General features: G+C 40.7%; 1 protein-coding gene and 1 pseudogene across 3 annotated transcripts; one reads left to right on the top strand and one right to left on the bottom strand.

Annotated features, from left to right (window-relative positions):
- The first annotated feature begins 27,312 nt into the window (after positions 1-27,312).
- Positions 27,313-28,404, top strand: LOC100601900 (annotated as a pseudogene).
- A 10,955-nt stretch (positions 28,405-39,359) lies between these two features.
- On the bottom strand, positions 39,360-65,128 carry MFSD1 (major facilitator superfamily domain containing 1). 3 transcript variants are annotated; one of them, XM_030822760.1, is made up of 16 exons: positions 64,079-65,128; positions 62,042-62,094; positions 60,938-61,050; positions 59,332-59,374; positions 58,951-59,018; positions 57,128-57,236; positions 52,351-52,453; positions 49,252-49,350; positions 48,677-48,788; positions 47,346-47,402; positions 46,860-47,016; positions 45,474-45,571; positions 44,768-44,880; positions 42,946-42,993; positions 41,671-41,728; positions 39,360-40,093 (listed from the first exon to the last, which is right to left on the bottom strand). In XM_030822760.1, the coding sequence occupies exons 1-16, from the start codon at positions 64,239-64,241 to the stop codon at positions 40,090-40,092; spliced, it is 1,398 nt and encodes a 465-aa protein (XP_030678620.1). In that variant the 5' UTR covers positions 64,242-65,128; the 3' UTR covers positions 39,360-40,089. The 3 variants fall into 3 exon arrangements, with proteins under 3 accessions (XP_030678620.1, XP_012366180.1, XP_030678621.1); XM_012510726.1 differs by lacking the exon at positions 60,938-61,050 and having other exon boundaries at positions 64,079-64,341; XM_030822761.1 differs by lacking the exons at positions 39,360-40,093; positions 60,938-61,050 and having other exon boundaries at positions 41,667-41,728; positions 62,042-62,090; positions 64,079-64,315.
- Positions 65,129-72,089: the final 6,961 nt, after the last annotated feature.

Raw genomic sequence — 72,089 nt, 5'->3', positions numbered from 1 at the left:
AGTTACATCCACATATCCCATGATCAAGAAGAAGAGGAAAAAGGAGGACCAAAGGAGATGCAGCTGACACTTAAAGAAGGTTCTCAGAAGCTGCCCCAGAACACTTACTCTTCCACAGCATCACCCAAGCTTGGGCACTGGCACACCAAGCTGCAAGGGAGGCTGAGAGATGTGGCTTTATTCTGGGCCACCATGTGACCAGCTGAAAACTGGGGATTCTGTTACTGAGGAAAATGAGGAGAACAGATGTTGGGGAACAACTACCAGCCTCTGCCCATAATAATTTAATTAATCATTTCTCTATAGAGCATTTGCTTTGACTCAACTAGATTATAAATTCCTAAAGAGCTGTCTTCTTCTCTTTAATGTGTTTCATGGCATCTAGTAAACACCAAGCATCCAACAGATGATACAGGAAAAGAATGAATGAATAACAAATGAAACAAGCAAATTCTTAAAACGTGGTAATGTATATGTGGACTATTTTCATGGCTAAGCTACACAAAAATAGTGTGACTGTACAGAATAATGCCTGCTTCTACCACCCATGTCAGCTGCCTGGACACCTGAGTGACAGTGCCACTGGCCCAAGGGACTGGAGGGAGGAAAGTGCAAGGAGGACACCTGAGCAGAGCTGAGAAGGGGAACTGAGACACAGTTCCACACATGGGGCGTGTTGGCATAGCAATCCCATCTAGCAGAAACATGGAAGCCAAAGGATAATGAAACTGACTTATTTTTCCAATATGTACCATGGGAAGATAAGAACTTTAAAAAAGTCATCACCATAATACTGTTAGAAACAGGTTTGTTTGTTCATTTTAACAAACTAGACCTTTATATACTCAAAAGGGAATTTTCACCTTCATTGCGACAGTCCACTGAACATCCATTTTTACAATAACCAGTGGTGTTGAATCTTCCATTTCCTGAGGATGTGTTTAGAATTTGGAAACAGGAAGAAGTGATCCAGAACCAAGTCTGACGAACTATAAGGTAGATGATCAAGCTGTTTTTTTACAAGTATAACAATGAAGTAACTGGTCGAGGTTCTACATATGCTTATAAAATTCCTGTTGAAAGCAATTTCAGGAATGCAATTCCTAAAATCTTTCCAAGAATGGTGAATTAGCTAAATGCCATAATTAATAGTTACTTATCATGTTATTTCAGAATAATGGTAAATACATAGGTAAGCATATTAACATGATATATGTTTTTATACGTGTGTGTATATATGTGCACATATATATGCATATATACACACATCCTGTGATTTAATGAACAAGATTATGAATTATGGGCAATGCACATTAGCATTATATATACATATACACACGCTATATACATATGCTAAATACTCAGAGTTTTCTGTGTGTGTGCGTGTGTGCGTGTGTGTGTGTGTGTGTGTGTGTGTGTGTATGTGTGTATCCTCCTATTATTTAGTGGACAGGGTAACCCAAAATAGATAAGCAAAATTTTTACCAACCAATATGTTACCTTCCTTAACATAAATGATTTACTGGGCTCAACATTATTTTAGATCATTACTGAAAAACAAAACAATACAAACAAATAAAAAAAAGACTCTGATATGCAAACAAAAATACAACAATAATATAATCAGTTTAAATCATGTAATAATGTTTTTTCAGAGAAACTAAAGGCATTTTACAGACATCAATATTCCTAAGAGAAAACACAGGCCACATCTCTCCCGCCAGCGATTCTTGGCTGTTTATGCAATGCTGAGCCCTTACCTGATATATGGAGAATTTTATATTAACCACAAGGAAAAATTGAATCAATAATGTTGCTTAGGATGGGCACAGCACTTCTCATCTTCCTAGCACTTTACCAATATTGATGAATTAAGCCTCTCATGGTCCCAGTGAGACAAAAAGAATCACACTCCTTGACCCAGGGAAAGAGACAGAGATCAGGAGTTTAACTCAATTGCCCTCAGCTTGGTGGGAAGTTAGGGTCAGGAGCAGTACCGCAGGGAGAACCTGGTGTCTGGAGTCATAAGTCCTACACCCAGAACAGTCAAGCCTTCCAATCCCATCCCTCACTCTGTCTTCAGAGAATACTGGTCCTGAAGCTTAGGCGCCCCATTGTCTGAGTCGAGGGGAGAATGTGTTTTCTAGTCAAATATCTATCAACCAAAACACACTGATTTTCTTTAATTATCTCCACAAAGCAGACTTGATTCTGAAAAGCTTATGTGATTTGAAAAATGTATCACATATTTGTCAGACATGTATAATTTATGAAGGCCCTTTCATTTAAGGTCTGTAGTCCAAAGCAGACAATATGTGAGTTATTAACATGTTATTAGGTATACCTTATTAAGATGTGCAGACTTTCAACCTCTCATACAAAAAGCAAAAGAGACACTACATAAATTTTCACTTTCATTATTAAGCTCAGAAGATTCTGATTCTTTTCTCTCTCTCTCTTTTTTTTTTTTTCAGACAGAGCCTCACTCCTAAACCCAGGCTAAAGTGTGGTGGTGCGATCTTGGCTCACTGCAACCTCCACCTCCCGGGTTCAAGTGATACTCGTGCCTCAGCCTCCTGAGTAGCTGGGACTACAGGCATGCACCACTACACCCACCTAATTTTTGCATTTTTGGTAGAGATGGGGTTTCACCATGTTGGCCAGGCTGCTCTCGAACTCCTGACCTCAGGTGATTCTCCCGCCTCAGCCTCCCAAAATGTTGAGATTACAGGCATGAGCCACCATGCCTGGCCAGAAGATTCTGAGTCTAATGCCACCCTATGAATCCATTCCAAGAAGCTGCCTGGTACAATGAAACTATCAAAAAATTATACTTTATTTTAAACTCCTTGTTTTAATACAAGCCTGCTTCATGGGCTTCTACTTTATCAGAATGTGTTGCTGTGATTTCCTTCCCATGCAGTGCTTGCCAATACTGACATTAAACTCAATGAAAATTCTTGGGAATTTCTGCTATCAATGCATGCTCCTGAGCTGGAGAACAGATCATCTATTTTACAGATAACTTACCTAAAAATAACTAATAGTACTTAATTCATGAGGCAATAGGCTCTTTACATTAGGATCCACTGATAGGAAGTAATATTAAATTTAGATATGTCCAAAGACACATAGTAGACATTTCTACGAATCGGGTAAGGCAGTTAACTTTATACCTATCATTGTCATGTATAGCAAAAATAGAGCAAGGATAAATAAACATATCACCATTCATAAAAGGGATAATGGGTGTTAAAGTGTCATCTGGTTCCATTTAACCTGTATAATTCTAATTTCAGGTTAGTTAGTGAGAGTTAACAAATACATATTGATCATATGTCCTAGGAACCATGCCTGACACTGGGAGCCAGCAGAGAGTTAGACCAGCACAGATGTCCTGGAAGAGTCACCTAGAGCTTAGAGCTGAAGAGGGACTGGGGTGACAGCAAGCCTGGCAGAGGCCACCGACCTGTGAAGACCTAACTCCCCTCCTTCGTGCCTGCACGGAAAGAACAGGGAATGTGGTAGAAAAAGTCCAACAGGCAGAGGAGGCTGGGGCTGGATGCTTCAGGGCTGCAGGCCTCAGAGCAGCCTGGGGCTTTTATTCCGACAACAACAGGAAGCCCGCAGAGGGTTTTAAGAATGGAGGTGGCTGAAGCAGGGAAAGAGACTCAGAAATTCTGAAAAAAAAGTCATTATAAATGAAAGGCCCTTAGAGTCCAGCTCTCTTTTGAAACCTACACAAATCTGAATTTGAGGTGGCATTTTTTAATTAAAAAGAAAGAAGAGGTCACCTTCTCAAAACCACATGAAGTAAAACCAGTCTGATAGGTTGTTTTTCACATGCAATACTACTATATCTCTCTGAGGTTATGAGAAAAAGTGGGGTAATGGGGAAGAGAAATTGACTGTTTCATTATTAAAGATTTCCCATATGCCAAAAATCATGAAGCAACAATAACAAATACTCTCATGCCCGCCACCAAAATTTAGCCAAGATTAACATTTACCATATTTCTTTTTCCTGTCTCTTCTTTTTTTGAGAAATAAAACATTACAGACATCAATTGATTTCCTGTGCACTTTTCCCCTCCTTCCCTAGAGGTAAGCATTATACCAAAATTCTTGTGTATCCTTCTTGCATATTTTATTTTTACTTTTATTATAAATGGGCGTATCTATATGTTAACACGTAGTCTCTATGTTTTTATGTGGTATGTAATTGGTTTCATATTGTATGTATAATTCTGCAACTTGCTTTTTTCACTCAACATGTTTTTGAGATATATTCATATTAATATATGTAGTTCTATTTCATTTCATTTAAATGCTGTATCAATATTGTATGGTTATAGCACAATATATTTATCAACTCTCCTATTGGTGAATATTAAGGTATCCCCCACCTTTTCTCTGATTACAAACAATACTGCAATAAATACACTTGTGTTTATCTATCTCCTGATGCACAAGTGTGAGAGCTTCCCCAAGGGATAATATTTATGTAAAATGTTTTAACACATTGGAGGAAAGTAGTCTATTAAATTAAATTAATATTCTAATTGCTAATCATGATAACAATGACAATGATATTTTCACATCACAGAGAATAGCAGCACTTTCAGGACACATATTTGAGAATACAGACATATGTCACTTAACGACAGGAATATGTTCTAAGAAACACAGCACTGGGCGATTGTGTCATTGTGCAAACATCATAGAGTATACTTACACAAACTCAAATGGTATTCCCTGTAGCCTACTCCACATCTAGGCTACACGTAATACCCTATTGCTCCTGAGCTGAAAACCTGTACAGCATGTTACTATACTGAATACTGTAGGCAATTGTAACACAGTGGTAAGTTTGTGTGTCTAACCATATCTAAACATTAAAAAGGTCTATTAAAAATACAGAATAAAAGATAAAATATGGTACACCTGTTTAGGGCTGTTACTATGACGAGCTTGCAGGACTGGAAGTTGCTCTGGGTGGGTCAGTGAGTGAGTGGTGAGTGAATATAAAAACCCGGGACATAACTGTACACTACTGTAGACTTTATAAACACCATACACTTAGGCTACACTATGTATTTATTTATTTATTTTTATATTCATTTTTAACTTTTTTTCTGTAATGATAAATTAAACTTAGCTTTACTGTAACTTTTTACTTTATAAATTTTTTAATGTTTTAAATTTTGTGACTTTCATAATAACACAGCTTAAAACACAAACAACACTCTTCAGCTGTGCGAAAACATTTTCTTCCTTTATATCCTCATTCTATAAGTGTCTCTCTTTTTTTTTTTTTTTTTTTTGAGACAGAGTCTTGCTCTGTGGCCCAGGCTGGTGGCATGATCTCAGCTCACTGCAACCTCTGCCTCCCAGGGTCAAGCAATCCTCACACCTCAGTCTCCCAAGTAGCTGGGACTACAGATGCACACCACTGGGACTACAGATGTGCATCTGGGACTACAGATGCACACCACCATGACTGGATAATTTTTTTTTATTTTTTGTAGAAACAGGGTTTTGCCATGTTGCCCAGGCTGGTCTTGAACTCCTGGACTCAAGAGATCCACCCATCTCCGCCTCCCAAAGTGCTGGGATTACAGTCATGGGCCACCATGCCTGGCCCTTTTTTTTGTTTGTTTTTTAATTTTTAAAACATTTTTGTTAAAAGCTACAGCAAAAACACACACATTAGCCTAGGCTTACACAAGATCAGGATCATCAAGACATCACTAGGAGACAGTGATTTTTCAGCTCCATTGTAATCTTATGGCACCACTGTTACATATGCAGTCTGTCATTAATGGAAACATCGTTATGCAGTACAGGACTGTATATGAAATCATTTAAGCTGAGATGAAGAAAAATGGGCATGTAGAAGTCTACCAGAAGTTGGTCCAGTTTTTTATTTAGTGGCTGAAGTTCTGCAGGGTCTGATGTAAGCTGAAAATCTGGTTGAAAGAGCTGAGTGTTTCTAATTTAAGATACATGTCAAGTAGACCTAAATAGCAAGGGAAAATGAGAATAGATGTACTGAGAAAAGAAAATCTTGACAGGTTCAGGTTAGCATCTCACTGAACAAGTTTCCCAAACCCCTGAAGCTCATCCAGCATCAAGAGTTATACAGAATTAGCTGTGGGATGGATGAGATTTTCAAAGTCTAATTAAAAAAAAAAATCTTTTCAAAAACTAACAATTTAGGGCCAGGCTGGAGTCAAGGTTTTCATTCACATCTTACTGCTGCTTTTTAAAATTATCACTGATTGACAATACTCAAACAGCTACCTTGTCAGAACTTGCCCTTTGGCTAAGAGAACTGAGAATGAAAAACCCTTCTAAACTGAACAGCAGCCCCACATGAGCAAGTGGCAAGGCTTCAGTGGGAAGAAATTAAGTACAGGATCCATCCCATCCAATGTCAACTAAGGGTAAAAGACTTAGATCTCACTGCCTGCCTACAAACCTTCTAATAGCCCTAAGAGGCTCTGCAAATTGAGCCCTCAACATTGTCACTACTGTCACTCAGACTCACCAGCACAGCAAGCACTTAGAATCAGAGGAACAAAGACATCTTCGATTTGTAAGGAACTTGGCAATCATCTCATTTAAGCTACTTGTTTCACAGAAATGGGAGCCTAGCTATAATAAATGTCTTGACCCAGCTCACATAGTGAACTATTTTGGCATACAAAGACTCCAAATTCTCCATTTCATGCTCTTTGTCCTGCGTTATATGGCTTATGCATAAAGCCAATACATCATAATTAAAGATATTCGTTCTTTTTTTCTTTAATTTTTACACATTAGAAGTTGCCAGGCCAGGCGTGGTGGCTCATGCCTGTAATCCCAGCACTTTGGGAGGCCGAGGTGGGTGGATCACCTGAGGTCAGGAGTTCAAGACCAGCCTGACCAACATGGAGAAACCCATCTCTACTAAAAATACAAAATTAGCCAGGTGTGGTGGCGCATGCCTGTAATTCCAGCTACTCGGGAGGCTGAGGCAGGAGAATGGCTTGAACCCAGGAGGCGGAGGGTGCGGTGAGCCAAGATCACGCCATTGCACTCCAGCCTGGGCAACAAGAGTGAAATTCCATTTCAAAAAAAAAAAAAAAAAGAAGTTGCCAAAATTTTTCAGCAGCTGTACCTTGGGTCTTCATTAGAAAGGTCCTGTGGAAGATTATATTAACATTCTCAATCATGTGCTCTGCCTCTGTAAGAAGACTACACTGCCCCATTGATGTCAGGTTTGATGATGTGACTTGCTTTGGCCAATGATATGAGTGGAATTGAAGCATGTCACTTATAAGCAAAAGCTTTTAAAGTCATTTATGTTTCCTTTATCTCTCTTTTCTCCCTCTGCTATAAGACTAGTATGTCCCAAATAGGGACTGTTCCTTTAGCCTCGATCCCAGGATACAGAAGAAACATGGAAAAGAGCTGAGACTGACTCACAGGTGACATATTATAAATGAGAAAGAAACCTTTGCTGTTGTGAGCCATTAAGATTTCAGGGTTCTTTGTTATTACAGCAACACCTAGTAAAAGCTGACTGCTACAATTCCCAATGAACTGCAATAACAACAAAAATACTTGATCAGTCATCACAAAACAACTCCTATAAAATTGTGAGTAAAGAGACCAATCCAACACAGTGTTTTTTAAGACAAAGACAAGCCATAATTCACTCATTTTTTTATTTGATATCTTAACTTCCACATCACACAGAACTTTCCTTCTAACCATTGTGTGAAAAGTTGGCTGCAAGATCACTAATAGATGCTTTTCGCTTATCCTCCTCAAGAACACACATCTCATTTCAAAGGAATCAAGATCTGTGAACGTGAAATTGAGATGTTCTATCTCAACATCTGCTCACAGATATACCTTGCTTCTGGAAAGGAAGCTAGAGAGTTGGAGCAATAGAGAAGCCAAACACACCAAAAGCCAAGACCTTGAGGGCTGAAGGCTCAAGCTATTTCTCTTTATGCCCATCCATGATGGTAATCACCAACAATCACTGCCTCAGAGGCCAGTGGTCATTGTCTGCATAAATCCAGCAATAAAGTCCATCCTGCTCGGTGGGAGAGGTAGCAGCAGTCTCAGCAGAGCAAGCCACTTGTCTCCCTCCCTTCCTAGATGGTAAACAGGACAATCTCTCATTCAGCTAAGTGCCTACATGTGCAAGGTACCATTAGGCCCAAGGACATATAGAATAAGACAGACAGGGTCCCTGATCTCAATTTATATTTTAGTGGGTGAGACAGATAAACATCAAGCAAAACAATACATAAACATGGATTTTGTGAAAAATGTAAAGTGAAGAAGGTTCTTTAGTAAGAAATTACAACACAAATTGTTTTTTAGATACTAAAAAGCTCTCTCAGAACATGACATTTTAGCTAAGATCTGAAGGATAAGAAGAATTCTGCCATGCAGAGAAAGAGCTGGAAAAAGTATGTTCCAAGCAGTGGGAACAGAAATTGCATAGACTCTGGGCATGAAAGAGCATTACATATTTAGGGAAGATAGGCTTTTAGGAAAATGAACTTGTGATTGCGGTCCTAAGACCAAACTCAGCATCAGAATAACCAAGACTGAATCTGAGCCAGGGAGTAAACTATGGGGAAACAGACTGTGTAAAATGCTGGAAAGCTAGCTGTTACTGTGCAGTCCTGCTGGGTTGCACAAGTACACTTGTGGGCATCAGGATGCAAGGACTGGGTAGGTGGCACACAGGGCAGGCTGTGGAGGGGCTGGGGCACCCAGCAGGCTTGGATTGTTCCCTGCAGCAGGCTGCTAGCAGCTTTCTGCTATGTAAAGTTTGCCACCACTGCCTGGAGGGTTCTACAGCAGCCAGGGAGGGAAAAGGGGACCAGGAAAATGGTTGGAAGGAGGCGGTGGTGTCAGGCATGCAGAGAGCCCTGGGTGGAGAGGTGGGGGCAGCTGGGAGTCGGAGAAGTAGAGGAGCAGTAGCCAGGCCACTTCCACTTGCATGCCTGTCAGCCTAAGTAAAGTGCCCACCTCCTCCCACAGACTCAAGAGGCATGCCTTCCTCCCACTGGTGCCCAAGCTGGATGTGGGGGTCACATGCCCATGGGGAGCCTGGAGATGCCAAGGTTGTCACTCCCATCAAGAATGCCCAGGCCTGTGCCCTTGTGCTCTGTGGGGCCATTGTAGACAATGCCACCTCAGAGTCCTTGGGCATGGAGCAGCATGTGGTACAGAGAGTGGCAGAGTTTGACTCTTTTCATCAACAATAATTGATGTCCTACATGTAGGGCCTCAGAGACATCTCAACCCCCAAAGGAGTTGCCCAAACCTAGAACTAAGTGTTAGCATGCCTCTCCCACTTGGAAAGACAAAATAGTGTGTAGAGATTTGCATTGTGAACTTTATTCAAAGAAGCAATGAAGGAACTTAACAGGAAAACTGAAAAAAACATAGACTCTTTGAAACACATGGCAGGCTTCAGGCAAAGCTGTAAGTCCACAGAGTGTGAGAAGGGGGAAAACTGCCTCCAGGATACACACCCCCACTGAGGAACCTGGCAATGCAATCCACAGGGGAAGATCTTAACCCTACCCAGTACTGATTTAGGGAGCAGTAGATAATATAAAAGTAGGAACAGCAGTGGGAAGAGCCTTGTGGGCATCTCCAGTCTCCAGCATGGACTGGGGGAAGCCATTTCTGATTCTAAACACAGAGGACCTCACAGAAGTCTGCTAGCTAACTCAGGCAGCAGTCACAGGTTGAGAGAAGTTCCCAATTAAAATTCACAGTATAATCTCAACAGGGGACAAACTCCCTTGGACAGAACCAGAGGGCAAGTGGGAAGTGTGCTACAGCCATGAGTGCAGGAGCTGGGTGCCCCAGCTTTGCAGACAGTCTGGGAGGGGCATGGGCATGGCCTGAAAGTTTCAGTTACTATCTCTCCTGGAAGGCTTATGGCCTGGGACACTTTTGAATTTTGAGTGTAGACTACTTGGAACTTAGCTAGCTGCTGCTAGTGGAACATTGCAAGTGAGAGACCTGCCTTCCCAAGTGTGTGGAGTTGGATAGGCTTACTGCTGCTGCTACTCCCCACTCCCTGCACAAGCTCTTCTGTGCAGCAGAGGCAACTACGCTCTTTCCTGTAACTTACCCCCAGTGACCAGAGAACCACCCTCCTAACCCCCGCATGGGCTGCTGCTTGACCTGCACATGGGGAACCAAAGGACAGACCTGCCTGACCCAGTCCCCACCTGGCTTTGCCCTTCCACCCATCCTAGTAGCTTAATACAAAGGACAAAAACTTTTGGGAGCATTATAGCCCCATCCATCACCTGAGACACTAGAATACCTCCCCTGGGTAACATAAGGCAAACACAAATCCTACTGCTACTACCACAGTTGGTGCTCTTTTGCAAGTGCCACCTCCTGGCTGGAGGCTAACAGACACAGTTCATGGGAGTATCTGCAGATAGAATAACCCTGCACCCAGGAAGGAGAAAACTTGTGTTTGACCTCAGCTATGACCATTGCCTGCAACACCCTGGATAATCAGGAGGTCCTGAGTCTGCTCAGATGATCCGTTCATTACTGCTACAACTGGCGCTTGAGAAAACCAATGCATTGAGGCTATTTATAACCAAGGACTCTCACAGAGTCTATGTCACTCCCCTGCCACCCCCATCAGACCTGGTGCTGGTACCCAGTACTGGGAGACTTGAGGGCAGGTCACATCACAAGATCCCTTGCATTCCCCAGCACTAGCATGGAGTGAGACAGCCCCACTGGGCGGCTAGACCCAGAGCAGCACCAGCATTCACAGTAATGTGACTCTCAGGGACTCCTACTCCTAGGGGAAGAAGGAGTGTGTCACAACAAGGGAACACCCCATGGGACAAAAAAATCTGGACAGCAGGCCTTGAGTCTCAGATCTGTCTGCTACTGGGATGTTTCTTTCATCAGAGGCACAGTTGCAGTGCTGGGTTCAGTGGAGAAAGTCTACAGCTCTACCCCAACAGTCAGGCAACCCTGGTGCTCATGAAGGGTCTTGGAGAAGGGGACTTCTTTCCCCCTCATCCACCACTGTGGACATAGCTAGGGCTTCTCCCGTGGGAGTTTGGTGTAGGTGTGGCTATAGACAGCCTTTCTGGAACACTTCAGGGTGTTCCACAGGTGGAGCTTGCATGAGAGTTAGAGTCACAACTTCTCTCTACTTGGAACATCAACATTTCCACAAATGAAAAGAGGTGTCTGTTTGCTCTGAATAGCAATAACACTGGGACAGGAGTGTGTCTGAAAGGTAGACTGCTTTCCTACTGGACTGGCAGGGGATCTGAGGTGTTTCCCACCCTTCCCCATGATAAGACCTCAGTGTGTTTCACTAAGAGCTCCCCCAGTCACCTGTGTCAAGGCTAGGACCTCTGCCCACCATTGAGTATTGCATTCACTCACCTACTTTAGCCAAAACAGGTTTCTACCCAGGAACACCTCCCCTACTGGTCTGAAGCCTGAACTATTCAACCCAATAAATAAAAACAGTAAATAAAATACTGGGAAAAAAAAAACATAAATATGTGCCCACCACGGAGGGATAAGATAAGCTTCCAGAGACCTCTGCCATTCCAACCACATAGGAGACAATGAACTTGCTCACACACCAAGCACATTGCTACTACAACCGGCATCTGAGAAAGCCATCATACGTCTATAATCAAGGAACGCATACAAAGTCTTCACCCATGAAGGCACCAAGAGCCAAATTAGGCTACAATAAACTATAAACATTAAAGTCGCATCCTTAAGAGGGAAATAAAGAAATTTAAAGAAAAAGTAAAATCAAAAATAAATTCATAATAATTAGAAGAAACAGTCTACCCAAATGACAAGGAACTAGAACAATGATTCTGTTATGATGACAAAACAGCATTCTATAACACCCACAGAAGATCACACCAGCTCTCCAGCAATGGATCCAAAACAAGATGAAGTCTTTGAAATACCAGATGAAGAATTCAAAAGGTTAGTTATTAAGCTACTCAAGGAGATATCAGAGAAATGTGAAAACCAACCTAAAGAAATTTTTAAAACAATTCAAGATATGAATGAAAAATTTTCCAAAAGGACAGACATTTTACAGATAAATCAATCAGAACTTCTGGAAATGAAAAACATATTTAGGGAATTACAAAATGCAGCAGAAAGTGTTAACAATAGATTAGAACAAGTAGAGGAAAGAACATCAGAGCTCAAAGACAAGGCCTTCAAATTAACCCAATCAGATGAAAATAAAAAGACAAGAATGAAGTCTCCAAGAAATACGGGACTTTGTAAAAAGGCCAGACCTAAGAATAATTGGTGTTCCTGAGGGAGAAGAGAAAGCAAAAAGTTTGGAAAACTTATTTGAAAGAATAATTGAAAAAAGCATTCCTGGCCTTGCTAAATAGAAATTCAGATATCCAAATACAAGAGGCCCAAAGAACAGGGAGATTAATTGCAAAAAGTACATCACAAAGGCATATAATCATCAAGCTATCTAAAGTAACGTAAAGAAAAGAATTCTAAGAGCGGTGAGACAAAATAATCAGGTAACCTATAAAGAAAAACCTATTAGAATAACAGCAAACTTCTTAGCAGAAATCTTACAAGCCAGAAGGGACTGAGATCCCTTCTTTAGCCTCCTTAAACAGAATAACTGTCAGCCACAAATGTTGCCTCCAGCAAAAATAAGTTTCATAGATTAAGGAGAAATAAAGGCATTTTCAAACAAACAAATGCTGAGGGAATTTGTCACTACCAGATCAGCCCTACAAGAAATGCAGAAATAAATGAACTTGAAACAAGAAAATACAAAAGATCAATGAAACAAAAAGTTAGTTATTTGAAAGAATAAACAAAATTGATAGACCATTAGCTAGATTAACCAAGAAAAGAAGAGGGAAGATTCAAACAAGATCAATCAGAAATAAAACTGGAGACATTACAATTGATGCCACAGAAATACAAAAGATCATTTGAGACTACTATGTATAGTTTTATAGACACAAACTAGAAAATCTAAAGGAAATGGATAAATCCTGAAAACATACAACCCTCCTAGAATAAATCAGGAAGAAATAGAAACCCTGAACAGATGAATAACAACCTGTAGGAATGAATTGGTAATAATAATATATAAAAAACGGCCAACAAAAAAAATGTCCAGGACCAGATAGATTCATACCTGAATTCTACCAAACATTCAAAGAAGAACTGGTACCAATCCTACTAAAACTATTCCAAAAGACTGAGAAAGAGGGAATCCTCCCTAATTCATTATGTGAAGCTAGTATCATCCTGATACCAAAACCAGGAAAGGACATAACGAAAAAGAAAACTACAGACCAATATCCCTGATGAATATAGATGCAAAAACCCTCAACAAAACACTAGCTAACCAAATACATCACATAAACAGAATTAAAGACTAAAACCATGTGATCATCTCAACAGATGCAGAGAAAGCATTCATTAAACTCCAGCATTCCTTTATGATAAAAACCCTCAACAAACTAGGCATAGAAGGGACTTACCTCAAAATAATAAAAGTCATATATGACAAATCCACAGCCAACACCATATGGAATGGGGAAAAGTTGAAAGAATTCCCCTTGAGAACTGGAACAAGACAAGGATGCCCACTTTCACCATTTGTATTCAACATAGTACTGGGAGACCTAACCAGAGCAATTAGGCAAGATAAGGAAATAAAGGGCATCCAAATTGGAAAAGGGGAAGTCAAGCTATCGCTGTTCACTGATAATATGATTGTATACCTAGAAAACCCTAAAGTCTCCTCCAAAAGGCTCCTAGATTTGATAAACAAATTCAGTAAAGTCTCAGGTTAGAAAATCCATGTACACAAATCAGTATCACTGCTATACACCAACAACGACCAACCTGAGAATCAAATCAAGAACTCAATCCCTTTTATAACATATGCAAACAATAAAATAAAATACCTAGGAATACACTTAACCAAGGAGGTGAAAGATATCTACAAGGAGAACCCACAAAACACTCTGAAAGAAATCATAGATGACACAAACAAATGGAAATACATTCCATGCTCATGGATTAGAAGAATCAATATTGTAAAAATGACCATACTGCCCAAACCAATCTACAGATTTAATGCAATTCCTATTAAACTACCAATATCATTTTTCACAGAATTAGGAAAAACAATCCTTAAATTCATATGAAACCAAAAAGGAGCCCAAGTAGCCAAGGCAATCCTAAGAAAAAAAGTAAATCTGGATGTATCACATTATCAGACTTCAAATTATACTACAAGACTATAATCACCAAAACAGCGTGGTACTGGTATAAAAGTAGACACATAGACCAATAAACCATAATTGAGAACCTGGAATTAAACCAAATACTTCTTCAACAAAGCATACATAAATATAAATTGGGGAAAGGACACCCTATTTAATAAATGGTGCTTGAAAACTGGCTAGCCACACGTAGAAGAATAAAGCTAGATCCCTATTTCTCACCTATACAAAAATCAACTCAAGATGGATCAAAGACTTAAATCTAAGAACAGAAACCATAAAAATTCTAGAAAATAATGTAGGAGAAACTCTTCTGGACATTGGCCTAGGCAAAGAAGTCATAACTAAGACCCCAAAAGCAAATGCAGCAAAAACAAAAATATGTAAATGGGAACTGATTAAACTAAAAAGCTTCTGTACAGCAAAAGAAATAATCATGAGAGTAAACAGACAACCCACAGAATGGGAGAAAATATTTGCAAACTGAATCTGACAAAGGACGAATATCCAGAAGCTACAAGAAACGCAAACAAATCAGCAAGAAATAAATAAATAATCCCACCAAAAAAGTGGACAAAGGGCATGAATAGACATTTCTCAAAAGAAGATATATGTACAAATGGTCAACAAATGTATGAAAAAATGTTCAACATCACTATTCATCAGGGAAATGTAAATTAAAACCACTTTACTCCTGGAAGAGTAAAAAGTCAAAAAATTATTAACAAGTCAAAAAATAGTAGACGTGGGCATGGATGTGGTAAAAAAGGAACACTTATACACTGCTAGTGGGAGTGTAAATTAGTACAACCTCTATGAAAAACAGTATGGAGATTTCCTAAAGAACTAAAAGTAAGTTTACCTTTCGATCCAGCAATCCCACTACTGGGTATCTACTCAAAGGAAAAGCAGCAAATATATCAAAAGGATACCTGCACATATGTATTTATTGCAGCACAATTCAAAACTGCAAAGATATGGAACCAACCTAAATGCCCATCGACCAATGAGTGGATAAAGAAAATGTGATATATATACACCATGGAATACTACTAAGCCATAAAAAGGAATGAAATAATATCTTTTGCAGCAACTTGGATGGAGCTGGAGGCATCATTTTCAGTGAAGTAACTCAGGAGTGGAAAACTAAGTACTGTATGCTGTCACTTATAAGTGAGAGCTAAGCTATGGGTACACAAAGGCATACAGAGTGACAAGGGACTTTGGAAACTCAGAAGGGAGATGGGAGGGGGAGGGATAAAAAACTACATATTGAGTACAATGTACACTACTCAGGTGATGGGGTCACTAAAATCTCAGACTTCACCACTATACCATTCATCCATGTAACCAACAACCACTTGTACCCCCAAAAGCTACTAAAAATTTTAAAAATTAATAAAAATAAAATAAAATAAATTCTGGAAAGCTAGAGGCAGAAATATTTTTCCTACATAATTGAATACTGACTCTCCTCCAACAAGGATGTGGCTTGGCTGATGCTGAATTTGGTTCAAATCAGATAAGTGTTAAGAAGACAGTACACAGAACATTAAGCTAAGTCTTGATGTGTCTTACATACAAAATACTTGGGGTACAGCAAAAATCTGGCTGTTTCTTAGAACAAGAAAGACCCTATTCTGCTCAGCACAGACATCTCAATGAGGAATTAGCAATGAGAAAAAAAGCTCTATGAAAATATGCTGCATCTGCTCCCATCCTCTGTGGCCATCCTTTTTCTCAGAAGCTTCTGGGACCTGACTAAACCAATAAGGGTGGGGTTTGTGTGTGTACGTGTCTGTGTGTCTGTGTGTCTATGTGTTCAGTTTCCAAATCATACCTCACCTCATATACTGCAGTCAGCTGGTGTGGGTGTGTCCCCACAACTGAAAAGTAGAGTAGACAAGACAAGGTTGGAATGTGGCAAGAACAAGATGACACAGAACCTTGTAGTCCACGGGAAGATATTTGCATTTTATTCCAAAGAACAATAGGAAGCTTAGAAGGGCACATGGTCTGACTTGTGCTTCATTTCTATGAACCTTGCTGCTGTGCAGGAAGTACGATAGAAGGGGGCATGGTGACCAGTGAGGAGCACGATTGAAGAGGGCCATGCAAGAGGTCACAGTGGCAAAGACCAAGGTGATGCAGTGAGTGAACAGAAGTGGATGGTTTAACAGATATTTGAAAGGACTTTGTGATGGACTGATATGAGAGAAGGAAAAAGAGAAAAATAGAGAATGATTTCTAGGATTTTTGCTTGAATGACTGGATACATAAGAGTGCCATTTACTGAAATGACAAAGAATGTTGAGTAGAGCGGCAAATTTGGTGGGAGGAAAAATAGAGGAAATTAGGAGTTCACTTGTGACCATATTAAGTCAATGAAACCTGTAAAGTATCCAGGTGGTGCTAAGCAGGCAATTTTATATAAGAGTCTGGAGCTCAGAGGACAGAACAGAGCTATGGATATGAATTAGGGGTTTGTCAAGACATAAATGGTGTGAAAAAAGGAAGTTTCCTATACTATTTAGAAATTGTTTTGCTAGAATCACAAGCTTATTTTTCTCAAATAAACCTATAATGAGAAAACCAAGACAAAGTGGCTTGATGGTTTCTGGCTAGAAATTGGGTTTATGAATTTATGTGGAAAAGGAGTTAAGGAATAAAGCCAGTGATGTCGTTTGCAGCGTTGGTGGGCACATAGCAGCCTAAATATATAAACCCAATCTCCTACCCTAGACATACTCTAATATATCCAATGTCTTATAACACACACAAAGTGAATAAATGCAATTCCCCACAACAAATATGTAAAAGAAACTTTGCAGTAACCATAGCCTCATGGTCAAAGATTATATTCCATAGATGATCACAGTAAACCTCTGTAAGAAAGAAGGGAAATATCCCAGGAAATTTCTTCACCTTTCAGCAAATAAATCAGCCAGAAATTCAATTTCACAACGACAGGAGCAAGTATATAGAGATCTAACCTTAATAGGACTTTTAGCCCATCTAGCTAATATACTTTATTCTTTGTGCCTTTATGGTAACTATTTGTAAATACCCCTCAACTGCGTTCCTTATCTTCAGAGCAAAGGATAAAGAGTAGCTCAGTGCTTCACATTCTCAAATACACTTGTGTCAACAGTCTTTCTTCCTCTCACGATTTCCCATTAAATTATTTATCATTAAATTATATGGCCTACAATTTCAACTACAACCTTAGCCAAGGTTGGCTCAAAGTGCCTTGGGCTACAATAATCTTCTCCTCTCACAATGCACTGGATGAAATCGCCTTGGGGGCAAGTATAGACATGGGAGGGAAGAAGGTTTGAAATTGAACCTGGAAGAATTCCAACATCAGAGGCCAGTTGAGGGCGGTGATACCATGAGCAAGACTGAGAGAGCGAGGTAGGAAGTATAACAGGAAAGTGTGATGTAAGAGAAGTTATGGGCATTTGTTGTTTTTGCTTCCCAGTATTCAGTCCCTTTCTTGTGGTAACAGAAACCCAAATACTCTTTAGGGGAACTGCCTTTCTCTCACTCTAAATACACGAGATTTGGGTGAGACTAATTCTCCCATAGGTCTAGGGTTGAAGAATTTGACTAAGGACTTGCCCAATCAATGTACTCCATCACTCTGGCCACTGCGGTTGCTTCAGGGATGAACACGGAGCTTAAGACAAGATAATAGACCCAATCTGTACTAATCCCAGGACTTGCTGGCTGAGGTGTAATTTTTCTTGCTGGGTTGGCACATAAGTAAATGAGAGCAGAATCCATGGCAGCCATCTTGTCAGCATGAGGGGAGAGTAAAGCACGTATGAGAATGGAACCAACCTGGAGAAAATGGAGCCAAGAAATAGACAAAAAGCAGTCCCAGCTGCACCATCTGAGCTCTGGCATGAGATCATACCTAAAGCCACCCTCACCAGGACAGTTTGAGTATATGAGCCAATGGATTGTCATTTTGCCTGGCTGCATTTGGCCTGGGTTTTTCTCATCAGCAAGAAAGTCCTAACTAACGGCGAAGGCAAGAGAAGAGACTGCTTCAAGGAGTGCTCAACTGCGGAATACACTGATTAGAGGTTTAAATGAGTCAGGAAAGTTTCTGCAGAATTTGACAACATGGAGGTGATGGGGAGCCTTGACAAGATCAGTTGCAGTGCAGGGGTGGATTAGAAACCAGATTCAAGTGGTTCTGTGGATATCCTCCATGTATGTGTACAGTCATGGCTCTATAGTCATGGCTTCTAACTGATAGCATGGAGTAGAAAGAGCCCTAGACAGAGAACCAGAAATCTGGATTCCAGACACAGCTCAGCCACTAACCAGCTATTTGACCATGGATAAATCACTTACTTAACCTGTTGGGTTTAACAGTTTCTTCATCTATCAAGTGACTACACCTGCCTGGCACCTGGGGGCCCCTTTTGCTTTAAAATTCTCAGTATTTTGCTATTTTCACCAAACTTATACTGTCCTGAAACCAAGTAGGAGGAGAGGTCATCCAGATCCCCCAGGTCTCATTAGCACTCTTTCCTATGCCACTAAATTAAATTCTCTTTGGCTCAATTTTCATTTCATAGTGATTATTTTGTTGAAGCCCAAATCACTGTTGCGGGTGGTTTGTGCAGAAGACAGGGTGTGCAGCCCTTGCTTCTGGCATCCCAGACTCAGGCTTTTCTCTGTGAGCATCCATGGCTGATGCTTTCCACATCTCCCCTCTGAGCTGGGGCCTCTGTGCCACTTCCCCTCTTGTCATTGCTCTCACTGTTCACCAATGATACAGGTTATGGGCTCCATGGTATGTGTCCAGAAAAGTTTCACGGGCCTTTTGATCCTCTAAAATGCAAAGATTTTTGCTGATCACCTGTCATTCTTGGCAGAGTCTTCCCTGAAGAGTGTTGAATATGTGCTGCCCTTTACTTCATATCATGGGCCAATCCCGTTGCAAACCAGACACTGGCCATAGGGCAAAACATGCACAAAAGGTCAGCAGCCATCAAAGTGCTTACCTCTTATTTAGTTCAGTTGGGAGCAGGACAAGAGGGGTTAATTTTTCAACAGGATAACATACCGTATATATCAGCACTAACAATGAGGTTTTATTTCCCTGAGTCAGCTTTAAAAATAATGTTGACTTTTATGGTCGATATATTATAGATCACCATATTTATGTCAGAACACATTGGCAGGAAAATAAATCAATGAAAATATTAACACATGAGCCTCATGTTTAAATGAAACCCCTTGCAACTCCACACCTTCCCCTCATATTTCACTGTAAGGCTTTCAGAGGCCTCCCCATTGACATGTTTTACTGAACAGGAAATCAAGGGTTATATTCATTTTCTAAATCTACTGTTTTTAATCTGTCTCATATATAATCGGGTTCAAAAATACACACTTTGCTCTTTTACCATAAACATACATAACTGCATTCCATCATTAATAGTACTGTCAATTCAAATATAAGGTTTATGCATGAACAAAATATCTCAGAGCCAACACTCTGACTCGCATACTATTAATAAATGAAACTCTCTGTGTTGGAGGCCAGCTTCAAATATTATATTTGCTATTCATATTTGTTTTAGAGTCATGAGAAATTTCTAAGTATATGTTTCAGAAAGCAAGTTCATAATTTAGACATTATTTAAAAACATGAAGTGAAAAAGAAAATTTGCCCTCAAGTGTATCTTCTCTTTCTGCTGCTCTTCCATACTCACAGGACATGCCATGCACCTGTTACTCACAGCCCCCTTCTGAGGGGAACTTTGTTTCTCAAAGACCCTAAAGACAGAGCAACCCCAAATGTTCATCTCCATCAAGTATGCACTGCTCATTAATTCCGTGAGCCCCATGACACCAGCCCCTGGCCATAGTGAAGGGGCCACCCAGCCAGCTAATATATGTGCTGACCTACTGCCTGTGAGAGGTCTGGCTGTGCTGTCCTACCCAAATGGAAATAATGCTGACTACCTGGGCCAATCAGTGTCTTGGGAAAATTTCTTTGGCTCTGCCTGCAGAGTTAGTAATTTGCAACACGAGCAGAAGCCAAAGGATGCTCAGAGAGAAGGCAGAGTCAGGAGAGGCAAGGAAGAAACAGGAAGTGTTTAGAAAAAAGCAATGAAATAATAGACAGAAGAAAGGTGAAGGCATCAGTTGGTAGCAGCAGAAGAGTTGCTAGGGGTAGTCCTTAAGCCCTCTCTCACCCACATATTTAATTCATCACCAAGTCATATTCATTAGCCCCCTACATACCCACCTATTCCTCGTCTATCTTCCAGACTAGAGCAATAGCCTCCTAATTCATCTCCCAGTGTTCCTTGCTCTCCAAACAGCAGAGTGATATTTTTTCAATATGCAAATTTGAGCAGGTTTCTCTGTTTTTCTTACACACACACACAAAGCTGGTGAGACACACATACAAACACTAAACAATTTAGTGGGCCAAATCAATTTGATCTAAAGGGGAAAGGCTTTCCTACGATAACACAGAATATCTTTATAACCCCAAGGTAGAGAAAGATTCTTAAACCAGATACAAAAAGTAGGACCATAAAAGAAAAAGTGATAATTTGGACTATATTAAAATTAAGAACTTCTATTCCTCAAAAAAATATATATATATACCATTATGCCAGAGAAAAGGTAAGGCACAGAGTAGGAAAAAAAATTATTGTAACGTGTAATGTAAAGACTTTTACCCAAAATATATTTTTAAAACTCCTAGAAATCAATAACCAAAAAATAGACAACTTAATAGAAAAAAAAATAGTAAAAAGAAACTGGAAAAATCACTTCCCATGAAAGTATCCAGGGCCAGTTACAGCATGAACCCTTCATCTCCCACAAAGCGGTACCCAGGAGTATGTGGGGAGGGAGGGGTTAATACTTCAAAGGGCAAAAGTAAAATAGGGTTCCGTGACAAAGGAAATCCTCTCTCTTTAAGTATGTCTTCTCTTTCTGATCCTCTTCTGTTCTCACAGGATGTGCCATGTACCCGCTGTTATAGCCCCCTTTGGAGGAGAACTGTCTTTCTCAAAGTCCCTGCAGGAAGAGCAGCCCTGAAGCTCATCCAAGGAGTGTGGGCCTGGCCAGGAGGAGACAGGAGCTGCTGGATAAATGCTTCCCTCTCCTGTGCCTGAGGGTATGAGGCACAATCAATTCCCGAGACACAGGAAATTCAGGTTTCAGATTCTCAGAGGACAGTCCCTTGGGACTGCGCACTCAGTTGCCTTGAGTGTGAGCCAACTCAATAACACATCTTCAAATCCTCACATTTGGTTCTCCCTCCTTCAACAGGTCATTCCCCTGTCCCTCACTCCTGCTCCCTGGGATTACACTCTCCAATAAAACGGTAGCCCATTCAGCCTTGGCTCTGCTTTCTGGGTGACTCAGGCTAAGACAGCATCGTTCTCCCTCCTCCCCAACATGCTGAGTGTCCAGAGCTGCTGTAGATTCTTCCCCCACCAGCACCACCCTCCCACCCCAGAAATCCTATAGCAACAAGAAAGCTTTGATGGTGGGCAGCACACCAGGGTGTTAGCACTGTAAGTAGCATTTTCCAGGCAGGCTGTCAGGGGAACATGCTGCCTGAGGGTAAGACCAGATCAAAGGAGGGGTCCTGGGATACAGCCCCTACTCTACAGATGCCTTAGGCAACTTTGCCACAAGTCCTGGAGCCCCAGGCTCTGCAACTGATATCTTATCTTGCCCAAAACCAAACCAGCTTTCTACATTTCTTCATACACAGCACACAGGGAAGACTCAGTCATGATGCATTTAAAGATCTTTGATGCTAAATGAAAGTAAAAGGAAAAAGATTTTTTCAAAATCCCCTTTTAGAGTCCTGAGCCTAGAGGCAGTGATGGGCTTTCACAACTACAGGACAATATAGCTACAGCTATTTTTACCACATCATTAATTGAGGTTAAAATTTCTGATTTCAGAGTCAATTTGGGGTATCACACAAATGTACATATGAATTAAAAAGAGAAAGGTAGTAATTATTTTTCCAGAGTCACATTGATTTCAGAGCAGCCACCTTCTCTGCTGTGACAATAAAAGTTTCCCAATCACTCCCTCTATTTACACAAAGTTGAAGATGCCAATTGTGTCAGACTCTTGTAAACAGAAAACAAAAATGTGCAAGCTGCTATACAAATTAATTATTGAAATTAAGTACTCACTGTCTCTAGAAAGTCTTCTAAATTATTTAAAGAGCCCGATTTGCTTTGATTGTGAAAAAATAAAAGCCCTTGGATTCCCATATTTCAGGACAATTCAAACACGGAAGAGGGGCCCAGGTACAGAGAAAATGTAAGCCTACATTGTAAAAATATAATACAAAATCATTAAAAAGCTAACATCAGTGCTGTTTATGATCAGACTCAAGGTATATGTTAAACTGAGTATAGGGTTGCTATGTGTCTACAGCCATGCCACCTCAAATGCGCCTGATCTCAGAAGCCAAGCAGGGTTGGGCCTGGTTAGTACTTGGACGGGAGAGGGGTCTCACTCTTGTCAGTTTTTATTTTAATATTATATATTATCTTTCTTTTTATTATCTCCAGATCATGCTTTTTGACCTAGGGTTCCGTCATCTATGACAGAGGTGCTATATCTAGTGACTTGAGAGACGACTTGCTATTTTATTTCCACGTCATTCTTCTTCCAGGTGGTGGTGACAGGCACTGGAGGGACAAATAGGTAAGAAAACATTTCCCGGAAATCTGGGAACTTGCTGAATCTCTGCTTTGTAAAAAGTCCAGGCTTTCCCCAAATCACCATAGACATGACTTCTACTTAACCTCTCTGAACCTCAGTTTCCTCAGCTGTAAAATGGGGAAAAGGTGCCTGCCATGCCTATCTCACGGGATGGTCTGAAGAATCATCCCAACAGGCAGCTTTCAACTGGCTACACTCTATTTCTTTCTGTGAGCCTAACATAGTAACCGCAGACAACAGACCAATAGGAGATTCTTTGATCGGTGGGATTTTTTTTACATGTCTTCAATGAATTATATCTCTTTCACAGCTGCTATACCTGGACAAGAGCCCAACCCTAATTCTGGCTTCCATTTTTGGGGTTGAGGCGGGGCAGCGGGTAGGCGGAGGGATTGTAACCTGTTGGTCTTTATTGCCACCTAGTGGTCAGGTGGCCAAATAACATCAAGTTATCCAGTGGATTTGAAGCACATTAGAAAATTAATTCCAAATAAACCACCTGCTACTTTAATCCACCACCTAATTAATTGTACCCAGGGGGCCCCCTTATATAAACCTGTTAAAAAATCAAATAATTATGCTGTGATGTAAATAAGTCCCTAGTTCATCTTTGCAAATTAAGAATTGTACATACGAATCAACAGTTACTATTTTTTAAAACTTGTAAAAACAAACTTTTACTGTCTGAAGGCATTTATGAGACTCCATCAAATGGTTTCATTTGTTCAAGACATTCTCCAGATGGAGATAAAATATTAAATGTTCAAGTCAATTCACAGATTTAAATCCACGTGTTCACATGGCAGAGAGAGCAAGCTTTTTGGTGTCCCTTTGTTTTTGTTTTTTTGTTGCTGTTGTTTTTCCCCTGAGACGGAGTCTCACTCTGTCTCCCAGGCTGAAGTCCAGTGGCACAGTCTTGGCTCATTGCAACCTCCGCTTCCCGGGTTCAAGCAATTCTCCTGCCTCAACCTCCCGAGTAGCTGGGATTACAGGCGCTCGCCAACATGCCCTGCTAATTTTTGTATTTCTAGTAACGATGGGGTTTCATCATGTTGGCCAGGCTGGTCTCGAACTCCAGACCTGAAATGATCCTCCCACTTCTGCCTCCCAAAGAGCTGGGATTACAGGCGTGAGCCACCATGCCCAGCCAGTGTTCCTTTTAGTAAGAACACCAATCATATCAGATTAGGCCCCATCCTTATGACCTCATTTAACTGCAATTACTTCCTTACTCCAAATACAGTCACGTTGGGGTTAGGGCTTCAACATATGAATTGGTGGTGGACAAAATTGGGTCCACAGACAGTAACAGACAGGAATAAAGTGACCCTGTCCATCCTGGGGTAGCAAAGCCACACCTGCCCTCCCACCCAGCCACATAAACCAAAGAGCTCAGGTCTCCAGGGTACCACTGTCTCTAAAAGAGGCAGAGGGAAGAGAGGGGAAGAGAAAATGTGTGGGTTCTCTCCCTCGTGGCAGCCCTGTGGGGCACTTGCCTCTCTTCTAGGTAATTCTCACAGCAGTCTCCCCAGAAAGGGATTGTCTCATTTTACAACAGCTGAGGAAATCGTGGATCAGAGATATGGTGAGTGCTTTAGAAGGCATACTTGTCCTTGGCAGAGGTGGGATTTGAGGACTTCTCACTACCCCTAAACAGTCTTTTGAAGGGCATTAGCCCATGGGCCAGATCAGAGTACTGCCTACTAGACTAGGGGTCCTAATAGGCCCTAGAGGGTTCTCTGACTCTCAATTTCCTCATCATAAAACAGGGATAATAATGTTTTGCTCACAAGATTGTTCTGAGGATTAAGTAAGATCATGTGGGTGGACTGCCAGACCCAAGCCAGTACTAAATCATGGTGGATTCCCGCCTCTGCTTCCCTCCAAGAGCCGACACTGAGATGGGAAGTCAGCTTCACTAGAAAGTACTAAGCATTTTCCAGCCCCCCAGCATGAACAAATTATAGGATACAAAATGAATGAAAACGGCTTTTTTACTCGCCCAGCCATAAAAGCTTTGCTCTCCAGATTTTAAAGCCAGGGAGCAGGGTGGTGAGCCCCTCAGCAGGCTGAGGCATGGAGAGCCACCATCCCCCCAACCAACCTCAGAATGCCAGTCCTCAGCCTCGTGCTCACCTCAGACCCTCACCACCCACACAGTCCTCAACATTGTAGAAGCTCAGAGACACTCTCAACTCATCTGGCTCATGCCTCACATCCAATGAGGCCCATCACTCCTGCCTCAGCAGCGTCTCCTGCTCTGCATCCACCCTGCATGGGCTTGCTTGGGATACTGGTCATCTGTCACCTGCGTGCACTTCAACAGCCCCGCACTGGTCTGACCAGTCACTCTCTCTGTTCCAGGCCCAGGACCATGTTGCCATCTATATCTCCTATACAGATACAGGAGATGGGATTTGCTATGGGAGTTGGCTTGAGCAGTTATGTGGCCGAGAAGTCCAACGATATGCCGTCTGCCGGCGGGGGAAGCAGGGATGCTGGCGGTGTGGCACATTCTGAGTCAAAAGGCCTCAGAATCGGGGGAGCCAATGGTATAACTGTCTGAGGCTGAAGGCCTGAGAACCCAGAGGGCAGATGCTGCAGGTCCCAGAGTCCAAACGCCAGTGAACCTGGAGTTCTGATGTCCAAGGGCAGGTGAGAGTGTCCCAGCTCCAGTAGAAACAGTAAATATGCTTTTCCTCTGCCTTTTTTTTCTATCCAGGCCCTCAACCTGATTGGATGGTGCCCGCTCACACTGGGTGAGGGTGGATCTTCCTTACTCAGTCCACTGACTCACACGCTATTCTCTGTCAGAAACACCTTCAAAGGCATATCCAGAAATAACGCTTTACCAGCTACCTGGGTATCCCTTAACCCGGTCAAGTTGATACCTAAAACTAACCATCATAGTAGCCATATCCCATCACTGTCCTGCTAAGACATCCTCCTTACAGCTGCTGACTCTCCTGCCCTCCCTGGACACTCTGTGCCCTTTCAGCTTCTATTCCCTTGGGTGTGCAGTCCCCCTACCCAATGCCTCTCACCCATCTCTGCTAGCAAGCTCATGTTTCTTCTCCTAAGCAGTTCAAATGCTGCCTATTCTAAGAAGCCTGCCCTCAATTCCCTCAGGGGAGAATTCGCTGTATCCTGCAGATTTTCACAGCACTTTGTTGACCAGTTTTCCACAACATTTTACAATCAGCTGTATCCATTTATGTCTTCCCCCACCAGACTGTGGGTTCCTGGAAAGCAAGAGCTGTGTCTTATTCATCTTCATGTTCCCAGTGCCTGACTCAACAAATGCTCAATAAATGTTTGTTGATTGACAGAGTGAACGAAGTCTCTGTTTCTTTGGTTCTGTCTATATTATAGTTTGCAGGCAACACTCAACTTATCCCCAAAATTACCTAACTTATGCTTTTCTCTCTTCCCTTGTTTTAACCTGTCTTTCTAAATATTAAGCTTCTAGTATGAAGCCCCAGAATTAAACATCTTTCAGTTGCCGTGGGCTCCATGCTGATTGGCTGGCTCACACGGTGACTCCCCTTCATGCTCTGCACACCACCTCCTTAAGCTACTTGGGCCCACCTATTGCATTTACTTTGTCAGCAAGGAAGGAATAAGGAAGAAGTTCCACCTGGCTTCATGGCTCAGATTTGTTTTCTTGGATGTTCAGATGCTAAGATGGTTAATAAGCAAATCAGCCTCAGTATTCAAATACTCACTTAAGAAATCCTGAAAGAGATACAAATCAAAATCCTCCAGCAGAGCCTGTAGGCAAAACCTGGGCTTTCCCTAATCCTCTCTAATCCCCAAAGGCCACTTGCTACTCTACTACGGTCTGTGTGGTTAGGACCAAATTGTGGGCAGTTTCGGCCCCTGGGAATATACCTGCTTCTCTGGCTAGAATACCTCCCCTTGGAGATTTCCTGACTCTATGCAAAGGATTCTAGCAGGAGGAGACCTCTAGCAGGAGCTGGAGGTTCTGAGTATCCTGTTTAAATGACAGTGTCATCCCACCATTTCTATCACAACCCAGCCTAGAGTAGACAGCATACAAGTCAATGTGAGGTCAACCCTTTGGACCTGGTAAGTCTAGACGCCCAGCTTTGGAAGATTTGGCCCTTGTTGAATACTCTACTTTCCTGGGGTTGGTCTCTTTTAAACAAGGCCTCTGACTAGACTTTGGGAGACAAAGTTGAATGCCGGGTTGAGGCAGAGGCTGATGCCAGGCTGAAGTCATGATGCTATGCTGTCCATTTTGCTTCCTTCCAGGGGAAGCAGAAGCGGGAGCCGTTGTGGAGCTCTGCTCCTGGAGGGAGCCTCCCGGGACATGGAGAAGCTGGACACGAACACATCACAGGCACAAGGTCTCTGCCAGTTCTCAGAGAAGTACAAGCAAGTCTACCTCTCCCTGGCCTACAGTATCATCTTTATCCTAGGGCTGCCACTAAATGGCACTGTCTTGTGGCACTCCTGGTGCCAAACCAAGTGCTGGAGCTGTGCCACCATCTATCTGGTGAACCTGATGGTGGCCAACCTGCTTTATGTGCTGACATTGCCCTTCCTCATCATCACCTACTCACTAGATGAAGGTGGCCCTTCGGGGAGCTGCTCTGCAAGCTGGTGCACTTCCTGTTCTATACCAACCTTTACGGCAACATCCTGCTGTGACCTGCATCTCTGTGCACCACTTCCTAGGTGTGTGCCACCCACTGCGTTCGCTGCCCTGCCGGACCCGCAGGCATGACTGGCTGGGCACCAGCACTACCTGGGCCCTTGTGGTCTTCCAGCTGCTGCCCACACTGGCCTTCTCCCACACGGACTACATCAATGGCCAGATGATTTGGTATGACATGACCAACCAAGAGAATTTTGATCGGTTTTTTGCCTGCGGCATAGTTCTGACATTGTCTGGCTTTGTCTTTCCCTCCTTGGTCGTTTTGGTGTGCTATTCACTGATGGTCAGGAGCCTGATCAAGCCAGAGGAGAACCTCATGAGGACAGGCAACACAGCCCGAGCCAAGTCCATCCAGACCATCCTACTGGTGTGTGGCCTCTTCACCTTCTGTTTTGTGCCCTTCCATATCACTCGCTCCTTCTACCTCACCATCCGCTTTCTGCTTTCTCAGGACTGCCAGCTCTTGATGGCAGCCAGTACGGCCTACAAAATATGGAGGCCTCTGGTGAGTGTGAGCAGCTGCCTCAACCCAGTCCTGTACTTTCTTTCAAGGGGGCAAAAATAGAGTCAGGCTCCTCCAGAAACTGAGGCAGAACAAGTTGGGTGAGTATCCAGCTGGGGGGAAGGAAGAGATGCTCAGGGGTGAACAGATCTGGGTAATGCCAAGGTGAAGCTTGGGGAAAACAAGCTCCAACACCACTAGCAACAACTTGTTTGTACACAGACGAGTGCTGGTGGGAGAGGGGCTCAAGACCTCCTAAAAGTGTCCTGCTGCAAAGGATACTTTTATATTGATGTTAAGTGAGTTTAAAATAAGTGTATGGACAGAGCCACCAAAACAAAGGAAAACTTTCTTATTTTAAAGAGAGCTGACATTGGTCTCGTCATTCAGGTCTCAGCTCAAATGTCACCTTCTCAGAGGCCACTCCTGCCCACCCTAGCTAATGTTGACCTCTCTCCTCATAACCCAATCACTCTATTCCCTTATATATTGTCTTTGCAACATTTATTACTACCTGGACTTGTTGACTCATTTACTTATTTATGATCTCTTTCCACTGAAGTATAGGCTCCAATAGGACAGAGATCTCCTCTGATGGCTGGCCCCTCATACCAGCCTCCATAGCAGGGCCTGGCACATAGTAAGGGCACAATAGATAGGGGCTGAATGAATGAGTGCGCAAATGGACCTGTAAATGAAACCCTTACTATGAAAGAGCACCTTTGCATGGAGGAACTCATTTAACCCTCCCAGTAGCTCCTTGTGGTGGAGGCCATTGTTTCCTCCATTTACAGAGAAGGAAACTGACACACACAGCTCCAAGTAACTTGTCCAAGCTTACCCAGTGGGAGAATGCCCAGATCATAGGGTTGAATGGAGCTTTCAAAGCCAGGCAGTGGCGTCCGAAGCACATGCTCCTAAGCGTGAAAGCTATGCCCCCATCCGAACACCAGCCTAGAGCCGGCCCAAGTTCTCCTTGACAGCACCGGCTCGTCATTTTAGGCTGGCTCGCTTGTTGACACAGTTGCTGTTATCTGCAGAACACTGAGGAGACCTTGTGTGTTCTTTTACTACATTTCTTAACCAGTGTTTTTGTTAGGAAAAGCTCTGCAGGATAAAATGGGAGATACAGAGTAAAGTGGCTTCAAGAAAACTGATGCGCCTCATTTTTATTTAAATTTAAACATGATGTCAGTTTATGAAAAAAAAAATCTTCATCAGTGTCTTAAGTCATAATGATGTTTATTCCCTAAAAAGGCTTTTTTTAGTAAAGATGCAAGGTAATCCAAAAAGATAACCTAAAAAAACCTCTCATTTCTAATAATAATGATTTCCAAGGATTTCTCAGGTGTACACACAACATTATCTAGGCTGGGCACAGTGGCTTATGCCTGTAATCCCAGCATTTTGGGAGGCCAAGGCGGGCGGATCACCTGAAGTCAGGAGTTCGAGACCAACCTGGCCAACATGGTGATACCCCATCTCTATTAAAAATACAAAAATTAGCTTGGCGTGGTGGCGGGTGCCTATAATACCAGCTACTCGGGAGGCTGAGGCAGGAGAATCGCTTGAACCCGGGAGGCGGAGGTTGCAGTGAGCCGAAACTAAGCCACTGCACTCCAGCCGGGGCAACAAAAGCGAAACTCTTAAAAAAAAATTATCTAATAATTCACTAATCTCCCTATGAAGAGAAGGTGGTTAAATTCTTTTTATAAGAAACAAGCATAACCCCTCATTACTATCTCACTCCAATTATGGGAAATGTCTGAGTAAACCATGTATATGCCTACATTATAACATTTTATTCTAAAAGTACAGTTTATTGCTTTCAAGCACACACAATAATTAGAACTGGACTAAGTGTTGCTTAGCAGAATTCCTCAGGATAATTGGTTTAACGAATAGGCAAGGATGTTTTCTAATTAGCAGGTCAGCTGTTTCCACATAAATAAATGTTTCTATAGGAGCTGAGAGAGCTTAAAATGTTTGCTCTTTTGAACATTCTCTCAGCTCTCTGGCTTGTATCATTAATTTCTGGCCCTTTCTTTGCATAACACATAGGCAAGTTTCAGCTGAGTTACAGTCCCAATTATCACCCCTTACAAATTAATAAGGTTTCACGTTACTAGAGAAACCGGTGCACCAGGCTCCCCCAGGAAAGGCTTGGAGCCAGCCCACACGCCATGAAGCCACTAGCTCTTTGCCCACCAGCCTTTCAACCCTGGAGGTGGAAAGAAAACTAATGCAGAATCCTCAGGATGCACTGTCTTTTCTAAAAAGAAAGTACATTACACTCCTAGCCAAAGATTTCCTGCCTTTAAGTTCTTGTTAACCTATGTGCTCGCAATTATTTCTCTGATCCATATAAGGCTAAATTGCTTCTGCAGTTTTTTGACCTACTTAACAGCAAAGTATAAACATCCATTTTTAACTTATTTCTGGACAGTTAGGATCAAAAAAGTTTAACTGAGTTGACATCGTATCCTGGGTTTTCAGGGACAATTATCTCAAGAGACTAGGATCAAACTAGGCTATTCCCTTCGGGAAAAGGACCCCATTGTAAGTAGAACTAGGAATCCACTGTTGAACCTGAGGCAAGACGATATTCATCACTTCCTTTGTGATTAGAGAAAACTCACCTATAGATGGGGATAAGAAAACCAAAAAAAAAAAAAATGTCCTTCCTGAATTTACCCATTCAATGCCCTCCACCCTGGGGAAAGCTGGGATCCTCAAATCTGTTATCCCCCTGGGCCCTTAGAATCTTCCATAATCTTGCTGATTGTTTGGACAGGTTAAAACAAAACCGAAGGTCAGCAAATACTAAGATGTTCAAAATACAGTCACTGGGGCTAGTATTTTCATATTGGATGAAAATATGATGGCTATAGCAAGCTACAAAAGTGCCAAACACAATCCCAACCCTTAAGGAAGTTATAGACTGTCGGAGAAGCAAAAATATAAAAACATACAAACAATATGGGTACTAATTAACAGCTTAAGCAGCTACAGAAGAAATTATGTCAGTTGTTGATTATCAAAATGAATAATACAGGCAGTAAGCGTTAGAGCAGTTTCAAAGGGGACTGAGAGCACTCAGGCTGAGAGGGCCATGAAGAGCCTATGAGTACACTGAAGGCTGGGAGAAATTTCAACCAGGAGAATGTCCTAAGCAGTGGAGAAAATGGAAAGAGAGATCACTGTGAGCAAATTTAATTTGTGTGAAAGTCATTGGTTGGTTCCTGAAGGTGAGGAGTTGGAGACAACGCTGGAAGAGCGGGCTGACATGTGATGATGAAGCCCCCCAATGCCAGTGAAAGAACCACTTCTCATGCCAGCAGGAATCACCAACGGCATTTCAGCAGAAGTGTAGTATGATCAAAGTCATGATTTAGAAACTTAATCTGGCTGCCCCCCCCCCCATGTTTTGAATGAATTAAAGAAAACGTCACAGCTTAGGCTCCTTCAAAGTCTCCATATTGACCTCCCTTCCCTTCACAGCATCTCCAGATTTTCTTTACAACAGTATTTTCCATACATCCCACCCTCCCCAATTGTCCAGTCTCCCCTGTATCTTCACTTCCACAGAATAAAGCCCAGCTCCCTCACGCTGACATGCTAGCCCTGTCACAGTCTAGTCCCAGCTGAACTCTTCAACTCATGGCTCTCCCACCACACCCTGTGGCTTCCAACCTCTCTCACATTTGCCACGCGCCTGTCATCTACCTCTTTACAATCCCTGACAAAGCCTTCTCCAAATGCCTACGTTCCCAACTTCCACAGGCCATGGGCTCGGCATCCTCCAATTGCCTCAGACCTCTGCACTGCTGACTAACCCAAGGGGCTTAGTCGCTTGAAGTTGACATGGGCTCCTTTATCATTTCAGGTCTGTTTTATCTCCCTCACAACTCCATTTTTCAACCCATAGAACATGGTATCCCAGCAACATTGCAAGTGTGGTAGGCAGTGGGCACGGGTGATGTCAAGCATGAAAAGAAAGATGATCAATATTTAGAAGACCACTGCAGGGATCCAAGAATGCATTTAACAGGCAGGACTAAGGTGGCATAAGGAGAACTAAAATTTTTAAACATATTGGAAAAAACAGAAATAAAAGGATTATTGAAACACGGCTGGTAGGGAGACATAACAAAAACTACTCTGAGACTCTGAGCCACGGGAATCAGAAGAATGATCAACTAGCACTAGCACTCAGTGGGTGGGCAAGGGAGGAAGGGAGGGAGGGGACTGTGTGCTGTTAGGGAGAGCTCAGATTTAGACAAGCTACTGTTAGCTGCTAGTGAGACCTCAAGTTGGAAATGCAGGGTGGAGGTTGAGAGACAACCGAATCTCAAGCTCTGGGTTTGGGGCCAACTGGGTGGGCAAATATTCAGAGCTGAATCAGAAAATGGTATCTCTGAGAGAGAAGTGAAGAAAAAGAACAGAGGACCTAGGATACACAGGAATCATAGAAAGCATGACAGAGCGGAGGACAGGAGTTGATCTCGGATAACAGAGCATCAGAAAATCAAGTAAGTAAACAGTGTCAAGACACAGAGAAGTCAAGGGTGTTAACATGAAACAAACTAGTCAAAGAGAATGAACAGTTGTAACAGTTGTCTGTCTCTCGGCAAACAGCTCAAATGCCACCTCTTCCGAAAAGCCTCCCTGGATCACCCATCAGAAGGCCCTCTCTTCTCTGAACATCCTCCACACCTCTCTTAGCACATCTCCCCTTCTGCAAAGTATGAGAGGCATTATTTAAATCCTCTTATCTCCCTCACCCCCAGATCTAGCAGAGGCTTGAGCATATGGGTGCTCACTAAAACACTGAGGAATAAATGAATACATAGCAAATGCTTCTCCTGTGTGTGCTTTTCTGGAATTACTGAAAAATCCAATTTATGAATGTGTGCCTATAAAACTAAATCACAAGTTGTTTGGGATTTATTTGTTCTAGTACCCACCAACTTCAATTCAAAGCAGTCCCAGGACACACAACCTGCAAGCATTCTCACTTTTTCTTTTTATCCCAAATTTCAAAGGCAATAAAGAGAGGAAAGTTTTTAATTGCTTGCAATTAAGCATAACCTGAGCTTATAAAGTTACATATTCTCATTATCTTTTACTTTCCTATAAACAAGCTAAATCTCTTTAGTATTTGTACTTCCCAACTTTTTGTTTTGTTGAGGATTTTTTTTTTTTTAACGTATCAAACAACCTCAAAGGTAATGGCCTCAAAAAGAATTCCATGATAAGAAGCCAAACTTATGTTCTTGCAGCAAGCTGTAGCTGGGCATTTTTATAGTGGTTAAATCACGAACAAAAAGCAAAGAGTGCCACTTCAGGAACATTAAAGAATTGCAGTCTCAGAATGTTCCACTCTGCAAGTAGAAAAACACATTAATAAAGAGGCCTTTATAAAGCATTAACCCGACAATCAAAGAAGCAGCCTCTGAAGACCTTCTTACACTCTCTTCTTTTATAGCCTAGTTTCTTGCAAGGGTAGGCTACAATTTTTACTGTAATTTCTACATTGAATTCATACTCCAAATCACTATACCCTGGCTGCTGCCTACCCCACCACCCCAGTCCACTGAAATTCCTCTCAAAAACAAACTAATGACTTCCCAGTTACAAGTCAAACAGACACTGTCAGCCCCTATCCTCTCTACCTTTCTTGGCATTTGACACTGTCACACACTGCTTTTTTTTTTTTTTTTTTTTTTTTGAGATGGAGTTTCACTCTTGTCACCCAGGCTGGAGTGCAATGGCACAATCTTGGCTCACCGCAACCTCCGCCTCCTGGGTTCAAGCAATTCTCCTGCCTCAGCCTCCCGAGTAGCCGGGATGACAGGCACTCGCTAGCACGCCCAGCTAATTTTTGTATTTTTAGTAGAGATGGGGCTTCACCATATTGGCCAGGCTGGTCTCAAACTCCTGACCTCAGGTGATCCACCCGCCTCGGCCTCCCGAAGTGCTGGGTTTACAGGCATGAGCCACCATGCCCGGCCCACTCACTCCCTCTTAAAACCTCTTTAGCTTCCATAGACTGCATCTCTCCCTGCTCCCACCGGGTGAGTGGACGTGACCCAGGACTCTCTCCTTGGCCCTCTCATCTCATCCCACATTCTTTCTGAGCAACCTCATTGACTCCCCGACGGCTCCCAAATCACACCCCAGAGCAATCCTCTCTCACATTTTGAACCCATGTTCCTGTTCATACAAATATCGGGCACCGCAAGCTCCGCAATGCCAAAACTAAACTCTTTCCTCCCAACCCTGCACCTTCTCGCCTGTGGTCTTGATGGCCGAATGGCACCACTGTCCACCCTAGGCAGGAATCTGGGAGTTGTCCTTAACTCTGGCCTCTCCCCCACCTCACATCCAGCAAATGACCACCTGTCAGTTCAACCTCTCAAGCACCATAAGCGCCTGTCCCTCCTTTCCATCTTCACTACCACTGCCTTAATTCAAGTCCCATCATGTCTCCAGCTTCAATGCTCCAACCTATTAACCATTCTCCTGCCTCCAAATTTGTCTCCCTCAACCCCCAATCCATTCCCTTCCTACTGCTTAAAGGGTCATCTTTCTAAAATTCAAATCCTACCTTGAGAATCACCAGCATAAATATCTTCCAGAAGCTCAAAAGATTACGATCACAATCCTGAACATCGAAGAAACAGACTTCAGTGATCTGCCTTGCACAACTAAATTCCCCACATGCCACTTTCATTTCATTTCCATTAACTAGCAGCCTCTCTCAGGATTAGCTCTGGGACGTCTTCTCCTCCTCCCTCCCATCCTGCACCTTCTCAGCTTTAGATGAGCTATCCTACTCACCCTTTACAATGCAGCTCAAAGATCACCTCCTCTTCAAATCATGCAGGTGTCCTAGGTTCTCTGAACCTTATTAAGTCTTGTCATTGCTCTGACAGCCCTCATCACGCTGTATCAGAGTCACTGAATCACTGATCCTCTGTCCATTTCCCCACTCATTCATGAGACCCTTGAGCAAGGTGGTCCATGCTTTCCACATCTCTGAGTTGCCAGGTCTAGCAAAGAGCCTCAGAGTCAATGATGCCAGACACGAAGACCAAGAAGCCCATGCACATCTTACTCAGCAAGCAACATGACATCGCCACAAGCATTATGCTTGGTTTTCCCCACTACTGTACTTGTTTGAATCATGAAATGCTAACAAAGATAAGACATATCCCAATTTCAGTAATGTTAAAAGGTGAAAAACTGTCTATGAAACATATTAAGTAGCATGATCATAAAACCTTATGTAGTCATTAGACTCGAAAAGTCTTTTAAAAATCTAAGTGCTGAAAAATAAACTAGAACTTTCTAAGGTAACTCAAATATTTCCACATGAAAAGAACACACACGTTATCTTAAAAGACAGTTATATTTTTCCTTTGAAACGTTAAGGAACTATTTGTTCTGCATCCTAATTGTGGTGTCATAGCACAAATCTCTATTAAAATTCACAGAATTCTAAAAAAATATGGAAGTCATGGAAAACACTTTAAGAGATAATATGATTGTCCTCAGGCCCATTCCCTGTACCTTCCCGTCCACTAAGCCTGGCCTCCACCTCCATGGACCACCCCCCAGTCGGAAGAGGACTCTTACCTTCCCTCTAACACTCACTCCACCTCATGCGCATGACTCTAAAATCCTGGGATGACCTGCTGCCAAGCCCACCTTCCTACTACCTCCAGCCACTTTTCTCTCCCCAGTTCTTGAGCCCTGTTGCTTCCAGCTCCAACCCAGTCTCTCTCTCATCCTCCTCCCACCCACTCTATCCACTGTCCATCTCTTGTCCACTTTACCCTGTGAAATCTGGACTCTACTGGGCTGGAGGTGCGGTTTCCCTTTTGTCGTGAAATTTTTCTTTACCTCTTCCCCAGGGCAGACAGGGTTGGCTTCCAAATGTTAAAAACTATCTGAACATGGTAAGACATAGAACCCCCACAATAATCAGATTTTCCGTGGAAAACTGAACAAGCCTCAATATTGGGGGAAGGGAGCAAGACTTGCAAGAAGTTGGCCCACACTTTCAGCTGTTTGGGATAACTCATTGACTTTTAGAAATTCCATAGGGCATTCTGTTGCCCCTCCAGGGTGCTTCATTTACTTACCACAGTAATGTGAATGCAATCCTGGAGGGCCCAGCTTGCCCAACCCATCAACTACACAGGTATGGAGAGATACATCTGTAGACGTTTTAGGTCATCCACCAACATACATCTAACATATATTAGCCATATCCTTATGTCTCATAAATTAAGAATGAGAGTGCTATAGAAGGAACTCTAGTGATCTTCTATTTTGCTAATAAGAAAATGGAAACACAGAAGCTACTACCTGGTAAAACTTGGGAGACAGACACCGAAGGTGATCCTCTTCAAAAAGACAAAATAACAAATGCCTACAAGTACATGATAATCTGAAACGAAATGTCCTGTAGGTCCCCTGATTTTCATTACATAATAAATCTACCAAATCTATGAGGGGAAAATCAGTTTAGGGAATACAGTAGATTACCGCAGCAGGCAGCTGCCAAAACGTGGAACCGATAAAGATCCACTGAAGAAAAGACACGTGCACAGGACTACATGACCATATACACTAAATAATATACTTGAGAGAAATAAATGCTAGTAAGTTATACTAAGTTTGGCTGTCTGGCCTACACAATGTCAGGGCTTTTTAGTATTTCTTACAAAAACTCAAAGCTTTCTTCCACGAACCTTTTGGCAGCAAATCACTGCTGAAGGCCTACAACCAAATCCCCACTGGGGCACTCAGGAACTCTCAAATGGAAGAGGGCAAAGGATATGAGGCTGGAGTTGAGGCCTTCCAGATACCATGAACAGCATGCACACAAGTTGGAGCTGTTGTTTGCTACCAGTGAATACTGGGACTAAAAACTAAAGGCATTGTTTCATTTATCCTTGATGCCATTCTCTTCCATTTTGTCCCTGAAAATTCCCTTTACATGCAATTTTATTCCTGGCAATGCAAATTTGATTTCTAACTCATGGCACTGTTGAACTCCCATCTTCACCCCCGGAGTTCTTTGAAAAACACTACCTGTTACTTTCCTCCCTTCTGAACACTGTCACTTTTTTAAAACAGCAGGACTCAAACTTGCACTGAATTATATTCTTTGTGGGGTTTTTAAAACCTTCATTACACAATAGAGTTATTGTGAAAAAATCAGAAAATATAAATAAGCCAATAGAAACTCATTATTCAGAGACACTGGTGTACATATCATGCAGATATATTTGTTTCTATAAAAATGGCACCACTATGAATCTTCCGTGTAAAAATGCCACCAACATTATTCCATGTCAATATGTTCTCTAACAAAACCATTTAATGACTACTTAATATTTCACTTTAGGTATGTAATATGATGTACTTAACAAATCCCCTATTATTGTAAATTAGAGTGGCTTTCTATTATACTTTAGGCTATTATAAAATCTAGCAGTGAAGACACTTTCTTAAAATATATTTACATGTATATTCGTCTGATGGTTTCTTTAGGACAAGTTATTAGAAACGGAATTGCTAAGTCAAAAGGCATGCAGCCCACCACCATCCCCCTTTTAGGTCTTTTTATTCATATTGCCAATTCATCCTCCAAAAGGGTTATTCTAATTTACTCTTTATATATGTCATACAAAAAAATATTTATTTTGTGCCTACTTTTGCTAGGCACTATCAATACAATCATTGATAACAAAACAGACGCAGTCCCTGCCCTCAAGGAGCTTACAATCTAAGGAAGACACCCACAACCACATTATCACAGATTCTTCATTATTAAGTTGAGGTAAGCTAAAAAGGAAAACTGCAAGATCACAGCAACTTAGAAGAACCCAATACACCCTGAAGGATCTGGAAGGGCTTCCATGAGGAAGAATGGTTCTGGGCTGGGGACTATGGTTTTCCGGTATAAATCAGGTAAAAACAGGTTCTAGAGAGCCTTGGAGAAAACTTTCTAAGCAAACGGAACAGTGTGGACAAAGCCTCTGGGAGGGAAAGGAACACAACCCATTTGAAAACATGTAAGTGGCTCACTGTGGCTGGGGCACAGAGGCAGTGGAGAGACAAGGCAAGAGGCCAGGTCACATGGGCCTTCCAGCAGAAGTAGTGTGGACTTCTGCACTCTCCCCCACTTGTGAGATTAATATTCAACACCCATGTGCTGAAAACAGTCATATGGCAGTCAGAGCCTAAAGAACTAACAACTCAGTAATGACACATGTATTAGTCAGTTCTCATACTGCCATAAAGATACTACCTGAGACTGGGTAATTTGTAAATTAGAGGGGTTTAATTGACTCACACTTCCACGTGGCTGGGAGGCCTCAGGAAACTTAAAATAATGGAAGAAGGCAAAGAGGAAGCAAGGCACATCTTACATGGTGGTAGGAGAGACAGAGGGCGTGAAGGGGAAGTGCCACACTTTTAAAACATCAGATCTCATGAGAATTCCCTCACTATCACGAGAACAGCATGGGAGAAACCGCCCCCATGATCCAATCACCTCCCACCAGGTCCCTCCCTCGAACACATAGGGACTACAATTCGAGATGAGATTTGGGTGAGGACACAGAGACAAGTCATATCAATACAACGAACTTAAGTCAGAAAAACAGATGTAAATAAAGCTGCCAAGCTACCTTGCATAACGAACGTACTTTCAATCTGTTCCCAAACATTTACGCTTACAATATCATGCCATGTGCTTTAAACAATATAATCAGCTAAATATATTCGTTTAATATTTTGTCTAAAATATCTGCATTCCTTGACTTTAACAAATAATACGTTAAGGCTGAAAAATATTAAAAAGTATTTAAAGTTTGTCAGAGAAGCTTCATACTCTTATTTAATATTAAAAAAACCACATATGTTATTTAAAGTTCTACTGTGGAGAAAAAGCTACCTCCATAATCTTTCAATGACTGTAATTGGGCAAGTTCTCTTTATTCTAACTTGGGTTTTCTTCTAGATAATCTTCTGCATGAATAAGAGTTAAAATCAGTGTTTTTGTATTTTTTTTAAATCAAAGGAAGACATCAAGTACTCCGTGTGCAGTGTTTTAATTTATCCATGTACATAGGCGATTATAATTTGAAGGACACTTTTTAGTTATTAGACTATAAGAAAAACTGTACAGAAAGTTTATACTATAAAATTACATCCTTAAGTAATTAGGGTCCTCAGCAACAAAGAAATAAACTGAAAAGGGTCATTGCTCAGCAATCCACATGACTACAGAATAGAGTGCAAGCTATTGGTCATGATCAGAAAGAGACTTCATAAAAACATCTTCACATATTCCCTAGCATTATGCCCTACTACTAAAAGGAAGGCCTATGACAATGCCATTGTTTATTTTGTGTAACACAGCCCTTCTATTCCCCTCAAAAGTTTTTTTTCCTGCTGTAAGATAAAGAAAAGGCTGTATCCCTAAGATATATACCTAATGAAGATTATCCCAACAGAAGCGCCAATGTTTTCCATTTTTCACTGTCCTTCCTGAAGTTCACCTGGATGTTCCACAGCAATTTTCTAACCCTTTCATTGTTGATTAGCCTACTAAAAGTAGAATTCTTTAGCAACACACAATACAAAAGACACAGGCTAACACAGGCCTCACAAATACACTTTGAAATAGGTATATTTGGATATAAATATAACTTTCCAGTCCATTATTTTTTCTAATGACTAAACTCTAAATTTTTAAAAATGGAGGTTTTCAAACCAACGATGTGTTAAGCCCATTCTCATGACACATTCATTTAAACTTCTCATCTGCAAAACATAATGCAATAAATTATCAAAAAGAGGAAGAAAAAAACATGAAGCTCACCTGCCTTATAAATTGAAAACCAAGCATTACAAGACATGTAATAGCAAATACTAAGCTACACACTTTTTTCTGAATAATTTTTTAACTCTTCTTGATTCTAAAAGTCACAAAAGATCAATGTAGAAAATCTGAAAAATATTCTGAGTTTTTAATTAATATTCTGAGGTTTCAATTAATATGAGATTATTTCTAGTGTTATCTTTTCTGTTATACATAAGTAATTGGGTTTAAAACAAGCACGTGACAGCATACTTTTTCCTGAATAAAATTAGGATATTATATTTGCATTTTTATCTTTTGTTTACTTAGCATACAGCCTGTTAAGCATCTATGACATTAAAAATCCTTCTAAAACATGGTTTTAACAACATATCACATGGATGTGTCATGATATATTTAACCATTTTCCCTACTCTAAGACATTTATGTTGTTTCCAAACTTTTAACATAATATGACTATCATAAAGATATTCAAAACTCATACTTCTGATTATTTTGAGATGTATTTGTTAAAAGGGAATTTAATATGACCAAAACCACCCCCATCTCAAAAAAACAGACTATTCTACCAGATTTTAACCTAGTCAAAAGTCACAACAATTCCAATCACATGGTATATATATTTACAAATAAATGTTTAAAATCATAAAAATTTCAATGTCTAAAAATATTAGAAATAACAGGAAACAAAATCACTATTATGTTTCAGTATATACTTTTAGAAAAAGAAATAAGTTAACTTAATTACCACGCTATATACTTAAATCTCTTCCAAATGAATCAGAGAACACAGAACCACATATTGGTACCAGAAGAAGATGAAAAATTATCAACTACTTAAGAAAAAGAAAGTATCTGAGAGAATGGAAGGGTAAGCCCAGTCCAGGACCTCAGGACGAAGGCCTTTCCTCCAATAAATTACAAGTACTATAGATCGATCTCTCTCTCTCTCTCTCTCTCTCTCTCTCTGTCTGTCTCACAGAGAGCAACTTAAACCCAATTATTTTTTTCCTTCGTTTTAAGCCTTAATATCCATTTTTTAATTTTCTGAAGCAAACAAGAATGTTGTTATAATAGTTCCACACACATAATAGTTAGCTCTCAAAACTCAAGGAAGACTAATCTCTTAGAAGTTCAAAGCCCAGGCCAGGTGCAGTGGCTCACATCTGTAATCCCAGCACTTTGGGAGGCCGATGTAGGCAGATCGCTTGAGCCCAGGAGTTCTAGACCAGCCTGGGCAACATGACAAAACCCCATCTCTACTAAAAATACGAAAAATCAGCCAGACTTGGTGGCACACACCTGCAGTCCCAGCTACTTGGGAGGCTGAGATGGGAGGACTGCCTGAGCCGAGGAAGTTGAGGCTTCAGTGAGCTGTGACCATGCCACTACACTCCACCCTGGATGACGGGCATGAGAATCAAAAAAAAAAAAAACTTCAAAGCCCAAACCTTGAAGTGAAATGCTCATATTTAAGATTTCAAAAATAAAAACAACTTTTAACCCTTTTAATACTTACTCAGTATGGGAAAATTTTATTTCTTCCCTTTGTCTTGCAGAATAATTTAGGTTCCCACCTAAAACACAAATAAACATAGATCTTTTCCATATAAGTATTATCAGTAAGTAAATTTCAACCATACACACATACATGCAACTATTTGCATAGATATACTGTATTTTAATAGAAAAAGCTATCAACAATGAAAAAGTAACGGTATATCTACTGGAACCTTCCCAAAGGGAAAAAATGAAATTCTTGTGTGATATAAATAATCACCCCTTAATTTAAGCATTTTTTTAAGTTTAGACTTATGTATTGCTTCAAGTGTTGTTAATTAGGACATTGTATTAATATTCAATAATAGTGAAAATTAAGAGAAATTAAAGGAAATGAACAGGTGTGGTAGCTCACACCTGTAAATCCCAGGCTAAGGCAGGAGGATTGCTTGAGCTCAGGAGTTTGAAACCAGCCTGGGCAACATAGAGGGACCCCATATCTACAAAAAATTTTAAAATTAGCTGGGTGTGGTGGCATACATCTATAGTCCCAGCTGTTTGGGAGGCTAAAGTGGGAGGATCACTTGAGCCTGGGAGGTTGAGGGCGCAGTGAGCTGTGATCGCACCACTGCACTCCAGCCTGGGTGACAGAGTGAGACTCTGTTAAAAAAAAAAAAAAAGAAAAGAACAAAAAACTATTTAAAAAAAAAAAAAGGAAATGACCTAAAATTATTTACACAGCATGTATATTATATTCTACTAAATATATAATACTCTTTAGGAGCAAGCAGGTAGAAAAATTACTAAGGACAACATCAAAATCTTATCAATAACAACAACAAAAAAAATGCACTAATGCATACAGCATGAATTAGCAAAAGAAAAAAAAAATCTGTAATTTCTAATTCTAAACCAAACATCTTGAACCTTAAAATGTAAATTATAGCTATAAATTTGCTTAGTTCTGATTTTTTTAAATGTAGGACAATAACACAGAGGGGCTTTAGGTTACTTTTTAAATGCTATATTTCTTTATGTTAATATAAAAATAACATCTAAGATTTTATAAGAAACTGATCTGGCTAGAAGATTTAAAAAAATGACAGAAATTTTAATAAATATGAAGGCCCAGAAAACACAACTATATTTTACATAATCAAATGTGTTTCCATCATTATGAACAGAAAGTCATTACTGCATGGACTAAAGCACTGGCCCCCAAAGAGGCAGACCCAGAGACCCCACAAGATAATCCACTGCGGTTTAAGAAGCAAATATCAGATCTTCTACTTACCCTGGGCACGATTCACCAAATAGAGTGAGACCACAGATAAAAGTGACACTAGGAGTGAAAAAATATAGGGCCCTTCAGATATGTATTTCTTCTCAATGATTCCTATGTAATCAACCACAAAGCACAGCTTAGACACAATCAAACCTTTATTAATTGCTATTTAAAATAAAAATATTATTCCCATTATTTTATTTTCCAAAGGCACTAAAAATAAGTTACACACCATTTTCTCCAAGGGCTCCTCAGCCCAGGGGTGGCAGGGCCAGACACAAAGAAGTTGAGGCCCCTACAAAAAAGGGAGCCGATCAAGCCACAGCCTAGCCCTGCCCCTCTTTCCTCTCCCTTTCTCACTGCTGGTCCTTTCCAGGACTTACCAAAAACTCCTGCCAGCCCCCGATTGTTTATCATTTCAGAGGAAGCCAAACAGTAGTCTTTTGGGGGCTTTAAGTCTGAAAATGCCATGTCCACTTTACAAATTTTAAGCAACCAAACATTAAAATGTGATCATTAGACTCAAATCAATCAAGACCTCAAAATTCAAGTTTTCCCTTGGCTTTTTCCTTTAATAAGTGAAGAACACTGTTTAATTTACTTTAAAATAATAGGGCAGGCCTATTATTTTATTATTTTGGCTCATGCCTGTAATCCCAAAGGCAGGAGGAGCGCTTGAGGCCAGGAGTTCAAGTCCAGCCTGGACAACACAGTGAGACAGCATCTTCACAAAAAATTTAAAAATTAGCCAAGCATGGTGGTGCACACCTGTAGTCTTAGCTACTATGGAGGCTGGGGTGGGAGGATCACTTGAACTCCACAGCTCAAAGTTACATTGAGCTGTGATTGCTCCACTGCATTCCAGCCTGGGCAACAGAGACAAATCCTGTCTCTAAAAAAGTAATAATAATAAAATAAAATAACAGAAAAACATACTCAAATGGCACATTGTTTTCTTTGAGACCTGAGTATGTGCTGAACTGTGGACTGACATTTAACCACATGCTGCAGCATCAAAAATAGACAAAAAACATTTTATGATTTAATGTTTGAAATTCTTATATGACCCACTTTTTAAAACATTTACTTTTAAAACTTGATGTCCTTGTTTCTAAAACAAGCACGTTTATTTATGAGATAATAAAATGCACTCAAGGCAACTCAAAAGCAATTATCTGCAAATACCACACTTCAGGTATGGATAGTCTTTATTCCCTGTAAATGAAAACAAAGTTTGATAAAATCATCATTGTGGTTTGTCATTTTAAGCACAATATTGAAGTATAAAAGACATCTTGATGTGTTAAGTAGAATTTTCTTTTCAGATAAGCACAATTTATACGTATGGTAAAGATTGTCTATGGACAAATGCTATTATTTTTATATATTTTTCAAGTTTCCTAATGCTTCCTATTTCAAACCAATGAAATTACAGGTAAAAACTAAATTATGGACTAAAAATAAAAGTCAGTTAGAAATGCCTAATGAATAACCATGAGTACTCACACCTAAATCACACCAACGTTTCCACATAGTCATACTAAGGATATACTCAGGACTCTTCAAATTTTTCCACTTTAAGTGGGAAAATGCTTTTTTTTTATACTGTAAATAGTTAAAACAGAATATGAAACCAACTCAGTCACTGCCTTTAAGGATGGGAATCTCCTGAAAAATGCCTGTGAATCTTCAGAGGGCTAGAAAGTCACCAGCTATGAAATTCTAATACACAGGCGAGAATTAGGCAAATCTGGGAGATATGCCTAAGTAAAAATAAGAACATTCTGTTATGTAGTAAAAGAAACAAAATGTTGTCACACGGAATACTCACAAGAAACACAGGCAATGAAGAACACTTCTAAAAACAAATACCCCCGAGAATCCAGTATCATACCAGCAATGATGGAAACGATGGCCAACCCAAGATTCTGAATGGACTGCATGCTACAATGGAATATAAAGACACATTTCATTTTCAAAAGTCTTCACACATAGGCTAACACTTCACTATAAATATTAGCATCTGTGAACCATATACTATTTGTGTTTAGAGATGTTTTCCACCAGGGATGACTTGATTCGATTCTGGATTGGTTTTTATCCCATAACTATTTCCACTACTAGACTGCTCAAAGGTAAAGGAGCTTGTCTCATTAAGTGCAATGTGGATTCAATACCTTTGTGCTGAATCAAAGAAGGGCCATGTGAATACCAACCACAGGTGTGGTTTCCCCCTTCTGCCTTTCTGTGCCAGGGAATGGACTCAGCTTCTCACGGAGAAGCCTCACATGAACAGGCAGGGAGATTGTAATGTCAGCAAGGACCTCTTCTGGGTTAGCTTTACTCCAGCCCTCTTGCTGGAGGCTCCTTTGTGGCCACAACAGTATCTTAAATAGATTTACTGACTTTTCCAGTTATCTCCAGGTTCAGCGCTACCCCAGAGGCTGGATGACGACTAGATTCAGACCTGGAGTTTTATATGATAATTAAATTGACATAGCAGACAGACATATACGATCCACAGCATAAATACTTACAAGCCATATGCAGTTCCCAGCTGATGTTCAGGAACTACAAATGCTACCATTGGCCACAATGCACAGGCAAGCAATGAATAGGAGAGTCCCAGAAGACACTATAGAAAGCAACGCAGAAAAAGGTCATGGTCTTACATTAACCAAAAGGTGATTTTCCTTTAATGCAGATTAGCAAAAGTGACAGAGTAGTTAATATATAAATATTCAAGCAAATTTTGTTGTGATTAGGCCAAAATTCATATTCAAAATATACAAAAAAGTCTCTGCCCTAAGAGTATCCCTCCAGTGAGAAGATACATGCTGTCTTAACCATTTTCATTTGTCATCATATCATATGCATATATAACTGGCTGGGGCCCAAGATGCAGTCAAGGACCAAGTAAGAAAATAAAGGTAATTTTTAAAAAGTTCTTACCAATGTTTCAGGCAAGCTAATTTTCCAGTATTTATTAAGAGTTACAGATTAGGCAATCAAGGCAATATCATGCCAACAGTCCATCATCATGCATCTGAGTCACCAATACCCAGTAATCACCACCAATGCTTGGTAAACCTCACTTAATGCTGATTTTTTCTTCAATTAAAAAAGAAATACTGTGATTTAAATTTAAATGAGTATCACTTATACCTATCAGATTGGCAAAGATTAAAACAATGACAATGCCCAATACTAGCAAGGATACTAAAAAAAGTCACATTTGTATATTACTAAAGTTATAAATGGGTAGAAAGTTATTGGAGAAAGTTTCACAATCTCTACCAAGATGTTAAATATGCAAACCCCCTGCTGTAGCATCTCTACTTCTAGGAGTCTGTACTGTATCTGTTGAAACACTTCTACAGAAATTCCCACTCACTGCACAAATATTTATGTTCCAGATATTCCTTTATTAACAGGTAGAAAATGCAGCACTAGAGCCTCGGGTCTTAAAAATGACGTTTTGAAGAACAATAACAAAAACTTGAATTCATTATCACTTTTTAACCTACTAAGCAAGTCAAAGAAAAAGAAGAGTTACTGGTCCAACAGATTTTTGTTTTTTTGCCATCTATGATGGAATGCCTTGTTTTAAGTCACTTATTTTAGAAAAACAAATGGGATTAATAAGCATTCTGGCTTTTATAAGGCTACTTTATTTCAAATTCTCTTTCAGCACTGAAGTTAACTGGTTAAATAAACCAAATGAAATTAAAAGATACCTTATATGTTAATAATTCATAATTATACTTTAAAAAATAATTATTTTGTAGAAATTGGAATCGAGTTGTCGTTTCCCCACTATCGTAGGCCTTGTCATCCGAATTTGCTGAGCGTGCCTACTTAGATGAACATGACAGACTCCTTGCTGAAGCCCTGACCCCACCACGTACTAACACAGACGTTACCATAGCAATCCAAGGGTTCCACATCGTAAAGGCCAGCATCATGTGGGACACAAGAGTGGCTGCTACCGCGCAAAGAACCCAGATGATGTTCTTCCCTGTTTTATCCACCAGGAGCCCAAATACCGGGGACATGGGAGCTGATATGATATATACAACACTGCCCAGAGAACACATAAGACATTTCATGAAATGCAACACAGTCAAACATCAGTTTCAAGAAAGTCTTGAAAACATCAGGCAAAGCAAATCCTAACTCATTTAACATTCTTATAAAATGCTCATCAAAAAATTAAAAAGCAGTCCAAGACTTCTTTGGTTTTCCACTAATTTAAACACGGCCACTCAGGATTCAAGGCCCAATGTAGTCCCAGTTTCGCACTTTAGAAATATTAGGTCACATACATCTTTTTTGCTTCTTATAACATTTGATTATAAAGACCCACACTTCACATGCAATAGGCACTTACAAAGTTAATTTAAAAATACCTGTTAATTGCACTTGCTGCCTGGGAAGAAAATCCAAATTTCTCTGTAAAGAAAACTCTAAAATTAAAAAGACAGAGAAGTTAGCACACTAGAGAGAACTACTCTGTTTTCAAAAAATAAAGTTGAATAAAAATAACTCAAGTTTAATTAGCTTCTTTCTTGATACTATTCTCCCACCTGATTTATATTCACCTTCAGGCAATCTGCTAAAGCTTCAGTATTTATATTAATGTTTACTGACTAAATAAAATATGATGCTTATTTTTTTTCCTTCTCTGGTATGCAGCAAGGAATACACACAAATTTTCAGAAAATCAAATATACTACCACAGGGACTTAAGGCTGCTTCTTTTCCTTAAAAGCAGTAATGAATGGGTTCTTTGCTAAATAATAAATAGGGTTCTTGTCTCAAATTATTTAAAGGGACAGCCTGAACTGAAAGGGTATAAACCATACACCTACACAAACACACTCACATCGCTCTGCTTAAGCAGCTGCCAATCAAAAGGGAGAGAAAAGTAGAAGATAAAGCAAAGAAGAATTTGCTTTGAACCCAGAATTTAAGTCTGGCAGAATTACAGTCCTAATAAATAGAGATGTTCCCAGGCACAGTGCACCAATAAACAGTCTCCATTCTCAGTAAGAGACTTTGCAACCAAGGAATAAAGAGGGAATGAAAAAGAATACTAGTCTAAAATCAACTATTAAAACAAATCAGTATTATGAATCAAAAATTATTAGGTATTGATATGGTTTGGCTGTGTCCCCATCCAAAGCTCATCTTGAATTGTAATCCCCATAATCCCCACCTGTCATGGAAGCGACCCTGTAGAAGGTAATTGAATCATGGGAGTGGTTTCCCCCAAGCTGTTCTCGTGATAGTAAGTGAGTTCTCACAAGATTTGATGATTTTATAAGCATCTGGCATTTCCCCTGCTGGCACTCATTTCTCTCTCCTGCCGCCATGTGAAGGATATGTTTGCTTCCCTTTCCGCCATGGTTATAAGTTTCCTGAGGCCTTCCCGGCCCTATGGAACTGTGAGTCAATTAAACCTTTTCCCTTTATAAATTACCCAATCTCAGGCAGTTTTTTATTAGCAGCATGAGAGTGGAGTAATACAGATATTTCTTCAAAAGAATAATAAAAGTATAAAACCAGTACTAAACCTTAAGCTGAAAGAAAATGTATATCCCAGGATCTAAAGTAATTCCCATGAAAATATAAACTATAACCAGAGAAGCAAGATTTACTGCTTTAAAAACTACATTTATGTGATTGAACTCTCATGATAATTTAGACAAGAAATAATGGAAACATAGAGAATACTCACTTCCCAAGTCCAATAAAAGGGAACACAGCAACGTAGTAGCAGACACAGATGATAAATATAAGCCACAGGGGTAAGGAGAAGTCCTTTACATCAGTTAATTTAATAACTTCACCTTAGAGAAGAAAGGGAAGACACTATCAGCATAATTTTGCATACCTAAGGAGCTTTCATCTATAGTCAGGATTATTTTTTAAAATCTTGTGATTAATCTTTGCAATTCAATTTAAAAAATACTTTTCTAGTAAATTACACAAACATCATTTCTGGGATAACTTACAAAGACATAAGAAAAAGCAAAACCTAAGACTGGCATCTACCTTCCCTGCTCCTTTCCAAGAACAATAACCATTTTGCAAATACACAATCGAGAATGTAAATTCTGCCAAAAGATTTAAGGGGAAAAGAAAATACATCTAAAAATTTAGAAAAGTGGAAATCAATTTGGAAATAAAAAGTAAAAATCATGTCTTAAGCTCCACCTGGTTTTACAACACTTCGTTACGAACTTAGATCTCATTTTAAAATCTCACAAAGGCCATAATTCCCCTAAGTCCCATTCTTTCATTTAGACATACCTGTTTTTCCTTGTTCTTTATGAAGGATTCTCTCTGCTCTCTGATCCAAGTAGGCAAGAGCCAAGGCACAGATTAGTGAAAGAATACACGTTATACCCCCTAAATTTAAAAAAAAAAAAAAAAAAAGAAAAACAGACTTTCAAAAGAGAACCAAACAGAAGGTTCCTAAAGAGAAGTACATTACATAAACAGCAGAAAACAGCAACTGAAAGGGATGTCACATAAAGACATGAGAAAAATCTGCAATTACTAAATCGGGACAAAAGAGGAAGAGTACATTCAAATACTCAGCAAACAGTAGTAGCTTTTACTCCATTATTTCACAGTTCAAAGTTAAATATTAAAAGGAAAAGACTAGAAAAAACTAGTCTAGTCCTATAATGCAGAATATAGACTGAAAAAAACTAATGAGCAGCTACTGAATTAGTCCTCATTTCTTCATTCAGTCTAAGCACCAAATTGTCAATGGACACCAGGAAAAAAATGATGAAGCCACGTTAGGCTCTTTAACTACCTCTCTTCCTTCCGATGCTTTCCCAGAGTCCACGGCCTTTGCTCCTGCCCTCTGGCAGCCCAAGTGCCCCATCCTCCCAAAGCTCGGTACTCTCAAGCTACTTTCTGTGAGATCAGCATTTCTCTCTAATACCAATCTCACATTACTACAGAAAATCAGGATAAAGAGTGAATAATGATACACTTCTCAGGAAGAATTTCCAAAAGAAGCTTAACAAAATAAACGAATCTTTAATTGGCTGCCCTACTACAGGTCGGTTGAAAATTCGCTGAAATGAGCATCAGTAGACATGAGCTCTAATGAGCTGAATCACCTTGGACATGGAACATAAGCTCTTTTGGATTCAATTTCCCCAGTTTTAAACAAAATGATTTGACTTGATGATGGCGCAGGTCTTTTCTGGCTCTAAAAGTCTTACTCTAAAATTCCCCATTGTGGAGGAAATTAGATGGAATACTAAGAAGCATTTAAGAGTAAAAAGGATTTTAAGTAAGGCAAAGGATTTGAGAGGGAGACTTTGAAACAATCTTTAAATATGCATGCCTGTTTAGGATTACCACTGCACTGTCTTCTTTTACCAGGCTGTATGGATCAAGGAATTATAAGGAATAAAACACAGAAAGACAAATACTACTCATATGTGGAATAAAAAATATATATATTTAAAAAAACCTGATCTTATAGAAGTAGTGAGTAGATCAGTGGTTTAACTAGAGACTGGGGAGGAGATTGGAGAAAGGAGGACAGGGAGAGATTAATCAAGGAGTACAAAGTTACAATTAGGAGGAGTAAATTCTGGTGTTCTATTGCACAGCAGGATGACTATGGTTAACAGTAAGGGATTATACATTACAAAATAGCTAGAAGAGAGGGTTTGAGTGTTGTCACTACAAAAAAGTGATAGACGCATGAGGTGATGGATATGCTACATACTCTGATTTGATGGTTATACAATGTATCTGTGTATGGAAACATCAAATTGTACCCATAAATATGTATAATTATGTGTCAATTTAAAAATTGGGGAAAAAGGGAATAAAAGATGTGCACATCTTGGGCACAGAACTTTCACCCTATCATTACACAGGTCTCTCTAGAGCCCTGCAAACAGCCAAATGCACACCACAGGGTTCAGTTAGACAAACTGCCTGCCCAGAGAAAAAGCCAAAGTGGTAAACCCTGAAGGCCTCGTGCCCTTCCCAGTGACCCACCCAGCAACTAGCACCATGGAGCAATGGCTAAGAGAACTTAGGGACAGTAGTGGCCTATATAGTCTTGTTGAAAGAATTGTAATTATAAAGAAAAGAAAGCTGAGACACAAAAGGTTAACTTTCTTATCCAAGATGACAGAACTAGTTAGAGCTAGCATTAGAGCCCAGGGCTCCTGACTCCCAACTTAGTGTTTTTTCGACCATATCATATCACATCAAACTTCCATAAAATCTAAGCTTTCCAGGCACACTGACTGAAAAGGTCAGTATTTAATTAAAAGGAAACAATTCTCCCTTATGCTATGAACATTTTGTTTGTTTGGTTGGTTGTTTTTTTTTTTGTTTGTTTGTTTGTTTTGAGACAGAGTTTTGCTCTTGTTGCCCAGGCTGGAGTGCAATGGCGTGATCTCAGCTCACCTCAACCTCCACCTCCCAGGTTCAAGTGATTCTCCTGCCTCAGCCTCCTGAGTAGCTGGGATTACAGGCATGCGCCACCACGCCCAGCTAATTTTTGTATTTTTAGTAGAGACAGGGTTTCTCCATGTTGGTCAGGCTGGTCTACAACTCCCAACCTCAGGTGATCCGCCCACCTCGGCCTCCCAAAGTGCTGGGATTATAGGTGTGAGCCACCGCGCCCAGCTGCTATAAACTTTTAATTGACATCTTACCTGAATAAATTCTCAGGTTGTTCTCAAAGAGTTTTTACATACATAATCTCTTTGTATGTATGAATAAATTCTCAGGTTGTTCTCAAAAAATTTTTACATACATGATCTCTTTGTATGTACAAGATGCAATTGACAATATTAAAGTAGACAACAGGCCGGGTGCGGTGGCTCACGCCTGTAATCCCAGCACTCTGGGAGGCCGAAGTAAGCGGATCCCCTGAGGTCAGGAGTTCGAGACCAGCCTGGCCAACATGGTGAAACTCCATCTCTACTAAAAATACAAAAATTAGCCAGGCATGGTGGCAGGAGCCTGTAATCCCAGCTACTCGGGAGGCTGAGGCAGGAGAATTGCTTGGCCCCAGGAGGCAGAGGTTGCAGTGAGCCGAGATCACGCCACTGCACTCCAGCCTGAGCGACAGAGCAAGACTCTGTCTCAAAAACAAATAAAAACAAAATAAAGTAGAGAACAAGGACTAAGGCTATCCGTTTTAAGAAACTTTAAATCCATTTTCAGAAAGTGGAAATTAATATACAAACGGGGTAAATGATAGCCTATTTCTAGTTGTGTCGAAGAGTTCATTAGAACCATGGAGACAAAACTATAACCAAAGTAGATAGAAATTCCAGTGTTCCTTCCTCCCTGCTATGATACCTCCTATGACAAGCTTTCAGGAGAGGAGAGATGTGGGACATGGGATTCACTCACCAATCATAAGTGTGATCCCGAGGGTTGTGTGACCAGCAGAACCCAACAAAGCTTCAATCTTAGAATACAGCCATCCCATGAGGTTCATGTTTACTGTACTTCCCTAAATGAGAAGGGAAAAAAATCAACAGCATTTTCAATCATACATACCTCTGCTTTGTTCAAAAAAAGGGATTTGAGGTAGCTCAGAAGTGGGTATAACAGGATCAAAATTGAACAGGAGGTAATTTCCTTAAAAGACACTACAAGAAAAAATTGACAAACCAAGATAAAGCCACAGATAGTTACCACAGCAGAAAAAAAAAAGCCAATTTATTAGAAACTGCTAGTATAAAAAAAAATATAATACATGTAGTATTTCCTATCAGCCAAAGCAAAAGTGAAACATGAGTTATAAAATCCAGAGTATCTAAGACAAAAATATACCAGTAACAGAAAAAGCACAACTTTTCCTGGCACCGAAATCTGGGGGAAAAACATCTTCCTCTGAATGTTCATAAAGAGGACAGTAAAAGTTATAATAGATGATTCTTCATTCATTTATTCATTCACTCAGCAATTACTGAGCCCCTATTACATGCCAGTCACTGTTTCAGGTATTGGGAATACAATAAAGAATAAAGTGGCTGGGCACAGTGGCTCATGCCTGTAATCCCAGCATATTGGGAGGCCGAGGCGGGTGGATCCCAAGGTCAGGAGTTTGAGACCAGCCTGGCCAACATAGTGAAACCCTGTCTCTACTAAAAATACAAAAATCAGCCAGGCATGGTGACAGGGTGATGGGCACCTGCAATCCCAGCTACTCAGGAGGCTGAGGCAGGAGAATTGCTTGAACCCAGGCGGCAGAGGTTGCAGTGAGCTGATATCATGCCACTGCACTCTAGCCTGGGTGACGAAGCAAGACTCTGTAAAAAAAAAAAAAGAAGAAGAAAAAAGCACAAAAATATCCAACTTATTTTGGTTAAAAAAAAAAGTAAAATATCTAGTACATTAAATATTGACAAGTACTTTTAAAAAATAAGAAAAAAATAAAGCTGGAAAGGAGAATATAAAATTGGGAATAGAGGCCTCCCGACTGAAAGTGACTTTGGAGTATAAACTTGCAGGAAATGAACTGTGGGGATACCTGAGGGAGGAGCACTCCAGACAGAAGGAATAGCCACTGCACAGGCCCCAAGAGGAGCTTGCCTGGAGAGTTCAAGGAATGGCAAGGACAGCAGAGGCTGGAACAGTGCAAACGGAGAAGGGAGAGGATGAGATGAGGTCCCAGTGAGGAAATGGTGAGAAGGGGAGCTACAGAAGGACTTTCAGTTTTTATTCTGTGTGAGATAGGAAGCCATCGGGGTTTGAGTAGAGAAGTGGTGTGATAGTTTGACAGACTCATACTGGCAGACTCACTCTATATTCAAAACAGACCACAAGGCAAAAGCAAAAGTACCAGTTAGGGAGCTATAGCAATAATCCAGAACAGAGACGATTGGGCCTTGCCCTAGGTGGTTAGCAGTGGGCATGGTGGGAAGTAGTCAGAGCATAAATATACTTGCACATAAGTTGTCCTGAGTTTCTAGAAGGGAATCTCAGGGGCTTCTTAGAGGCAGTTTAGGGATTATGAGAGTGGTAGGGAAATCTTGAGGAGGTGAAATGAGCCAGATCGCAGGCAGCCACCTCAGTTTCAGCCAACACTGCTCAACTTTTATCTGATTTATGTATTTAGCGTCCATATAAGATGATTTTATGATCAAAATGTCCAAGAGCTATTCCATTATTGGGCTGCTGGGGGTGACATAGATTCCGTCTTTTTTGCACTTCTCTTGTTCCCTGTGCAGCCTCCAGAATGACCACAGAGGTCCTGGGTTTACCTCTCCATGATTTTTCTATTGCCTGAGGTTTTGAGTTTGATTGTGTTTAGACACTTGAACTATTAGCATATACCACATACCTTCAGTGGAGTTCTCATTTTTCTTAGTATTCATGTCTTAGCTTGGGACTGGAGATCCAGCACCCTTTCAATTTTCCTTCACTATTGTTACTTGAAAACTCATTATTTCAACAAACATTTATTGAGTACTTGCTAAGCCAGGTCATGTTATTTTATTTAATAGACATTTTAAATAGTTAATAGAGATTTTAAATAGGTATTTGGGAATGAAAGGATTATTAAGGCAACGTCATATCTTTGAGGAATTTATATTTTTGATGGTATTAGAGAAAGCTTCCAGTAGGTCTCTGTTTACCTTGTTGCTTATTTGAATAATGCCATTAGCTAGTATTTTATAAGAAACAGCCATGTGAAATTTGCTACTGTATTTGCTGTGAGAACATTGTTGAAGGCATGTACATTTCTCAGTCTTCAGTAGTGTCTGACCTATCAATAGCATTTCACACAGCTGACATCCTCTCCACCTTGATTTCTTTTCTTGGGTTTCGGGATACCACAGCCTATAGTTTCCCCCTTGCCTTTCTGCCCACCCCAATGGAGCCCTTTGGTTGGTTCCATCTCGATCTTCTCAACCTGCAAATGTGGGAAGTGCCCCAGGGCTTGGTCAATCGACATCATCTCTTTTCTTTCAATATCCACAGTCTTGGTGATCTTACCAAGTTTTGCAATTTTAAGTAGCATTTTCCTTGCTCCTGAACTTACATCACTTGCCCAGATTTTTCCCCTGAATTCTACACCTGTGTATGCAACTGCCTACTCAACATTTCCACTTGGATGACTGGTAGGCATGTCTAACCTAACATGACCAAAATCCAGTTGCCTTTAACTAAGGATGTGAAAACTACAGTAGGAGCTGGTTTGGGGGATGGTGGGCAGAATATCAAGAGCTAGGTTACAGAGCTCACAGTTGCTTAAGCAAAAACTGTGCTGTCATCCTGAGCGCCTCCGTTGTTTTTCCCCCACACTCTACATATTTTCCGTTAGCAATCCTATCAGCTCTATCATCAAAAGAATATACATACATAGAAAAAGAGAGAAACTTAGGGCTCCTCAGAATGCAGCTTAATGAATTATAGCTAACTTAAAATGACACAGAAAAGAACCTGATGTCCTGGTGACCAGAATGAAGTCAGTTGAGTCTTGCTCAACTGATTTCACTTCCTTTTTTAAAAAGTTGTTAGACAACTAGATTCACAAACTGCCATAAACATATCTTGACTTGCACAAGACTCGTAATGAAGGCTTTGGGAATATGCTTATAGGTAAAATTTAGAAAATATGGAAAACCACACTATTTACCTAAGAGTTACAAATTCAAATATTTAGCTGTTTCCTATCAAAGTGATAAAGTAATTTTCTAAAAGTAATAATAGCCTGTACTATCAATACGACAATAAAAGAGATCCTCTCATATCCCACAGATGGGGATGTAAATGTCTCTGGAATGATAATGTGGAAATATCTCTCAATAGTCCTCAGATGACCTAACAAATACTCTGACTTAATAATTCCATTCCTAGCCACTTAGCCTAAGGAGACTAAAAGAGATGCATAGAACTTTCATAGCGAGTGTGTTAAGACTATAGCACTATTTATAATAGTGAAAAATCAGAAAGAACCTACATGTATAAAAAGACAGAAATACTCACATGATGAAGTATTATATGAAAATATTTTTATATTGAAGTTCTTATTCTCTGAGACTATGTTGTATTTTCATGACACTTATTAAAAGTCAAAGCTTCTGCTCGCCTTGGCAGCACATATACTAAAAATCAAAGCTTGAAAGCTTGATTTTTTGTGGCAAAAAAAAAAAAAAATTTTTAATACACTATTCATGGGAATTAACGAGAGAAAAAACCTAATGGGATTTGGGACTGCCAACACACCTTATAGTTTGCATTAATAAAAACATAATGTTGTCTCTACAAAAAATACAAAAATTAGCTGGGCATGGTGGTACACATCTGTAGTCCTGCTATTCTATAGGCTGAGGTGGGAAAATCACTCAAGCCTGGGAGGTCAAGGCTTCAATGAGCCAAGATTGCACCATTGCACTCCAGCTTGGGCAACAAAGTGAGACCCTGTCTCAAACAAACAACAAACAAACAAAACCCATAATGTTGTTCCCCCTAGGTAGCCTCTAAGACGAAACCTGAAACACCATGATCATTTCTAGGTTCCAAATACCAACAGGAGTACTGGCTAACTAAGATTAAGTTCAGAGAGGCATGAGCACCACAGTAAGGGAGCTGAGATCCATGTCATATGGCTCAGGCAACCACAGGAAATGAGCACATATAGCCAAGAACTTAAGAGCTGTCTACAAAGGAGCAAAGCACTGATGCACAGCAGAGGAAGTAAACTTTACCTACAGAGAGCAAAAGTCAGAGCCATCAGTAAAAGCTACTTGTAAATGGAGGTTTCATCGCTATGTGAGGTTATGCTTCATAAAGTTCATGGAAGTAGGTGGGCTGCTTCATCACAGAGCAAGCTTGCAATCCCTGGAAATATTGCAAACAGAACCTGGACAGCCATATGTGGAGAGGTTCTAGCAGGGAAGCCAAAAATGGGTAAGAAATTAGACAACAAAACTTACAGGATCCCTCCCTATGCTCAGATTCCTTGAACTAATGAATGTACACAGCCATTTTAGACTGTTTACTAGATGAAATAAGGTTAGAAATGCTTTACTCAAGGTAAATGCCACGCTGTGTTCTAAAGTTAATATCTAATTTACCATACACAAATACATTTCATCCTGTGATTTTTAAGAGAACTATAAGATTTAATCTTTTGCTTCCCATTTGGCTTCATCAGGCTTTTCATTATACTTACAATTCTAGCCATGCTAAGTTGAAGTCCAAACACCAGGTTTAATTCTTTGCCTTTAAACCAGCTCACAGCATACGTATTCTGGGCAACTGCTAAGGACTCTCCACCAATCCTAAAAATAGAAAAAAAAAAAAAACAACCAGAAGTCACAACTTTAAAGAAATACTACAGTTAGCAATGCAGCAGGTTTAAAATGTTGGCAATTCTCCTATCAAGAGATGGGGCCTCTGTCCCCTCCCCTTGAATCCAAGTGGGCTTGTGACTACTTCAACCAATAGAATATGGTGGAAATGAGACAGTGTGATCCCAAGGCTCAGTTATAAAAAGTGACCACCTTTTCACTCCGACACTCGCACTTGGAGCCCTGAACCACTATCCCCATGCTATGAGACAGTAACCCACAAAGAGAGGCCATATGTAAGTGCCCCAGTCAGCAGTCCCAGTCTTTGAAGCATCCCAGTCCAGGTGCCAAACATGTGAGTCAATAAGCTTTCAGATGATCCCAGCCCCCACCCTTCCATGAATCTTACCAGCTGAGGCCCCAGACACTAGAGGCAAAGACAAGCTGTCCGTGCTACACTTTGTCCGAATTTCTGCCCATAAAGTCCATGAGTATAATGAAATGGTAGCTTTATACTGCTAAGTGTTGGAGTCACATGACATATTGCAATAATAACCATAACAGGCAATAAAAGGAGTCGTCTTGGTTACTACATTACCATCGATATTATATAAAATGCAGATGTGGGAAAAGTGGTCCATGCTTTGTGAAAACATAAAAACTCACACTTTTCAGAACAATATGCAAAGCTCTCCATCAATCAATCCCCACATTCACTTTCCATATTCAACACTCTCCTACTTCCTGGGTTTTAATTTTCCTTCAGTAAGTTTCAATATTTACGATTCTCCTCCAAGGGCCTTCAGTTAGGAGCTCCCTTCCTCCATATCCTTACACCGAGGCCACCTCAGTATTACGGACTAAGAAACAGTCTTAAGACAACTAAGAAATAGTCTTATTTCTTGTGACTCCGTCCTAGCCCAAAAATATTTTCCCTCTCTTCTACTAATCCAAATCCTGTACTTCTGTCAAGGCGTACTTCATCTGTAAGGCCATTTCTGACCACATTTCTGTTTCTGAATCCCTGTCATAACTTTACGTACATTCTTCTTCCTTCTCTCTCACTTACGGTACTTTTTGGGGTATGTCAGCTATGTCTACGTGCTCCTGACACCTGTGCAAAGCTTGAATAAGTTATGCTTTTAAAACTGAGTCAGTTCTGTCATCTGGGTCCCTCAGGGCAGCAAGCCCAAGGCTGGTCTCAGAATAGGCTTACTGAACAGACAATACAATTCAGGTAGAACAACTGGTCTATAAGAATTCACACAGAATAGTCAGCTTACACGTATTGTGCTCATTCAAGCAAAGCTCTTGGACAGGGTTGAAAGGACCCTCACGTCGCTTGCTAAGAAAGAGTGAAATGTCCATCAGTCACCAACCTAGAAATCGATGGTCTATACTTTTCTAAAAGTGGTTCACATCATAGTCTTTAATACAACAGAACAGGCAAATTGCCTGGGAAAAATATCATTTCTAGAGAACTATTTAATACTCAAACCCCACACAGAGTTGATTAGGACCACTCAAAATTGTTGCTTATTTTAAATGAAAACTAAGACAACTAAGAAATACTCTTATGCATATGAAGCTAGGTTTCAAGGATTTGAAGTAATTCCCCAGAAAAGACAAGGTTTTTTAAAGATCTTTCATAGATGAACACTAAAACAATAATACATTAGGATAAATTAAATTATGCATAACTTACCCAAATACAAATCTTCCAAATTCCATCAGCCAAAAAACATTAAATATTCCACCCAGGGCAAAAACAACCTATAATGTAGAAGTTCATGTCAAATCAATGAAAAAGTAAATTCAAGGTATTAAAGAGAAGCAAAAGGAACATGATAAATCTCAACTTCTACAACAGTTTTAATATTTCTCCTTAATAAATCTGTGAAGTTAAAATATTAATGTTCACTTATTTGAAGGCTTAAAATAGACTATGGATTATATCACGTGGGCATTTATGGGTTCTGCTTAATTAAGCTAGGCACCAATTAAACACATCTTTGCCAATGGAATTAATTAGATAAGAATTTAGAAGTCACTGTCAATAATCAATGAATGTTTTGGCCTTCCTTACCTGTCCAATGCATACAAAGCAGCTAAAAATGATTGTGCCCCATCTGTTTGGGAAAGAAAGAATGAGAATGAGAATGAAAATGAGAATGAGAAAGAGAAAGAGAAAAAAAATCTTAATTTCTGTTTACATTAGTATTAGTAACCACAAAGTCCTTTAGTAATAATTCACTTTGGTTTTCTTTGCCCCCTCTGTATTCCCTCCAAAGAAAGAAAAATAAAGGGCTCATCTCCCTCTGAAGCCAGCAACTCTCAGACTAAATGCAAATCTACAGAAGTCTAGACTTCTAAGGGGATTCCAGAAGCTTTAGCAATGGCATGTACTAGTTTAAATCATTATCATCTCTTAAATAAAACTAATCAACTAATCTTCAAGAAGTTCCCAGGGTCAAAACTATTTAAAAATGTAAATTCTTTATAAAATTTCTATTAAGAGTTTAGGATTGATTCCAAGGAATTTTACAGTAAGTAATTTTAAGTGGTTATAATTCTTGATAACTAAAACTAATTTTTAAAAGGACAAATACCAACCATGTTATACAAATCTAACATCCTACAATCTGGACATCTGATTAATGTTGCCCTAGAATAATAAAATGCCAGTATTAGAAGAGTCCTTAAAGGCCATCAGGGTAAACCATCCTTCTTAAACTTAGACCTCTCTCAAGATCCTTGTGAAATGGCCATGCCGTCTTCTACTGAATGTTCTCTAGCACTGGAAAATTTACTATGGTCCCAAGAGAATTCTTGTCATCTCCTACCAATCTGACTAAGCAAACTCCTCATATTAAAAGGAATCTGTTCCCCAGAAGTTTCAAGCTAATTCTCTCCCTTGAGACCAAACAAAATAAATTTGATTCTTCATTCATACTCTAACTCTTCAAAAATTTTGAAGGTTAGTCCCCAGGTGTAAACTCTTAAAGTTTCTGTAATCTTTATCCACCAGACATGGTTTAAAGACCTTTCATCATCTTGGTCTCTGCCTTCTGAAAATATTCCCAGTCTATATTCCTCTTCGGTTCCACTAAGAACATACACACAATAATAAGGATGAACAGTGGCAAAGCTTATAGTGTTATTTCCTCCTCAGCATCTAACAGAAGTGGTCACGAAATGTTTTACATCCCAAGAAAAGCAGAAATAGAAAATCTCACTGGGGCTGGAGGAAGCACATACTACCTATGTGCCCAACACTGTACATCCATCTCTCACTTAATCCTCATAACCACCTTGCAAGGTAGGAATCATCTGTATTTTGGCAATGAGAGAACTGAAGCTCAGGAAGCTGCAAACAGCTCAGAACAGCCAGGAAGAGAAAGTGGCAACGACGAGATTCAGAACCTGGTTTATCTGATCCCAAGGGAGAGTATAATTCTCCTATGGATAACTGAGTTACCTTATACCATCAGCATTTACTAGTCCTGACCTGAACTGAAATACCAAGTTTCAAAAACCAATTCCAGAGATATAAAAATCATTTTTTTAAAAACTCAAGCAAATTATTAGTTAATACAGAAGTTTATTCAGCTCTTTCTATAAATACCTTAATCTAGCTCTGTATTTTTCTAACAATCAGGTAAGATTTACCCATAGTTTCTTTTCAAGCTTACCGTATTCCAAATACTCGGTCTATCAAAAAGCCACCAAAGAAACACAAAACTACATTGGGCCAAGAATACCAGGCATACAGCAGCATGAATTTCGTGGTATTCACTTGCATATCCTATATGAAAAGAAAATAAAACTATTTTTTTTTCCAAACAGTTAAGTTTAGCAACTAACAAATCAAAATATGACAATCTAAAGTGGAAAGTAGTTACATTCTTCTTTCTGTAAAGGGCAGTTTTTTTTTAACCATTTGTAAGTCTCACTAACTTCTTTGAGAATCTCATGAAAGCTATGGTCCCTGGCCCAGAAAAATGGTCACACCTGGGAACCCCGGGAACTTCTTGAGTTCACATGCCATTTCAGGGGCTTCCTGGATTCCAGGATCAGATACCCTGCTACAGGGACCACTTCTGTCTGACTATATCTTCTATATACTACCTGCACTGGGGAGTCCGCCCACATATACAAGGATAATCTTAGCCTATCCCTACCTACCCTACCCTCTCCATCCCCTCAAGCATGCTCCTCCTACTTCCTTTCTCTTTCATTCTAGAATGAAAAGGGCCAACGTATGCATTTTCCCTGTCCAAAGGTTAAAAAGAACCTACAAAGAAAAGAGACTAAATACCCAAAAAACTGTAAATATCAAGTATGTTTTTACAATACAAAACCAGACTAAAAATCCTGACATGGACAATCCTCTGCAATGAGTATCCACATTTAAAAAACAAAACAACAACTAAAACCTATTTAAGAAGGCAAAAAGCTATCTTAACAAATCATTTGTCATTCGGGTGACTACGCGCTGGGAGAGTGAAATGCAAACAAAAACCTGCTCATATTTTTGACAATACTATGGAAATACCACATAATTATTTATCTAAGGTCTGAAACAATTTCAAGTCACATATGTGCTATAAATGAATTATTTGTGGTAACTCATTTCAACTTAAGAACACCCCTTGCAACTTGTGGATTTCGGACTACAGATGTCAAAATAGATTCAGCGGACACTTCAGGCTAGGGCACCTGAGGGTTGGTAATGCCTCCACCGCTACACTTGCTCTAAAGAAAACAAAAGAAACAAAGGTGAAAAATCAACTTACTCGTTTAACTTGAGTCTGAAGGGCAGCAGGATTATCATAGCAAAAATAGCTGCCTAGAAAAGAGCAAATACTTTATAAGTAATAATACTTCCCATATAAAAGTTTCAAGTTGCAGTTGCTACTGAAATTACAATTTTAAATGCTGATACTACAGGTTGACACTACAGAAATATTTCTGAACCACTTCCTTATCCGCTAGTATTTTCTAAGTTATATCAAATAACTTCCATAAATTAGTAGTGTTCATACACAGCAAATATTGGGAACCTGAATTAAAAAGTCAACAATCAACAATTAAATGTTTTTCTATTTTACTTTCATCATGCTTCACCATATACAATTTTATTAACATCTTCATGAAGCATCTATATTTTATTTCCTTATTTACAAACACACATAGACTAAAAACTTTACAAACAACCTCATCAGTTTCCTAATAATGTTAGCTTAAGGACAAAGGAATGGAGTGTAACCATTCTGACAAAACCAATATTTGAAACAAGTTCTCTAATTCTACAAACTACCCAAAATCAAATAATTTAGTGAATACAGGGCCAGGAATGAAAAAAAAAACGAAACTGAGAATTCTAAAGGATTAAATTAAAACATGTCTTTGGGGGAATTGGAAAGAGAGAAGTAGGGAGAGATCTGACCATGCACTCAGATTTATTTTAAAGATAAAATAATTGAGACTCCTTGGTAGGCTACAAGAAAATATTACCTCCACAGCTCTACTAACTCTACAAGTACACGAGGCTATTGGTTATAATGACAATAAAAACTGTCATTAGAAAGGAATGAATCTGGCTTCTGAAATCTAGGCAGATAACCAGAATTTACCAAAAACTGTCTGTCTGCTTGAGTAGGGACCATTTTTTTAATGTTTTATTGTTGTTCTTTCTTTGTTGTTGTTTCTAAACCCTGCTTTAATCGCTTTTAAGGATTCAACGTCCTGCTTTAAAGCTAATGGATGGGCATCATCTTTTAAAAAACAGGGGAGGGGGGAAAAAGGAGTTGCAAGGAAACCAAAGCCCAAAGCATCCTTCATGTCTACTTATATGTTCAGCAGTAGCATAGTTATCCACCATAATGTTTTTAAACCTGCTGATTACACGGGCTCCAGCTAGCCTCCTGAAAAACACATTCATACCAAATTAATATTAGAATTTTGCTTAATAAATTAAAAACTGTAACATAGAAAGGAAAATTTTTTTCTAATTATCAAGAAACTGTTTTCGGAGACATCAGATTTCATAAGTGAAACCAACCACTGTCAAGACTACCACAAGTCCAGTCCAATATGATTGCTTCACAGTGGCAGAGTGGAAGATTAAGAGACCAATATCCACTCACTGAAGCTATCAGCAAGACACACTCACACATTTTCTCAAAGAGGGTGAAAAATATATAAAAGACTGCTGACGAAATCATTCACGTTTTTCAAAAGCTGGACAACATTGTAAAACCCTGTGTCTAAAAATAATAATAATAAAGCCGGGTGTGGTGGTGCTCCATCTGTGGTCCCAGCTACTTGGGAGGATGAGGCGGGAGGATTGCTTGAGCCCAGGAGGTGGAGGCTGCAGTAAGCCACGTTCACAGCACTGCACTCCGGGCTGGGTGACAGAACAAGCCCCTGTCTCACCTAAAACCAAACAAACAAAAGTCGTTTAGGAACAGTTAAAGCTTTCTGAATTTCCTCTGACCACGTATGCCAAGAGAGGAACCTTGAAAATCTGGAGTTACCGTCATATCTATCGCCTCAAGGGCGAGTCGCTGGCCTGGGACTTACTGAAGAGCAAAGGAGCGCGACAAAACTCGCCCGGCTCAGTCCCTCGACCTCCACGTTCCAGACGCGGAGTAACTAGCAGCATCCACAGGTGTGGCTGGAATCGCAAAGGGGAAAATGAGGAGGCCCAGGAGCTTAAGACGGAAGCTGCGCTGAGGCCCCGTGGCACCAGTGACCACGATGACGATCTACCTCGAAGAGAAAGTAGGGCATTTCTTGAAGATTAGCCCCAACCCACCCGGGCGGCTCACCGAAGCCAAGGAAGCACATCAGTAACAGCACCAAAAGCCGGTGCGCCAGGCGACTGGGGTCGCAGAGGGCCGGCAGGGCCCCGGGGGCGGCGGGGGCACCGCTGTCGACCTCGTCAGGGCCGCCTGCCAGGAGCGCCCGCGCTTCCTCATCCTCCTCCTCCATTGCGCCCGCAGGAGACTGAGAGGGGAAAGCGGTGACAACTCCAAACCCCGGCAGGAAGCAGCGCCCGTGGAGCACCGTCCAGATGGCGGTCACATGACTCTGGGCGTCACGTGACGCCCCGGCAGGCCACGCAGGACCACGCCCATATAAGCGGCCGCGCGCTCTGGGAGAACCGATCCGGCGGGCGATGAGAGGTCCTGGTGTAGTTCGCTTTCCCTGAGTGAGTGTGTTCGTGCGGCTGAGCCCCTCGAGGTGCCCACTTCCAGCTTTCCACCAATTACCGCACTGTCTTTTCGTTTCCTGCCCCGCTGACGCGTACACCTATTTCAGACTCAGCGCAGCTCCGCCGGGAGAAAAGTGCGGGCCTCCCTCTCGGCTCCACACCAGACTCCGGAGTAGTTCGACCTGCGCTGGGGTCGCCAAGACACGCGCTGCCCTTCTCCCAGCACTGCCCTCCCCAGCGTCTTTGACCACTCTTAATACCCACAAACTTGGTCGGACAACTTCTGGTGTATCCAGCCATGCGTCACGTACTGGGAATACAAAATAGAATGAGGCAAGCTCCCTGACCTCAAAGATTTCAGAGTTCAGTTGGAGAAATCGACAGAAGCTAGTACTTTTAAAACTCAACATGATGAATGAATGTGGTGAGAACAGCGGCAGAAAATGGCACTGAATTCCATAAAAATATCTGGAAAGGGCATTTGAAAAGGGGAGAAAAGGTGCATAGTTTAACCAGCTTTCGGGGCAAGGGAGTGAGGGGCGCTGAAGCTCCTTGAAGTTGAAACCCAGGCTAGAATGAGTAAGAATGCGTCAGTCAGGGTGCTTGTTTGAGCGGATTGGTTGCAAGGCGGGCAGTTACGAGGGATAATAAAGACAAAAGCGTGAAACAGAACTGGGTGTGTATGTGTTTGTATTGAACGAGAAAGAAGGAACTCCAGTAGAAACACTAAACCTGTTTCAAGAAGAGCCATACAAGGATTTCGAGCACAGCAGCAGGACTGCAAGCTTTGTGTTTTAAAAAACATTCGGTCTGCCAGCACAGCACCATCGTCGCTTTCTGGGGGCCCTCAGGCTTTACTAACAGAATTTTGAGGGCGTCAAAGCTAGAGGCTGAAAACTGTGAGGATTATTAGGAAGATGCTGCAGTCGTAACGATTAGAGATGACGAGGGCCTGTTAGCAATAAAAAGCAGGAATGGCACAGAAGAAACAATCAGTAATTATTTAGGCGGTAAAATGGGAATAACTGTAAAAGCCTATGCGATCTGAAAGAGAGGAAGGACTTGAGAGTGTCTCCCAGATTTCTAGCTTGGGCCCCCAACAGAGATCAAAATTTAGGGAGAGAAGGAGGTAGGAGAGAGTGTCAAGGATCAGGTGCCGCCTTTGAGATGTCTATACATATCTCCACTTTCACCGTCCATTCTCTCTTCAGCTCCAGTGGAGGAACTCCCAATCTAATAAAACTGTCTTGCCGAGATGAGTAATAACTCCATCTTTCCAAATACATTAGTCACTTTTCTGTCATCTTACTCAATTTCTATCAATTGATGCAGTTGACAGCCCCTCCTTTTTAGCCTCCTTGGCACCATACTTGCCTTGTGTTCCTCCCACTTTGCTGGCCTATCTCATTTGCTGTCTCATTTGTCAGCTCCTCCTCTTCTGTTCAAAATCTAGATGTTCAATGATGCAAAAACCATTCCTGAGCTCTCCTCCACTCATCCATTCCCATAGTTTTAAATACCCTCCCTCTGCTGTCCAGAAGGTAGCCATGTGTGGCTGTTGATCATTTGTAATGTGGATAGTTGGAAATGAGATAGGCAATATATATAAAATACCAGATTTCAAAGACTTGTCTGAAAAATAGAATAACCTCCTAATTTGAATACTGATTACATGTTGAAATAATATTTTGCAGATATTGGGTTAAAAATTTATATATTAAAACTGGCCAGGCGCAGTGAGTCACGCCTGTAACCCCAGCACTTTGGGTGACTGAGGTGGGTGGATCACCTGAGGTCAAGAGATCGAGACCATCCTGGCCAACATGGTGAAACCCCATCTCTACTAAAAATACAAAATTTAGCTGGGCATGGTGGCATGCGCCTGTACTCCCAGCTACTCGGGAGGCTGAGACAGGAGAATCGCTTGAAACCGGGAGGCAGAGGTTGCAGTGAGCCGAGTTCGCGCCACTGCACTCCAGTCTGGCAACAGAGGAAGACTCCATCTCAAAAATAAAATTTTATATATATATATAATTTTAGTTTAGTTTATATATATATGTAAACTAATTCCACCCATTTTTACTTTTTATGGGACTGCTAGAAAATGTAAAATTACCTATGTGGCTTACATTGTACTTCTGTTTATCAGTGTGGATTTATATGCTGTTGCCTCTAAAATACCTTCGTTCCAGACAAAATTCAGAAAAAAAAAAGAAGAAGGTACTTGTTTTTAGAAAACACATACTGAGGTATTTAGAAGTCAAAGGACATGTACATATAGTAGATATATATGTATATGGAGAGAGAGAATAAAACAAATGTGGTAAAATGTTGCCATTTCAGGAGTCTGGGTAGAGTGTATGTGGGAACTCTTTTTACTAGCCTTACAACTTTTCTGTAAATCTGAAACTATATCCACCACACTTTGACCTCCTAAGAGTTTTGTGCATCTTTGTATCTCAAACATCTGGAACAGCGCCCAGCTTGAAAACTGCTTAATAAGTGAGACCCTTAAATCAGGAGCACATTGCACCACCTAGTGGTGTAACAAGGGAAGCTTACTGCTGTGGAAAAACCTGTTCCTGTCCACAATGAACTTGCGGATTCTAACTGCGTTGACCTATTATTAGCCAAACAAGCTGCACTTATTTTATAATTATCAAGTGATGGGAAAGTGAGAGCAATTTGGGGTGCAAGTATAGGCTTTATCATCTGGGACACAAGGTCACTAGATTGACCAGCCTGGTTTCACAGGTGTGGGGGTAGTTGCAGCCTCTGGGGCAAAGTTAGCCACACAGACAGAAAAGATAATAGGGTAACTCCTAAAAATCCAAGTTCTGGATTCAGTCTTCATGTGCATTTACTTCCTACCACTCCTGAGTGCTATGTGAGTCAAAACATTCTCTTTGTCTTCATCCTTCATATTGGAAGCCAAACTGTAAACCCCTTCAATGCCTTCTTTTGTCTCCCCTGTCTACCCCCACCCCCACATCTCCCCACCAGCAGTGCAGGTTTCTAGTATGGGACAAGAGGGAAGGAGTGTCTGGTTCTGCTTGGGAGCCCAGAAGCAATGAAAAATGAGCTTGATCTTGAAGAATGAAGAAGATTGGGAGTGGGGGTTGGAGGGGCAGAGTAAGGGCATTTCAGGCAAAAGCAACATCATATACAAAGGCCTTAGAAAGGGATTCAGACTCTCTCAACTTCTGTATTAGCTTCATCCAACTCTACATAGAAGATGTGCAAAGAAAGCCTTTGAAGTCTGGTGAAAATAACTGCATTGATTTGAATCATGGGATTAGACGTTGGTTTACTTCCATATATTGACTCATGAAAAATAGTTTATACTCTCTGATTTATGTAATCACAGGAATGAAAAGTTTGTGTATTATTATGTGATTGAAGAACCAATTTTAAAAGAAAAATATGTACTCTAGGAGTCTAAGGCTGTCCTTATATTTTAGAGCTGAATTGGCAAAACTAGTGGCCAAGATAGTGGGAAAGTATCCACTGAGAGGTCTAGAGAGTTCATGTTCTCACTCCTAAGTGACTGCTAAAAAATGTGAAAACATGGCCAGAGAGAGTGGAATGATAGACGGTAGAGACTCGGAAGGGTGAAGAGTTGGGAGGGTGGATGTGAGAAATTATGTACTGAGAAATTACTTAATGGGTACAATGTACATTATTTGGGTGATGAATACCCTTAAAAGCCCTGACTTGACCACTGCATGATCTATGCATGTAACAGAATTGCACTTGTACCCTATAAATGTTTACAAATTTACATAAATGAATAATAGGTCTGAAAGAATGTTTATGTGCTTAATAAATACTGCTTTTTATTGTACACTAGCCCCCACCTTATCCTGGGGGAATACTTTCCAAGACTCCCCAGGTAGATGCCTGAAACCATGGAGAGTACCAAACTCCTATGTAAACTATGTTTTTTTCCTATATATACATACCTATAATAAAGTTTAATTTCTATATTAACCATAGTAGGAGATTAACAATAATAACTAATAATAACATAGAACAACTGTAATGATACACTGCAATAAGAGTTCTGTGAATGTGGTCTCTCTCCCAAATATTGTATTGTACATATTCGTTTTCTTATGTTGATGCCAGATGATACACTGCCTACATGATGAGATGAAGTGAGGTGAATGATGTAGTCATTGTGACAGCGATAAGCTACCACTGACCTGCTGTACTCTTGAATCTGTGTAACTATCCCTAACTTGCAGTAAACGGCTTGATGTCACTAGTTTTAGGGGATCCCTTGCTAAAGTCTTCATGTAGCTGAATGCTTTTTGGCCTAACATATTGCCATCAGTCAGAACACATTTTCTCCTCATGTCTTCCACCAACAAATGTAATACCTTTTCCATTTAACTAAGCACTTAGCACACACTGGATGGACATAGTTTTTTCAGTTTGAGGTGCAACAGCAAAACTAGCATGAATTTCTTTTTCCTTTTTCACAATTTCACAAATAGAAGATTCATTCTTGAGGTGGAGCCAAGATGGCTGAATAGGAACAGCTCCAGTCTACAGCTCCCAGCGTGAGCGACGCAGAAGATGGGTGATTTCTGCATTTCCAACTGAGGTACCGGGTTCATCTCACTGGGGAGTGCCAGACAGTGGGTGCAGGACAGTGGGTGCAGCGCACTGTGCGTGAGCCAAAGCAGGGCGAGGCATTGCCTCACTCGGGAAGCACAAGGGGTCAGGGAATTCCCTTTCCTAGTCAAAGAAAGGGGTGACAGACAGCACCTGGAAAATCGGGTCACTCCTACCCTAATACTGCGCTTTTCCAACAGCCTTCACAAACAGCACACCTGGAGATTATATCCAGCACCTGGCTCAGAGGGTCCTACGCCCACAGAGCCTCACTCAGTGCTAGCACAGCACTCTGAGATCAAACTGCAAGGTGTCAGCGAGGCTAGGGGAGGGGCACCCGCCATTGCTCAGGCTTGAGTAGGTAAACAAAGGGGCCTAGAAGCTCGAACTGGGTGGAGCCCACCACAGCTCAAGGAGGCCTGCTTGCCTCTGTAGGCTCCACCTCTGGGGGCAGGGCACAGACAAACAAAAGACAGCATTAACCTCTACAGACTTAAATGTCCCTGTCTGACAGCTTTGATGAGAATAGTGGTTCTCCCTGCACGCAGCTTCAGATCTGAGAATTGGCAGACTGCCTCCTCAAGTGGGTCCCTGACACCCGAGTAGCCTAACTGGGAGGCACCCCCAAGTAGGGGCGGATTGACACCTCACATGGCCAAGTACTCCTCTGAGACAAAACTTCCAGAGGAACAATCAGGCAGCAGCATCTGCGGTTCACCAATATCCACTGTTCTGCAGCCACCACTGCTGATACCCAGGCAAACAGGGTCTGGAGTGGATGTCCAGTAAACTCCAACAGACCTGCAGCTAAGGATCCTGACTGTTAGAAGGAAAACTAGCAAACAGAAAGGACATCCACACCAAAAACCCATCTGTACGTCACCATCGTCAAACACCAAAGGTAGATAAAACCACAAAGATGGGGAAAAAACAGAGCAGAAAAACCAGAAACTCTAAAAATCAGAGCGCCTCTCTTCCTCCAATGGAATGCAGCTCCTCACCAGCAACGGAACAAAGCTGGACAGAGAATGACTTTGACGAGTTGAGACAGGAAGGCTTAAGAAGATCAAACTACTCCGAGCTAAAGGAGGAAGTTCGAACCACTGGCAAAGAAGTTAAAAACTTTGATACCTAGAATAATCAATGCAGAGAAGTCCTCAAAGGACCTGATGGAGCTGAAAACCACAGCACGAGAACTAGGTGATGAATGCACAAGCCTCAGTAACTGATGCGACCAACTGGAAGAAAGGGTATCAGCGATGGAAGATGAAATGAAGCGTGAAGAGAAGTTTAGAGAAAAAAGAATAAAAAGAAACAAACAAAGCCTCCAAGAAATATGGGACTATATGAAAAGACCCAATCTACGTCTAATTGGTGTACCTGAAAGTGACGGGCAGAATGGAACCAAGTTGGAAAGCACTCTGCAGGATATTATCCAGGAGAACTTCCCCAATCTAGCAAGGCAGGCCAACATTCAAATTCAGGAAATACAGAGAACGTGACAGAGATACTCCTCGAGAAGAGCAACTCCAAGACACATAATTGTCAGATTCACCGAAGTTGAAATGAAGGAAAAAACGTTAAGGGCAGCCAGAGAGAAAGGTCGGGTTACCCACAAAGGGAAGCCCATCAGACTAACAGCTGATCTCTCAGCAGAAACTCTATAAGCCAGAAGAGAGTGGGGGCCAATATTCAACATTCTTAAAGAATTTTCAAACCAGAATTTCATATCCAGCCAAACTAAGCTTCATAAGTGAAGGAGAAATAAAATACTTTATAGACAAGCAAATGCTGAGAGATTTTGTCACCACCAGGCCTGCCCTAAAAGAGCTCCTGAAGGAAGCACTAAACATGGAAAGGAACAACCGGTACCAGCCACTGCAAAAACATGCCAAACTGTAAAGACCATCAAGGCTAGGAAGAAACTACATCAACTAATGAGCAAAATAACCAGCTAACATCATTATGACAGGATCAAATTCACACAAAACAATACTAACCTTAAATGTAAATGGACTAAATGCTCCAACTAAAAGGCACAGACTGGGAAATTGGATAAAGAGTCAAGACCCATCAGTGTGCTGTATTCAGGAAACCCATCTCATGTGCAGAGACACACATAGGCTTAAAATAAAGGGATGGAGGAAGATCTACCAAGCAAATGGAAAACAAAAAAAGGCAGGGGTTGCAATCCTAGTCTTGGATAAAACAGACTTTAAACAAACAAAGATCAACAGAGACAGAAGGCCATTACATAATGGTAAAGGGATCAATTCAACAAGAAGAACTAACTATTCTAAATATATATGCACCCAATACAGGAGCACCCAGATTCACAAAGCAAGTCCTTAGTTACCTACAAAGAGACTGAGACTCCCACACAATAATAATGGGAGACTTTAACACCCCACTGTCAACATTAGACAGATCAATGAGACAGAAAGTTAACAAGGATATCCAGGAATTGAACTCAGCTCTGCACGAAGTGGACCTAATATACATCTACAGAACTCTCCACCCCAAATCAACAGAATATACATTCTTTTCAGCACCACACCACACCTATTCCAAAATTGACCACATAGTTGGAAGTAAAGCACTCCTCAGCAAATGTAAAAGAACAGAAATTATAACAAGCTGTCTCTCAGACGACAGTGCAATCAAACTAGAAGTCAGGATTAAGAAACTCACTCAAAACCGCTCAACTACATGGAAACTGAACTGCTGCTCCTGAATGACTACTGGGTACATAACGACACAGGAAACTGCTCCTGAATGACTACTGGGTACATAATGAAATAAAGGCAGAAATAAAGATGTTCTTTGAAACCAATGAGAACGAAGACACAACATACCAGAATCTCTGGGACACATTCAAAGCAGTGTGTAGAGGGAAATTTATAGCACTAAATGCCCACAAGAGAAAGCAGGAAAGATCTAAAATTGACTCCCTAACATCACAATTAAAAGAACTAGAGAAGCAAGAGCAAACACATTCAAAAGCT

The sequence above is a fragment of the Nomascus leucogenys genome, chromosome 11, assembly GCF_006542625.1.
Source record: "Nomascus leucogenys isolate Asia chromosome 11, Asia_NLE_v1, whole genome shotgun sequence".
Taxonomy (NCBI): domain Eukaryota; kingdom Metazoa; phylum Chordata; class Mammalia; order Primates; family Hylobatidae; genus Nomascus; species Nomascus leucogenys.
The sequence above is the reverse complement of the archived record's forward strand: the minus strand, read 5'-3'. Positions and strand labels throughout refer to the sequence as shown.

Coding starts and splice junctions, on each gene's coding strand:
- MFSD1 (XM_030822760.1), bottom strand. CDS start 64,241: ATGGAGGAGGAGGATGAGGAAGCGCGGGCGCTCCTGGCAGGCGGCCCT. Junction 49,351..52,350: donor CGGGATCACACTTATGATTG/GTGAGTGAATCC, acceptor TTTTAAATTTAG/GGGGTATAACGTGTATTCTT. Junction 45,572..46,859: donor GGAACCCTTGGATTGCTATG/GTAACGTCTGTG, acceptor TGCTTTCTATAG/TGTCTTCTGGGACTCTCCTA.